Source organism: Rhamphochromis longiceps, linkage group LG12 (genome assembly GCF_057381845.1).
Source record: "Rhamphochromis longiceps isolate RC_006_pf linkage group LG12, R_longiceps_female_GT1.1, whole genome shotgun sequence".
Lineage (NCBI taxonomy): Eukaryota > Metazoa > Chordata > Actinopteri > Cichliformes > Cichlidae > Rhamphochromis > Rhamphochromis longiceps.
This window is the reverse complement of record NC_140568.1, coordinates 38,419,350-38,491,438: the sequence shown is the minus strand read 5'-3', so window position 1 is coordinate 38,491,438 and position 72,089 is coordinate 38,419,350. Positions and strand designations below refer to the sequence as shown.

The following is a 72,089-nucleotide window of genomic DNA, read 5'->3' as shown; positions in this document are numbered from 1 at the left end:
CTGTGAAGATGGCCTGCTGAGATGACGGTAATTAAACTCCACATTTCCATTGATCTCCTTCATCTCTTCCTATATCCTCCCTACCTCCTCCCTCATTCCAGCTCACATCCCAAGGAAGGATCCTGAATAAGTAATGGCTCTTTCCGAGTGTGGGTGTGTTAATTGGCCTGTCTTTATGAGCGCTGAGTGTTCGTGCTGACCTTTTTCAGAGATAGCCTTTAGCCCAGGGCCATAGGCTTACAGAGAGACAAAGTGAAAGCTGTTAGCCATGGGATTACATCGAGGTGGTAGCACTCTACTCACTGGGGAAGAAGTCCGACCTTTGAGCTTGTTGTGTTTAGCAAACATCAAACAACCAATAATAGCTTAGTTTAATTTGTTTTTGATCAGGACAACAAATGATCACATCCATTATTGCATGTATGTGCTTGCTCACTGAGTTGATTATTTATACTACGTGAAAATACTAATGCTATTGCTACAAAGTTATCAAAATGCTAAGAAATTACTTCCTATTGGTTGGCATGACTCTATAAATGAGGAAAAGCCGTGATTGTAAGATACATGAAGGGTTTAACATGATGACATGTGAGAGATAGTTTTTAAATGATTTTGACTCACACACAGAGGAATATATCACTCCTTGACAGAAGGCAATTTGGACCATTTGTCAGTTTATTTTTGGGCTAAATTTGTACAAAAATATTTGTGCTTATGTGCCAACCGATAGCTCAGAGTACCCAGCCTTCTTGGAGTCACTGACTGGGGTGCTTGAGGGTTCTCCACCTCATCATCCTATTGGGCATCAGATTGTATCATATCATCAGATCTGCAGCCTTAATGTTCTGAAAACTCTGGTAAAGAGAGGACCTGAGCTATCCATTGATCACCACCTGGTGGTGAGTTGGATCAAGTAGAGGGGGAGAATGCTGGATAGACCTAGCAGATGCAAACGTATTTTAAGGGTGTGGCGGGAACACCTGGCAGAGGCCTGGGTCCAGGAGATCTTCAGCAACTGCACTTGGTGCCTGTTGTGGTAATCCCTAAATATATGTATACCAGAGGTGAAGGAAGTCATCAAGCTGAAGAAAGAATCCTACTGGGCTTGGTTACCCTGTGAGACTTTTGTAAACAGCTGATGGGTACTTGCAGGTCAAGTGGAATGCAGCTTGGGTGGTAGCTATAGCAAAAATTCAGGTGTGGGGGGAATTCAGGGAGGCCATTGGGCAAGACTTCTGCCTTGATGCAATTCAGGAAAACCGTCAGGTGACTCAGGAGGGGAAAGTGATACATGTGATACATGGTGTATTGTGAGGGTGGAGTGCTGCTGACCTCAGCTGAGGATATAGTTAGGCGGTAGAAGGAATGCTCTGAGGACCTCTTTAATCTAGCTTGACAAGCCTTCTATAGATGAAGCGGAGTCTGGAGATGAGGGGAATGATTTGCCCATTACTGACTGTGAGGTCAACGCATACCAGCTACCTCCTGTGTTCACTGAGATATTCAACATCTCTTTATCTCAGTCGGTGATCCCCACATGCTTCAAAGAGTCCATCATTGTTCCTGTCCCGAAGAAACCCCACCCTGCTTCTCTCAATGACTACCGCCCTGTAGCCCTCACCTCAGTAGTGATGAAGTGTTTTGAACGCCTGGTCAGAGACTTCATCATTTCTTCACTACCAGACACACTGGACCCACTACAGTTCGCTTACCGTCCAAATCGTTCCACAGACGATGCCATCTCTCATCTCCTCCACACATCACTCACTCACTTGGACACTAGAAGGGGGAATTATGTTAAAATGCTCTTCATAGACTACAGCTCTGCATTTAATACTATAATTCCCTCCACACTCACCACCAAGCTGGAGCATCTGGGACTCAGCTCATCTATGTGTCAGTGGATCTCCAACTTCCTAACTGGCAGACCACAGGCAGTAAGGATGGGCGGACATGTCTCAGCCTCCACCACTCTCAGCACTGGAGCCCCCCAGGGGTGTGTTCTGAGCCCCCTGCTGTACTCTTTGTACACATACGACTGTGTGGCCACTACCAGCTCCACCACCATCATCAAGTTTGCTGACGACACTGTCGTGGTGGGTCTGATCTCTGATAACAACGAGACGGCCTACCTGAAGGAGATTAGGAATCTGGAGAACTGGTGCCAGAGGAACAACCTCCTTCTAAACGTCAGTAAGACAAAGGAGCTGATAGTGGACTTCAGCACTAAGCAGGAGAGGAACTACCAGACCCCTGTCATCAACGAGTGCCCAGTGGAGAGAGTGGACAGCTTCAAATACCTCGGAGTTCACATCACGCAGGACCTGTCATGGTCCTGTCACATCAACACCGTGGTGAAAAAGGCCCGTCAGCGTCTCTACCACCTCAGACGCTTGAGAGACTTCCAACTGCCCTCCAAGGTGCTCAGGAACTTTTACTCATGCATAGAGAGCATCCTGACGGGAAACATCTTAACCTGGTTCGGGAACAGCACCATGCAGGACAGACGAGCTCTACAGAGGGTTGTGCGATCAACTGAGCGCACCATCCGCTCCGAGCTCCCTGACCTGCACTCAATCTAGAGCAGGCGGTGCTGGACCAAGGCCAGGAAGATTGTGAAGGACCTCAGCCATCCCAACAACAGACTGTTCTCTCTGTTGAGGTCAGGAAAGCGATTCCGTTCCCTGAAGACCAACACAGAGAGACTGAGGAGGAGCTTCTTCCAGCAGGCGATACGGTCTCTCAATCACACCACCACACAGTACTGACCCACACATATAGTTCTTACACACACACTGGACATTCTGGACATTGTTTTCACTTCATCACTTAAATCACTTTAAGCATGTTTGCACTGTACAAGACATAATGTGGATTGCACAACACTGGTCACTATATTCTTCATTTCCAGTTAATACTTGTACAGCTGCTGTTATTGTGTATATATTTATTTATATTTCTTCATACATCCTTATATAGTTCTATACTGTGTATTGTGTATTTTGTTGTACAGTTATTTTATTTTCAACTTTAATTTATATATTTTATCTTATTCTTTCCCAGTTAAATTTGCCCTTCATTCTAATTTGTGTTGTACAGTTATTTCATTTTTAACCTTAATTTATATTTTATTCCTTCCTAATTAAATTTACCCTTTTTAATTTTTCATATTTATTTCCTATCTTATTCATAGCCTTTTCCTTTTTTTTTTTTCTCTTTAGGTCACGAGCAGTTGTCTAAGCATTTCACTGCATATCGTACTGTGTATGACTGTGTACGTGACAAATAAAATTTGAATTTGAATTTGAATTTATCAAACAATTTCTTTATGACCAGGTACCTGGGGTGGACAAGGTTTGCCTGGAGTTACTGAGAGGTCTGGATAGCGTAGGGCTGTGTTGGGTAAAATGACTTTGCAACATCATGTGGAGATGTTGGGTGATGCCTCTGGATTGGCCTTCCTGGGGAAAGACCATGCCAACGTACTGGAAAGGAGAGTTTATCTGTTAGTTGACCCTTGGATGCAATAGGAACAATAGGGTTTTTATCCTGGTAATAGAGCACTGAATCCAGTTTTTGGCCTCTCAAAGATATTTTAGGGTACGTGGGAGTTATCCCAATCAGTATACATGTGTTTTGTGGATATTCATCTGCATCTCTTGGCTTCTTGCTATGTGCCTTTCAGGCTCTGTACAACCATTGCAAGAGATTGGTCCGCATTTCCAGAAATAATTCAGACTCATTTCTGGTGGGTCTGTTCTAGAGCTGGGCGATATGAGATTTTTTTCATATCACGATATGTTTTTTTCATTTCAGGCGATAACGATATCTATCACGATATAAGCCAAATAACTATATTTGTAAGATTTAAATGTGCCGTTGCTCACAAGTAAAATGTGAAATAATCAGCAGCTTGTTTTTATTTAAATATTTATTTCCCATAATAAGTTCAACAGGGTAGATGTACTTAAGGAACATGAGACTTTTTCAGATAAATAAAGGCAAATATTGCAAACTACACAAAAGGCAGCCACTAAAGCGTTTAAGTTTCAAAATAGAACAAACAAAACAGACTAAATTGTCAATTCCACTTAGAAACAAAATATTAATTCTAAAAATAAATCTTAGTTTGTTTTACAGAAGAACAGACAAAACTGACTAACTTTTGTCAATATCAAATAAACTGAGAACTAAAAGGAAATTCTCAATCTCTCCTTGTTGTATAGCTTAGCTTTTCAAACACTTTTAACAGTTACTTTAGTCTGACAAAAGCCGAATGACAAATTAGCGCTTCCAGTCAGAGACTGAGGCTACGTCCACGGGTACACGGGTATTTTTGAAAACGGATATTTTCCGTTTTCGTTGTAAAAAATAATCCCGTCCACACATAAAGGCAGAAATGAAGGAAAACGCTGCTATGAACATGCCAAAGCAGCAGGTGGAGCTAGCTTCCTAACCGTGCCGAAATGTTGGCCAATCAGAAGTCTAGAAGCCTCGGTGGGAAAAAGTAAACAAAGCTGCGGCATAGAAGCAGAACCGAGTCGTATGTGTGGAGGGACAGTAACTGTGTGTATATGTAAGCATTTAAACACTGCAGAGAGTAGAATTAACAGTAACAGTATTGTAGAAATTCATTTCACCGAAACAATAATGTGGCGCAGTGTGACGCATGCACCAGTTTATTGTATTTCCAGACTTGCTTTCGGCACAATTTACAGTGCACGCTACTCTGTTTTTTGTCAGACTTGAAATAGCCGAAATACCTTCACACTACGGAACTTCTATGGCTCTTCCGTTCGACAATCTCTCCGGCATTGGAACCATCATCTGTTTTCTCTTCGGTCACGCTCGGTTGATTTTTCTAGTCGGCACACTCATTTCCTCCATTACCCGCTGGCTCCATTACCCGCTGGCTGCTTCCCAAACAAACACACGTGCGGCTTGGCACTTGTGCTGTACGTAACAAGTCACGCGGACGTGACGCTGCGGCTGTGATTGGTTCGGCTCTGCGCTACTTAATTTGGATTGGCTGACCTTTTTTTTTTTTTTTTTTTGAGGACAAGAGCGGCGAAGTCTATCGCGATAGCTTAATTTCTCTATCGAGTAAAAGTTATATCGCGATACATATCGTTATCGTTCTATCGCCCAGCTCTAGTCTGTTCATAATTTTTATGGACAGAATTTCTAGACATAGCCAGGTGGAAGTTGGAAAAGGTTTCCACTTTGGTGGTCTCAGAATTTCAGCTCTTGCTCGTAGGGTGTCATCTTATTGTTGGGGTTTCTCTGTATTGTTGTAGGGTCCTTACCTTACAACATTAAGTGCCTCCAGGCAACTGTTGTTGTTTTTTTGAACTTGTAAATAAAATGGAATTAAATGGATGGATGGAAATTTGTTCAGTTCATAAATTTGTCTATAGTCTTTTTTGTTGGCTGTTATCAGCAATGCAGATTAAAATTCAAGCACTAAGCTCATTGGTGCTCTTTGTTTAGAATATTAGAAGACCAGTTGCTCATTCAGAGATTATGTTAGTGTGAGTAAAAGTCCCTATTTCTCTTAGATAACTACATTGTATATTGTATTTGTTTTGTCTGTTGTAAAATGCCAGCTGGCGTCACTAACATTTTAAATCTCTTCTATAAAAAATATCCTAAACTCACCCTCTTCGTAGAGTGTACCACTTCTTGGATAACCAAATTGAGATGCCATGCTCAGGGCTACCCAGCTTCCTCTTTCATTTCCTGCTGAGGGCTACTTTGAAGCGGCTTGTAGATGTGCAAGTTCCTTCAAATGAATTTGACTGCCTTATCTGAAATTCATTTGGACAGAGTACCTGTAAAATGGATAAGGAAGATCTGCACTGTATTTCTGGGGGGGAACAAAAGACGTATATTTATATGTTCCAGTAAGAGGCTTTTCTCTTTTTTGATTGGAAGAGAAGATTTCTGAAGGAAATGAATAGTTTAGCCTAGACTGTAGATTACAAACAATCCGAGAAATACAGCATGTTTTGTTTTATTTTTTTATTTTTTAGGTTAATCGTTGTACAAGGGCCATTCTTTCATGGGCCAGCAATTTTAATGCTCGTGTATTATCTTTAAGCTTAAAGAAGAAAGATCTTGATTCTATCTAAGATTGATTATACTCTTTCACAAACTTTCAATATCCTACAGAAAACTGTTATTGTGAAAAAATTATAAACAGACCAGATTTAAACTGGAACATGCCACATTGGACACGCCATCAGGCAATCAATCTAGGTCTGGACCACACATTACTGATGCTGTACTATGATACCATCTATATATATCTAGAGTAAAAAGATCTCATTATATGATTTCACATTATAAACGTAGTAACTGAGTAACACACAAATTTTAATTTTCGACTGAGATGGATTGAGAGATTTTGACTGATAAAGCATACTGAAATAACTTTGTGGTATATTGTGTTACATTTACTGAAAAGAAATGACTTTAGATGGTAATTGTCTTGAGAAATACATGAAATCTGATTGTGCTGGAAAAAGCACTGCATCATTGTACTGCTTGTGGTGCTTTTCCTCAGACAAATGCAATGAGAGAGAAGAGAGAGAGAAAGAAAAGATTAAGGTCCTAATCCAATCTAATTCAGACAATGACATCTCAGCTTGTGAACAACAGAAGCTTCAAAACCGCTTGGAATTTAGTGGCAAATCTGAACACCCTTAATATTTTGATATGGAAATGAGTTAACCATTGTGTCTTACCCATTTCCTCTATGCTAGCTGTGGTAGAATCTTAGTGGGATTTACACATTTAAAAAAGAAAGGTGTCTTAGTTACCTAAAATGCCAAAACCTGAACATGTCATAAACAGTTTCTGGGGTTCAGGATAGGTTACATGCAATAGAAGCAGGAAGCAGTTGACATACAGTGGGGCAAAAAAGTATTTAGTCAGCCACCGATTGTGCAAGTTCCCCCACCTAAAATGATGACAGAGGTCAGTAATTTGCACCAGAGGTACACTTCAACTGTGAGAGACAGAATGTGAAAAAAAAATCCATGAATCCACATGGTAGGATTTGTAAAGAATTTATTCGTAAATCAGGGTGGAAAATAAGTATTTGGTCAATGACAAAAATACAACTCAATACTTTGTAACATAACCTTTGTTGGCAATAACAGAGGTCAAACGTTTACTATAGGTCTTTACCAGGTTTGCACACACAGTAGCTGGTATTTTGGCCCATTCCTCCATGCAGATCTTCTCGAGAGCAGTGATGTTTTGGGGCTGTCGCCAAGCAACACGGACTTTCAACTCCCGCCACAGATTTTCTATGGGGTTGAGGTCTGGAGACTGGCTAGGCCACTCCAGGACTTTCAAATGCTTCTTACGGAGCCACTCCTTTGTTGCCCGGGCGGTGTGTTTTGGATCATTGTCATGTTGGAAGACACAGCCTCGTTTCATCTTCAAAGTTCTCACTGATGGAAGGAGATTTTGGCTCAAAATCTCACGATACATGGCCCCATTCATTCTGTCCTTAACACGGATCAGTCGTCCTGTCCCCTTGGCAGAAAAACAGCCCCATAGCATGATGTTTCCACCCCCATGCTTCACAGTAGGTATGGTGTTCTTGGGATGCAACTCAGTATTCTTCTTCCTCCAAACACGACGAGTTGAGTTTATACCAAAAAGTTCTACTTTGGTTTCATCTGACCACATGACATTCTCCCAATCCTCTGCTGTATCATCCATGTGCTCTCTGGCAAACTTCAGACGGGCCTGGACATGCACTGGCTTCAGCAGCGGAACACGTCTGGCACTGCGGGATGTGATTCCCTGCCGTTGTAGTGTGTTACTGATGGTGACCTTTGTTACTTTGGTCCCAGCTCTCTGCAGGTCATTCACCAGGTCCCCCCGTGTGGTTCTGGGATCTTTGCTCACCGTTCTCATGATCATTTTGACCCCATGGGATGAGATCTTGCGTGGAGCCCCAGATCGAGGGAGATTATCAGTGGTCTTGTATGTCTTCCATTTTCTGATGATTGCTCCCACAGTTGATTTTTTCACACCAAGCTGCTTGCCTATTGTAGATTCACTCTTCCCAGTCTGCTGCAGGTCTACAATACTTTTCCTGGTGTCCTTCGAAAGCTCTTTGGTCTTGGCCATGGCGGAGTTTGGAGTCTGACTGTTTGAGGCTGTGGACAGGTGTGTTTTATACAGATGATGAGTTCAAACAGGTGCCATTCATACAGGTAACGAGTGGGGGACAGAAAAGCTTCTTACAGAAGAAGTTACAGGTCTGTGAGAGCCAGAGATTTTCCTTGTTTGAGGTGACCAAATACTTATTTTCCACCCTGATTTACGAATAAATTCTTTACAAATCCTACCATGTGGATTCATGGATTTTTTTTTTCACATTCTGTCTCTCACAGTTGAAGTGTACCTCTGGTGCAAATTACTGACCTCTGTCATCATTTTAAGTGGGGGAACTTGCACAATCGGTGGCTGAATAAATACTTTTTTGCCCCACTGTAATGCTGGTAACAGAGATTCCACTGAGGGAAATGAGGCAAATTGCTTAATTCAATTAAGAGATTTGTCTAATTGACTTTATCTATCCTGGAATCATATCAGATTTAGAAATAATAAGGAATGAGGGGGACTTTAAAAAAGAATTAAGAAAGCTTGTTTGTCAGCTGACCTTGTAGTTTTTTTTTAATCCAACCTATATTTACTCGCAATCCAAAGGAGAACAATGTGGCATATTTATGTAAGACTGACTTGCTGCTTTTCCAGGGCAAGTCAGGACAATTTGTCCTGCTGAGTGACTGTTATACAGTAAAACAAAAAGGCAACATAAAAAGACATGTGTTTGATCTCAAGGGTGGTTGAGTAGGTTGTATGCAGTGACCCTGTACTGTTATATATGACTAAGAATAAATCTCTGTCCTTTATGAAATATTATGCTGAATAAGTCAGCCTGAGACAACGTTCTAAGTAAGTACAGGACAGAGCTACTGTATGTGCTCATTTACATTTAGGAGTGACGGCAATTAAAAAAACAACATTTAATTGTACACCTTCCTTTTTGGATAACACATTACAAGGTGAATGAGTCATTCAACGACATTTACAGTGAGACGCACAGAGATTTTTTGAGTGAAGTCCTTTAAACCTTATTGGATGGATTTTCATACAATTTAATACATTTATGATAAGTGCAAGAATATTAGTTACACCTGAATTTTCTAATAGTAAAATCACCAGTTCACAATTATTTCTTCCAGTCCTTTGATTCATGACTCACTACCTACAACATTTATGACACTTCCACCTGCTTCAGTTGCACATTGGTAGTAATAAGCAAATACTAGCATGTTAACATTTCCTCATAGTCCCACCTCTGTGAGCTCTGAGGGAGTGTTACATATTCAATCTTTTCTTTGCTATCAAAGCTATATGCCCGATCTGTGTCTTTTTTGCTGGCTTTCTGCCTTTGATAAAAGGAGGTGTCTTCTGTGAGCTGCTGCTGTGAACACTTTCTCACTACTGACTGCCTTTGTGTTGCAAAGTTGTTACCTCTCAGGACCGTGAGCAGCATGTTTTCCAAGTACCCCAACATCTCATGGAGAGCTGGTAGTTCTGAAGGCAGAAAAGTGCCAATTTCACACCCATTTTGTCTTCCCAAAAGGTTACATTTGCTAAAGGTGAAGCGAGGATAGATCCTATCAAATTCCTGCCAGTAAGAGATTGAACCCACTCCCTGAGCTGGAAGGAGCCATAGTGGGCCCTTAGATTTTCAAACTTTTATAGCAGCCAGGCTACAGCAAGGTATCGTGACTTCTGATAGTTCTTACCTTGAGCTTTAAGTGGTCCTATGAGGTTGGATCTCATTTCTTCAGAGCCCATCCTGAATTCTACTAACACCTCTTACCAGTTTGCAGTTAAGTTTGATACTTTACCCAGAGTCATATCATGATATTGGGAACAGAGATTGACATAAGCAGCTTTGATTAGATGGGCCTGACCATTGTTTTATTGTTTTATTGTGTGAAGGAAACAGGAACCTTGAAGGAACCTTATTAGGATGTCTAAAAGATTTTAGTATAAACTTGGTACTTTACTATAGGCCTACCTCAAAGAATGGTAAGCCAGACAGGCAAAGAATGATGAGCATATACATATATTTTTTTAAATGTTGGCTATGCAACCTTTGATATAGAAAGTCTTAGAGTCACCTTTAGCAGTCAAACTCGGGCAACAACCCCCCCGACACATTATTTTTGGAACTTTCCAAAAGGTCCTGTGCTGGAGGGGTAGAACACAACAAAGGTTACCTGTCACCCTGGGATACATTGCGTACCTTTCCTGGTGGCTGACAATGGAGCGGGACACCAGAGCGTTTGTCACAGCCTAGTGACCCATTCAAACTAACGCTGCCTTACCTTTCCCCTTGTGAAAAAAGTAGCACATCACTGTTTGTGACCAGCTTTCCAGTAACTGATAGACAAGTTTTCTAATTATGCTCAGTGTATTCTTCATTCTATACTGCACTAAGGTAATGACATAGCTGAAGTTCGGATCAGAAGAGGTGCTCTGGCTTCATGTCCTGGCAGCTGCAATGCTGTGGGCTTCAGCTTATCTCTCCTTTTTTTTCTGTGAAGGGTCTTCTGTCCACCCATCGGTTCATGCACGCTGTATGGGAATTTCTTTTATTTATGTATTATTCACATTATTTTATTGTATAATGCCTTGGTGCCACTGGATTTTAACATGTCTCACACTCATACAGTTAGACAGATGGTGGGGGTCTGGTAAGGAAGTTGGGGGGAAGCAGACAGGTCCACAGGAAGAGTCTTTTGTCTCTTCGAGGACTCTGGGAGGTAGCAAGGGAGTGCGAACCTTAAGGTGTGAAACAGCTGTGTACTGCCTTTTGTTCCTGGAGAAGGTATTTAACTGAGAGCCATGTTAGGCTCAGTGAGACTCTGCTGACCGTCTGCCCCACGATCATGCAGGCTCTCCACCAAGCTTGGTTTTCTGTTCTTTGTTTTGATTAAACAATGTTAGCTACTGCTCACTGCTTGTCTGCAGGCTTTATTTAAATGGAAAACTTCCACAACAACTTACAGACTTATGTACAGCCTGAGAGGGAATACAAACTGGATTCTACTCCATGGTGTTTTGTCTCCCAGACTCTTGTATATATTCCACATGCTTGGAGTAGGCCCACATTGCTCAGCTCTGCTCCTATTGCAGTTATTCTATTGTTATCATTGTCAGGCACCTGTGCCCCTTTCCCAGGAGCATGGTCTGAAAGGCACTAAATTCCTAATCATATATGTGGAGGTGGAATTGTACATGATAATGTGCTAAAATGGCCCTAGCATGAGAGACTTGTCATTTCAGCGTCCTTGAGCCCAGGGTTCAAGTGAGTCTTAGATTCGATTTATAATGTTCTCTATTTGGTTCCTGCTTTGTTTATATTTTTCCAGTTTGACTTTTCATTAATATCTTGAACAAGTAATTTTTAGTTCCAGCATTTTTTTTTTTTTTTTTTTGTAATTAGAGTTCCTGAGACTGTGATTAGACTTTATTATTTCCATCTACTTTGTTTTCTTTTTCAGCTACTCCCAGTGTTCTACTGTGTCAAGTTCTTTTTAATTGCTTCCTGATTTACTTTCTTACTTCCTGTTTCTTGGGCCCTAGTTTTATATTTACTTCCTGTCTACCACTGACTCAATTATTTTCACCTATGTTTCATTCCTCTGAATAAACTTCAGTATGACTGTGACCATTTAAAACACTGTCTTCTCTTTGTTCTTTGTTGGAGTATCTGTTTGTCCTCCTTGTTTATTTCGTTTTGCCTTTGTACTGGTTTATTTTATGGATTTATTTAAAACCTAAACAGAGGTTCATTTCCTGTTAATTGACGTTTGGTCTCAGAGTTTGCATTTGGGTCTTCCTTTTAAAATTTATTGCATGCTTACAAAAATATACTGATAGCAATATCTAGGGTGCTACCACAGATTCTTGGAGCATGTGTCAAATTCATACTGATACCACAAAAATACACAATGATTTTCACAGTGTTTTCATGTAGTACACATGTGTTATGATAGAGTTTATCTTGGCTAGTGTGAGAAAGTCATGTCCATTAGCTCATTCAAAAATTGGCCCTCGCTAATTCACGTGCTGCATGCTTACAGTATAATTGACTTTATATTAATGTAATTTCACATATTTGTCAATATGAAAACCATTTCATAACCATTCATACATACCTGCTTAAAATTACTATATAGTATAAATGGTATGCAAGCCAGTCTTGTCGTACTACACATTTATCCTGTAAAGGAATTCATGCTTTTCATCCCATATTTAGTGGTGAGTTAAACAAATTACATCCTGGATACATATTTTGGGGACTGTAAAGTTAATTAGGGGTGACATACATTAATGCAAGACACAAAGACAAACAGAGAATGTAATATCACATTCACAGGGGATGATTAAGACGAAAAGCAAAAGAATTTGGATTTATAATAAATCTTTTTTTTAAAAACATTCAGATGCCAACAATCGCTGTATGTGTGACAATGTTTGTGTGACAAGTTTCGCTGAGATTGGCTAACTCCTTAAGGAGGAGAAATTTGTGTATTTACTTACAGGTTCCTACAGAAGTGAATAAGGTAATTTCACAAGTGCAAATATAATTAATTAAGCAAAAGCTTCTTTTTTTTCCCATGCCAATGCAGTTACATTACTGTGCATAGAGAAATACAGGAGGAAAAAGCCATGGCTCACATCTGCTATCTTTGCTTATATCACAGTAGACAAGCTCAAATTCACACGAGAGATGCACCAAGCCTGTGTTCATTCAACCATCACTTTTACTTTCTGTATCTATCCCCCCAACCCCCCTCCTGGCTATCAATTGAAAAAGAGACAAAATCAAGGTCATGCAACGAAGCACGTGGAGTTGTAGGAGAATAAATTTCCACATTCTTATGCTTATGCTGACAGTCTCAAGGAATGTAGCCTTGTCATGCCAGGTAATATATGACTAGTGAAGACACATGGCATGTTTGCACGGAGACCTCCTTCATTTTCACACTCTTTTCTTGTGCATCTCACACATGACACTCAAATAATATTGGAAATGATGAGTCGGTGGGTGCTTAATTCAGGAGTCAAAAGCAAGTCCAAATTGTCAATGTTTGAGCAGAGGAGAATCTAATTAAAACTGAAAATGGAACGAGAAGAAAGAGAGTGACTGAGAGAGGGAGGAAGTGAGTGAATCTGTATAATTACAGCTTAATGCAAACAACTCCACATTGTCTTTATTCCAATGAGTTAATGAGGTTACACACTAAAAAAAAAGAAAAAAAAAACCCAATTCCAACACCGCTATTGTCTTCTACAGGCCACCAAGGAAAATGAGCTGTCACTCGATCTTAATGGCAACAGGGTTTTCACTCGGGCCAGAATTAATATCTGACTCTAAGGCCTAATGAGCAAGAGCAGGGGGAGCAGCACAAACTCTTCGTCCTGCAAGTTTGGAGAAGAAAAGAAGAGAAAGCAAAAAAAACATAAAAATAAGAAATGAATGGTGCAGAATCTAATGGCAGTAGCGAGGGAATACATCGCTGTGATTGAATTCTTCTCCTCAAGGGCAATTTCAATTCAAATGTGCCTCATCAGCATGAGGATCAGAGAATTAACAGCATTCTCCAGGTGATTCACTTCACACTGTAAAACTGACATAATTATGTGATAGTTGTAATAAAATTGATTACAGTTCATTTCAGTGCTGGTGTCCAGCATCTGTGACTGCTGTCCATCAGTCATGTGTGATGTACAGTACATCATTGTTGACTGTCTTTTGACATTTTAGTAATATATGCTTAAACATATTTCATAGTGATAAACAACTATTTCTTAAGCAAGCATGTATATACTGTGCACACACTAAATAACAACCTTTATTTATGGTTTATGGTTTTGGCATGGTGTCTGCAGACAGCTGTTTCATCTCTGAGCAGCTGGGAATGTAATCTACAAATGTACAACCCCAATTCCAAAAAAGCTGGTAAGCTGTTTAAAATGTAAATAAAAACAGAATGCAATGATTTGGAAATCTCATGTTTTATTCACTGTAGAACACGGAAAACATATCAAATGTTTAAACTTTTACCATTTCATTGGAAAAATGTCAACTGAGCTTCACCAATCAGCAAAACACTGCCCCTACCCATTGTAGAATAATTTAGTAATAGTGTTAGTTAATGTAAAATTGTGAGAACTTTGACTATTTCCCCGTCTACAGTGCATATAGTTGTCAAAGTCTCTTTGTGCAAGGGCAAGCCTGAAAATCAGTATCTGATGCCCTTCAGGCCCTCGGGCAGCACTGCATTAAGAACAGGCATAATTCTGCCGTGGAAATCACTATGAGTGACTGCCATTCACAAATTCAGGTTATAGCTCAATCGTCCAAAGAAAAAACCTTACGTGAATATAATCCAGAAACTGAGGCAAAGTTGAAAACTGTTCTGCTGTTAGACAAAGACAAATTTGAAGTTCTTTGTATGTACGCTGCCTCCTTGACTAATGAGAAGAGACCATCCAGTTTGTCATCCACACTCAGTTTAAAAGTCTGTATCTCTGATTGTACGGGGGTGCATAAGTGCCTGTGGCCTGCAACCATCTGGAAGGGCACCATCATTCCTGAAAAGTATATAGCGCAACATATGCTCCCATCCAGATGATGTCTTTTCAGGGAAGACATCATCTGGATGCTAAATGGCATACTGCATCTATTACAACAGCATGACTACATAATAGAAATTTTCAGGTACTGAACTGACCAGACTTTTCACCAAATGAAAACATTTGGTACATGATGAAACCAAAATACAACAAAGAAGACAAAAGTGACCAGCTAGAATCCTTTAGCTGAGAAGAATGGGAACATTCCTCTCCCAAAAACCCAACAACTGTTCTCCACAGTTTGTAAGCACTTACAGACTGTGAAGTTAAAAGAAGAGGAGGAGTTATACATTGGTAAACATGGCCTTGTCCCAACTTTTGTGAGATGTGTCTCATTGGCATCAAAGTCAAAATGAGCTAATATATTTAATGAAACAGTAAAATGTCTCAATGTATACATTCAATTGGTTTTCTGCATTCTATAGTGAATAAAATATGAGAATTGGGTCTGTATTTCTTTTATATTATCATCACACAAGCTACCTTGCTTTTATTTCTACTTTTTAGGTTAGTTTTTAATTTGCTAAATAGAGTTCTCTAAATATGTCCGTGAAGGTTCTCAGTCATCCAGGTCATCGTAGTCTAAGGAGCTTGGAAAGAAAAACGTCTGGACTTCTTTGAGTTGCTTGAAGACGTTTCACCTCTCATCCGAGAAGCTTCTTCAGTTCTAAGGTCAAAAGGTGGAGAGTCTCAGATTTAAACCCAGTGGGAGTTTCCCCCCAAAGAGGGACAAAGGACCCCCTGATGATCCTCTACCTAATCACATGAGCCAAGGTGTGAAAGCGGGTGTGGGTCACCAGTTCTCTAAATACATAAAACAAAGTCTGCTGCTATTTCCTATAGTATTTGAAAGAAAGATGTACAAGTAAATCATCTCTTCACAACGTAATTTTTTTTTTTTAAAAAGTCAGTATATAAGGTAATTCAAGGGTTCAATTTTATATAACACCAATTCAATCATTTTTCAGAGGAACAAAACCAGAACTTTCTTATTCATATAATATTTTTCACATACCACTTTCCAAAGTTAAAATGTGTATTTTTAATGTGAAATACACCAATGACCAATTTCAGGATTATGAGACACTTAAAATAACTCTCATTCAACAACTGGTATTTAAAAAAGGCAGAATTGCCTTGGATTTTCTTTACCTATCATATTTCACAGACTCATACTGTGAAACTCAGCCAGCAGGGATTCTCACCCTGAGGAGGATTTACATTTTCATTCCTTTTCTTTACACATTTTATTTCTTTTTTAGTATATCCAAGCATTTTTACCCTTCCTAACCTCTGCTGTTGGTTTGGGAAACTTTTAAAAAGCCTATTGCCTAAAGTGACAAATGTACTAATCCAGCTCACATTTAGACTAGCAATGCACAGATAAGGCAAAGAATATCTCATGAAGGTAACCACCTACATCTTTATAACTATTGTAGAATATTTACATAGTGTTGAAAGTGTGGAAAACATAAGGAAGCGTTATCAGGCAGGGGAATGTATAAGCCATGGGGTGCCCTAAGGAACCTCCGTGACCTTTTTCAAACTCAAACATAACTTAACAAAAGTATCTTCAAACTGTTCATTCTGTAATCCAAAGTGTGTAAAGGGAATATGCTTTAGCTGTCATTCATATACTGTGATTAACACTGGCCCTGCTGTAGTTCCTGTGGCAGTGGAACACAACTAACTTTCCTATTACCAAAGGAAGTCATTTATGCCCCTGTTCTCCTTTTGATCTGTCAGACTTGGGATGAAAAGAATAGTAGAGTCTCAGCCTAGGGATCCACTGCCTTTGAGACTCAACAGCTTGACTCATTTCATTACTGTCATGAATTAAAGATCCCCAATCTCCTTTTTTTTCTATTCGCATGGCAATGATCCACCCTTAGTTAATTTACAGTCACTCGTTGTGCAAGGCCTCCAGCCTCAAAGCTCCCACGACAATTTACCTGCATCCTTTTCACTTGCTGGTGCATATCATTGTGATATACTGTAATAGGGTTGGCAGAGGACTCAGTAGTAAGCGTGCATGTTGTATAATGAGCAGAGGAAGTGAGAATAATCACTTGCATAGCATCCGTAAGTTCGTAGCACGAGAAGACGTCATGACAACTGAACCAAAATAATATTTTTACTGGAAATAAAATTGACTGGGGTTATATTATGGAAATATCTTGTGACCATGTCAACACTAAATGCTGTGACTTAATTAAGATCTCATTTCATATGCAACTCATGTCTGTTTCATGATATTTTGGTTCGAAGACCTAACACACACTCAACATTCTTGCAGTTCCTGTTGCTGTTAATACTGGGAAATGCAACTTTTTGTCTGCTCATCGTGATTAGTATTATTTTTCTGTGAAAAGCTTCCAAAACAGCACATGAAAAAGCAGCACACGAAAAGCATTTTGTTACCATTCACTCAAGGACACAAAAATGCATAACGTAGAAGTGCATGGCAGGATTATCCACAAACATGTGTTTGTCCACATGGATGCATTAGGATAAAGCATGAGAGGCAGAGACGACTGTGAAAGGTGACAGCACTTCCTTTCTGGCAGGGTGACCTGGTTCTCAGCGGGTTGCTGAGGCGGCTTTGGACTGTCTCTACTGGCCATCTGGCCCTGACGGTCTCCACTGTGAGCAAATACCAGGCTAGTGGCTCACCGACATATTCTGATAGTGTGATTCATTATTGGTGGTAGTTGTAAGCTTGGGATTAGCCTGCTGCATTCTCCATTACACTCAGCTAAACCACCCACCTGGCTGCGGTTTCCATTCACCTGCTCCCCATGGTAATCTTGTATCTTTTATGTCCCCATGTACGTACAGTATTGTAATATGCAATGTGTTAATCTTGTGCCTGTATGTGCTGCGAATCAACAGTTAAACTGCTTTTCCAAATACAAATCTGAGAATGGTATGTGTAATTTTATCAACGTTAATTCCAGAATTTCTTATTGAAAACTAAATATAAGAAATGTACCTTCCACTTTAATTTCAACAGCTTCTCTGCCTGTGCTTACAAATACATTGCCAGTGTGATTGCTTGCTGTATCTAAGGCGAGGTGGGAGACATCATCTCGAGATGAGGCTTCTCTTTCTCTTTCTCTTTCTGTGATGCTGAAAATCAATTTTTGTGTCTGTCGGTAGGGGGCGTGTGATACCTATAGATAATAGCCCGCTGCTGCTTCTTCAATCCTCCAGGGTTTCAGCAAAACCCATCAAAGGTGCAGGCCAAAGACAAGGTGAATTGGTCTTCGAGCCAATCAGCGTTAACAGTGCAGTAGTTAAGTAGTTTAATCCTTTCGTAAAAATAAAGGTTATCACATCCGATACACTGAAAAGGAATTCATAATGATGGATTCCGTTGAAAGTATAAAGACATGAAAAAATATTTTAATTGTGTTTTCAATAGACATTTTCACCTAGCACAGTTTTGTTTTCATTGTTCTTTTTCTATATACAAAAGAAAACATTTCCAGAAGTAGTTAAGGGTCTCAGGTGAGCCTCAGGATTACAAATGTTATTGTAACGGTTCAGTTAACCAAGTAGAACTGAGATCTTTGTTTCTCACGGCTTTAACAACTACACCTACGTCAGGACAGCCAAACTGAAGTCCCCAGGAGGAAGCTTGGGTCCCTGCAGGAAGCCTGGCTCTCAGCCTGTCTTTTGGGGGTGTTTTCGTATGCATGTGCGTGCCTGGCCATGTCCGATCCAAATAGATTCGCCTCACGTCACCTTCCTACCCACCACCAGCCCACCACCCCTGCACATAAAACATTCATTAGAGCACAGCCTAGCACTGTAAGAAATGTCTCTCCAAATAAGTCATTAAGTATCAGATTCACTCTTTGATTCTAGGAATGACACCAGTTACCTAAAATTATGATTATTATTGTTATTTTCAGTTCAGTTTTGTTTGTGTTCAGTATTTTCTATAAATAGCCTCGGACATAAAATCTAGTCTTTCTTTTATTTGCCATGATTAATAGCCCATGCACTCAGAATTAGGAGGGATATTTTTTGCAGCGTGATACAGACCCATAAAACATTCATCTTCGAATTCGCTCTCTCCCTCTTTCTGTCTCTTTCCGCCAAACGCCCCTTGCCGCCCCGCCCTCCCTTTCCACCTCTCCGTGGTAAACGCACACTGGCGCGCACCAGTGCGACCGACAACCGTGCTCATACCACACACTTTTTTTCAGTGTACTTGGGAAATACAGAGGGGCAAGTAATCAGACTGGATATCTGCTGCGATTTCAAAAGATGGATTCAATACTCGGTTTTCGCCTGTGCCGTTGATTCTCCACTTCTGCGTTAACACTTTGAGCTCTTCTCCCGAGCTGTTTGCGCGTCCTATATTTGGGGAGGTGTCGACTGGTGCGTCGAGTCTACTGATCCCAAATTGGATGTTTATTGCTGACTGTTTTTGAATCTCTCGTCCACATGACTGAGCCAGGGTGCAGCTGGAGACGTGGCTCCCCACTCGGGAAGACCTACGGCTAAAGTTTGAAGGGTGCAGGGGTGCTTTAGTCTGCCTGTTTCCCGTCTTGCACTGGATTTGCAATAACCCATAAATTGCAATAATTAGCGGATTTCCTATCTATCTCCGTATACGTGGGATTCATTCTCGGAATTATAAAGCCTCTGGATTTCACTTTCATCTGAATCATGAAGACCGTTATTATTGATGGTGAGTACACATCAGACAGCTGGACACCTTTGTAAAGTTTTCACATATATCAGACAGTAGGATCCCGCTGGGTTACTGCGCACTGATAAAATCCACAACGGTGCAGTGTCACCGCTCTGTGGAGGACAGACAGAAAGATAAATCAGGTGTCCTAATTGGAGTTGACTCCGTTCAACACCCCCGAGGTTTGATTAAAATAAGGTATGGCTATCAGCATGACAATAAAAAAAGAATCGAAAGAAATCGAAAAATAAAGCCTTTATATACAATCAAATATAATTTTATTGTTGGAACGGAAGAAAAAAAAAACTAGAAACAGAAGTGTCGGCTGTAAACGACCTTGAATCAGTGGCTCTTAATTGAGTCATAATTCGGATCTTATCTTGTGCGTGTCTTGCTTTCCCTTTTTGTATGCGTATGTCAGTGAGAGTGCGCACGAGAGAGCGAGAGGCCGTGTACTGTTTGCAGTGGTCAATATGCTCTGCATGATATCGCAACTTAAACCGGGCATCCGCTTCTGCCCGTCTGGACGCTGTGGGCTGAGCGTTTGATGAAGTCTGCAGATGGTCCGCTTGGCGGCCCAGTAATACCGCTTCATTCCCCAGCTCCTTGGCTTATAATTGGTGTTTTGGTGGCATCGTCCCACTCAGGGTGCCGCCAAAGTGACGGGAAATTGGGCCTTGTAGCTTTCATGACTGGACTTGGAGCTATTCTAATGAGGGCAAGAATGCTTTCTCAATTCCGCCAGAAATGGTTAAGAATTTAATTTCTTGTCAGTTGTTTGAGTGTGTGTTTGTGTGCGTGAGGACACTCACGGAGAGCTAGAGGGAGGGTGGGAAAGGAAGGAGGATGCAGCACCTGGCGTGTCATTGTGTCTCTTCCTGCACCTGACTGTAACCCTGTGTTTTTTGGGGGGTTTTTTGGCTTTTTTTGTTTGTTTGGTTTTTTTTAGTGATCTAGTCATGTTTACTGCAGTGCAGAGTGTATAACACAGATATGACATGTGCTGTTTGGTCAGCAGCACCGAGGCTGTAACATCCACTTGGTTCAAATAAGATATTGTGGAAAATCTTAATTTCCACTTTGCCCCACCCGTGCATAGACTGCCCCAGCACTGTCACATGCATACACCACTGCCACAGTGCTTATGCAACATGCTGTACACACTCCATCTTCCTCATGTTCATGACTTGGCTAAAACTGCAGGAATAGGGTAAGAAAGCTGCAGATTATTGTGGGGATACAGAATAACTTTGCTTTTCACAAGTAGCAAAATCAAAGAGGCACATCTGCTTGTGCATTCTCTTTGATATGTCACAGGGTGATGCAAATTCAAGTGCACACCCCTTCATTGGCACAGAATGGCTCTGGGTCCCTCAGACCCTACAGGCAACCTTTCATTACCCAACTGCTGGCATGATTTAGCACCACGCGTCTGACACACACCTATGTCTGATTTTTATTCATTTTTTTTTTTTTTGTTTCTGCTGCAATTATAATTGGTATCCATCTCTCAGGCTCCTGATTTGGCTGAGAAAATATGGCCTGCCTTTTCTTGTGTTTAAAGTGTCACAATGAGGAGGGACTTTAATTTACACTCTTTTTCACCCAGTCAGCATATGATCAAATGCCTCTGTGGGAAAGCTGTTGCTTGGGGGTGCCGTCGCTCCCTGTCTACTGCCAGGCAAAGCCAATGAAGCCCAAATGAATGGATAAAACCATTATAGTGGAACTGAACGCTTTCTCTTTGAAACCACTACACATTTAGGGCATTTTTTTCCCAATTAGTTAACTCTGTTATTTTTTGGCAATGCCTTGCCAAAAGCTCTGCCCCATTTTCAAAAATAGGCCACAAGATGCATCATCTGAGGTGGCAAGATGATTGTTCTGAATGCATTAAGCTATGAGAAAATGGTGCTAATAAAAGAAAACAAATAAACAATAAAAAAACAAAGCTGATTTGCATTTCAGCATTAGGGGAATCCAACATCATGATATAAACTGACAATAAGGCAAGGCATCTTCCGCACCCTGAAAGGGAATGTGAAATTGATCCATCTTTGTGTTTGTATGGATGTTTATACAAGCGCAGGGGGAGGGCTGGAAGAGATAATGTGTGTGTGGGTGTAGTGTTCAGTTAGTTTATGGGGAGGTCTGGAGAAAGGAGAGGAAGTTAAGAAAATGAAATAAATGTTTTTGGGGGTTTTTTTTGATTTCTTTCATAATGTACTGTATGGATGGCGTGGCAAGTGAGAGAAAAATGATTAGGGATGTTATTTTGAATGCTGTTTACATCCGTGTGAGTTATAGAGTTACAGGTTTGTTTGGTTTTTGTCATATTAGTCATTCATGGTCAGCAATGAAACCAAACTACACTGTTGTTCTCTTGAGGTATTAAATGAGAAATATGCAAAATCACAATACACCCTCTGGTTACATTACTGGTCCACTTTGCTAGTATTGGGTTCTACCCCCTTTTTTTCTTAACAACTTAAGCAGGATGTAGATTCAGCAAGGTGGTGGAAACAGCCACCAGAGATTTTTGGTTGATATTGAATTGATAGCGTCATCCATTTGGTGCAGATTTGTCAGCTGCTCCATGATACAGATGTCCTATTTCACCACTTTCCAAAGATGCTCATTGAATTGAGATGTTGTTTTTAAAGGCCATTTAAGTTAATTTAACTCACTATCGTGTTTAAGAAACTAGTTTGAGATGATTTAAACTTTGTGACACGATGTGTTATCCTGCTGGTCTCCAGAAGGGTACTCTGTAGTCATAAAAGGACAGACGTGGTAAGCAACAATACTCAGGTAGGCTGTGGCATTTAAATGATGTTCATGCCCAAAATGGGAAAACATGACACCACCACTATGACAGGATGGACCCGTGCTTAATGCCAAATCCTGATTCAATGATCTAGATGTCACAGGAGAAATCAAGGCAGTGTTTTTCCCGTCTTTTATTGACCAAATTTAGAGATACAGTCAAAAGTCTCAGATTCCTCTTCTTGGCTAACAGGAGTGGTACCTGGTGTGATCTTCTGCTGCTATAGCCCAGTGTGTTCCAAAGTTCAGAGTCTTGTGCATTCAGCGATGCTCTTCTGTATACCTTGGTTGTAATGAGTGGTTATTTGAGTTATTGTTACTTTCCTATCAATTAGAACCAGTCTGGCCATTCTGACCTCTCACATCAACATGGTGTTTTTGTCAAGATAGCTGCTGCTCACTAGATATTTGTTCTATTTTACAGACTATTCACTCTTTACTCCTAGAGATGTTAATATGGGAAAATCTCATTAGATCAGTAATTTCTAAAATATTCAGATTTATATTTATTAAATATTCTTATTTTGATGTTTTGATGATACACCGGTTCAGAATCTCTCATTTTCGTTCTTTCAGTTGAGATGTGGTGACTGGGATGACCCATAGACAGGGATGATAAGTTAATTCAAACCACTGTAATAGAATGTCCCCCAACAGCATAAAAGAGCCAACTACCCCCTCACTGTAGGCATGAAACATTGAAGGTTTTTTTCCTTGAATTCCTCACCTGTCAGAACAGGAGTCAGAACAGTGATGATTGATCAAGTTTTCATGAATATCTCCACGTCTACAAATTGTTTATGCTCGAAAAGGAGTAGGATGAAGTTTACACTTTTCCTGTTCCTACACCCTTATTTCAAATTCCATTATTTACAAATCAATATTCAGAATTCAACATTATATGATCCATACATTTTAACTATATACAATTCTACACTCATATATAATACACACATAAAACAATTTAAGCTTGTAAACCAAAACAACAGCAAACTACATTTTTACATAAACTAAGCATAACTGGCAAAATCTGAGCTCCTTCAAAATAATCTCACAAAGCTCAGAGATTTTGCCATAATGATGATAATGATGCATGCAAGAAGTCACTGATTTACCTCAACTGAAGGAGGTAAACAGGAGGTGTTCTTGCCACTTATTTCACATAGTGACCTCGGGATTGCCACTGCACACAGGGTTTGTGGTTAAATACACTGGTGTCACCCGTTTAGTGGTTCATGGTTCTATGTATTTTGGTTGCAACCTTTAGTTTCATCACAAACGGATGTTTCATTCAAAGTAAATGAAATTTCAACATTCACCTTTTCAGCCAGATGCATATTTAAATGTCTTAGCAAAATATACTGTTAACTTTTTAATAATAGGTATTTAAATCATGTTGAAAAGACTTTTAATCTCTCTAATTATGACTAAAATTGAGTTGTTCTCTTCATGTAACGCACTGCTGGGTGATGTAATGACATCTTTGGCAGAGTTTTTGAATTAAAATAATAACAAGATTTCCCATGCAATTATAAATTTCTATAAGATCTGAGTTTGTGAAACGTTACAATAGATCAATTTTATCATACAGTTTCTCAACGTCAAAGGATAAAGATGTCAAAGTTTTATGCTACGGAGCTCGGTTGTATTAATGCCTTAGTTACAGTGACAGATTCCAGCAGGCTATCTGAAAGTGGATCTGCGATGTTCACTGCATCCTGATGAGCGTGCTCCTTGAGGGGCTTCTTTTAATTGGTCGCGCCCTTCAAGTAGATCTGCATTTGTTTATACAGTACATGCACACACACATTCAGACTCCCACTGATGCGCACACGGGCATGCTGGCCTAAGATATCCTTGGAACCATCCGCTCTAGGTTATCCCAGTCTCACAGCCTTTCACTTCTAATCAGAAAGACAGAGAAACTAAGTGGATAAATGAGCAAAATTCTATTTGTTTATACAGAGGAAGCTAATGGGCAAAAATATAAAAAAAGCAGTTGAAATGAAATACACTATTCCCCCAGATTACCAGTTCTTAATCCTCTCTGTGGGTTATTATTGTACTGTCAGAATATTTGGAGAGAGAACCAGCAGGAGAAATGCTGCAGTTTTTAACCCCCACTCCCTACAAGTCTTTTTTTTCACATAACAAAAAATAAATTAAAGTGTTGGCCCTTGTCTTGAAGATGGTGTGGGGGAAGAAGGAGGGCCAAATGAATTAATGTTATGCGTGTATATGGTGTTGACGCAGGTGGAGTCTTTATGAAGGGATTTAGTTACATCTTTTTACAAAAAATAGAAATCCACTTTGACACCGTATTATAATCCTTTCAAGGTGCCTACGCATAACAGAGCAGATCACACCTTCCACTTTTACTTTACACAACACTTTATAAAATGACAAGTGAAATTTGCACACAATATTCAGTTGTGTTGACCCAGCAGTGATACATACTGATGGGAACTCTTTTTTCCTGAAGATTATATGGATGAAGGTCCTAGTATGCACAAACTGAGCTGCCTAATTTGTTGAACACAATGCCCATCTCACTCTGCTGCAGTGTCATCTTTCATTCTGTGGTGTCACAGTTGTTCTCGCTGCATCTTTGGAACACACAGTGCCCACTTTTCTGTTTGTGTACTGATGAAAGTTGCATGGATGCGCTAATCCTATTGCAGATGCGAAAGGGTGCGATGAGGCTGCTTGAACGTCAGTGACGCTGATTATACCACAATGGGGAGGCTGACTGATGGCCTAGTAAATTGTTAATTAGACAGAGCAGAAGCCGCTCTTAAATTAGACGCATGAATGGAGCCGTTGTCAGCCTTATAAGTCAACCCTGCTCTGCTCCTTTTCTTGCAGGCTACAGTGACATTCAGATAAAGCAGCTGGTTGATCCAAGATGTGAGCAGTGTAAGGCGAAGGGTTAGCATAACAGATCAACACCATAGTGCATATATAGCTAGAATCAGGGTTTTCAGGTTCAATTTTTGAATATCATGGTTTTGAGCTGTAAAAATAACTACAAGGATTGGAGATATAAGTAAAAACATGATAAATCCTATGGCGAGTGATTCCTGCATGCCCAGGTATTGCTAAAGGACAAATTCCAGCTCCTATAGATCAACAGCTGAGAGCTTAATTGCTGCAGAAAAGGAGTTCTATCAGTAGGTATCTTTAGTAAAAACAAACCGACATATAATTAGTAATATTGTGCTTGCATATATGATATGCAATCTGCACACATTCATTACTGGCTGATGTGCATATTCTACAGCAGGACTATAAAATGTAAATGTAAACTCAGTTTTACGATGTAAAAGTTTTAGAGAGAGAAGAGGAACTTCCGATTTCTTTTATCCTGAAAGAATAGCTACATTCTTATTTATCACCATATTCATTTCATAAGCGAGGTCCTTAAATTACCCCTCATTATCCTGATCGAGTCAGCCTGTGTTTGTCATTAGATTGCAAACTTAACAGATGGGAGCTGTTGTTTTGATGCAGTCTTACTGAATGTCTGGTACCACATTGTTGAGATGCTTAAGCCAGCGGGGTCACCTTTCTCTCCCTTTATGCATTGTTGGATTTTGTTCTTCCTTTATTTATTCAAAGCAAAGTTCTTAACAATCACTCCAGGGTGTTGTATGTGAAGGACACATACTTTATGTTGAAGACCGCATATATTACCTTTCTAAGGTGTTTTTTAGCAGTAAATACGCACCCTGAGTTGACAGATAGATAGATAGATAGATAGATAGATAGATAGATAGATAGATAGATAGATAGATAGATAGATAGATAGATAGATAGATAGATACTTCTGTTTGAGATAGTGGTAGAACAAAGGCTTTCAGAAATTCTGTGACATATTATTCTTTACCTTATATTGCAAAACCTTCACAACAGCAATGCGTCTGCCTGTGAGCTTGGTAGTTCACCACTGAAATATGTATTGGGAGCCCTTCAAAAGAAATAGGTCATTACTCCCCGACTCAGGGGAAATTGATCTGTTATAGATGTGAAAGCTCATTCTGTAGGTGCTAAACATATATAATGTGTACCTGTTCTGGCAGCTTTATACAAGAATTCCACAGTTTGTTTGTTTTTTTTTTCGCGTCTGATAACTTTCTTTCATACACAAATCGGTGTCCTCAATGTCTGGTGGGAGTGAAAGGATTTGTAGAGCAGGAAATGCATAATCCTGCAACTGCGGCAGAAGGAAAGAGTTTCTAAACATACTCACAAGCATAACAGTGGAATCAATGAAGATCCCACTCATCTGCTCCAAGAAGAGTACCCTATAACCTTCACTTAGAAAGAACAACACCACTCTTTATCTGCATGTAATTGAACAGGGCTGACCTCACAAAGCAAACCAAAGTATGATGGAGAGGCACCCCTCTCCAAGCTAAGATGTAAGGTCTGTGTTGAAGAATGTTGACAAAGATTTAGGTTTTGCTCTCAAGTCATTTTAAGTCCAAAGTAGATTATTCTTATTAAAATGCAAATCTTACAAGTGTGCTTCACTTAATCTTTTGTTGTTTAGCATGTGTGCTGAATACATATACCTTCCTATTCCCTTACCTTACGTCTTTCTTTTACTTTTACTTTCTCCCACTTTTCTCGCAGTGTCTTGGTCATTCTTCTGTCTCTACCTCGATGTCTTTACCGCATACACATTGTGGCGTATATTTCTGTCTTCACTCTCAGGTGTAAATGCTGATTATCTCGTGTAGATATCAGGCCATGGCAAATTAAATGTGACCGCAGCTGGCCTGCCAGGACATCCATTATAATGATATCTGTAATCTGCTGGGTTCAGGGGAAGCGGTGTCAAGGGGTTGGAAGATAGTGGGATGATGATGGAGGGGGATTCAGTATGGTTCCAATGGCTGGCAGGAAAATAGAGCACATGGATTTCCACCACTGATGAGGTTCAAATTGACCATATGTCATCCATGGGTTTTAAATCCTACGATCAGAATAGCATCCAAGCCTGTAAACACACCGTAAGCTGAGGTTGTGTACAGTATGTTGAATTCATTATACTCCTTTATTTTGTCTACTTGTACCATCTAATATATAAATAAATTGTGGTTTCAACCTTTAACTTTTGAATTTTCTGTCATATCGGTCAAGAGTGTATGGAGCTCTTTGTTTAACCAAGTGGTCCAAATCCTGATAACTTATTGGTTCCTTAGATTATATAAAATACAGCATAAAATCTGCATTCTCTGACAGTCAATAGGGAGCAATACCTAGGGCTGAAAAATAACCAAAAATGTATAAATATCTAAACGTAAACTTCCCTAATGACCTATGATCTCAGTTTCTAATTTCAAGCCTAAGTTAATTCAACATGATGGTTATTTAGTAAATAGATGATAAAACAGGTTATGCCTTAGGGCAGCGGTCCCCAACCCCCGGGCCTCGGACCGGTACCGGTCCGTGAGTCGTTTGGTACCGGGCCGCGAGAGTTGAGGCTCAGGTGTGAAATGTATGGTTTTCAGGGTTTTTATCGGTTTTCAGCGTTATTTTGTTATCGTTTTTATCGCTAACTTTTTTTCCTGGGTCTTTTCACATGTGTTATGAATAAATCTTCTTTTTTTCAGTACCGGTACTAGTTTTATTTTGTTGTATTTATCCACGACACCTTAAAGACCGGTCCGTGAAAATATTGTCGGGCATAAACCGGTCCGTGGCGCAAAAAAGGTTGGGGACAGCTGCCTTAGGGCATTTCCACTTTGTGACTGAAAAATTGGTAACATCACGAAATTGCCTAACTGGAGTCCAAAAATCAATTGCTTTAAGTAAGTAAATTCATTTTTATGTACATACCATTATTTATTCCAGTTAGAGCTGCTGATAAAATGAAAAAACAAATAAACAAAAAATCCCAAACAAGCACATTTTTTAAAGATTTTAGGACCTGCAAATATTTTCTCTCTACTATATTATCAGTCGGTGAGTTTCCGAATGGAAATTTATCCATTTGAAGGTATTCCTGTTGATCATACTTGGGCACTGTGCAAAATTGAAATAACAGTATTTAAATCCCGCAGTGTTGCATTTTGACACAACTCTAAGTGTAGAATAGAGATTAGATAAGTGTTAAAAAAAAAAGCATGGAGTCCTTTGACATTGAGCATCAGACAGCCCAAAGCAAGAATTGATTTGATGAGCGAAACAGAGATATGTCACTTTTGCGGTCACATCAGCTTGGCTGGCTTTCCAAACCCTCTAATCTAAAATGGTGCATGTTTTCACATGCCTGTACATGTTCCCAGCAAAGCCTATCATCACAGCAATTATTCCGGGGGGAGAGATGAGAACTGCCAACACTCAATCTCCGAGCTGTAAACAAATTATGCCGAGGGGTCTTGATGATGGCTGTGTGAGAAACAAAATAGTCTAAAACCGATCTTGATGGTCCCACTGTGCCATCTTGGGTCTTCAACCAGCAAGAGTGTGCCATCGCTAGAAGGAAACTGGCTGGTTATAGCACTGCCTTCGGAGGTATGGAGTATCTGTGTAGCATTTTTTTTTCACAATGTATTTTGCATCACTATCAGAAGTACAGCGCCCACTCCACTTGCTTGGATAATGAGTTTTGACAGATCAGTCCTTTCCTTTGTTAACATAAATCAAAGTTTGAAATTTGCACCTAGCACTTTCAAGAAGTAATTAATAGATATACAAATTGCTATATGCGTCCTTAAACATAATTTATTTTGACACAATGGCAATGAGTCTGCGAAGGCTCACATCATTTTATAATTAGTTAAACAGGTGGTGCCTTGTATTTTGACCTGTCACGTTTAAGCTCTTTTGTCATGTGGAATTTTCTGGTTTTCAATAAATCTTCCTGTGGTTTTGCTATAGGTAATTGACAAGTTATGTTTTCTCCCCCTCCAAAGCTCCCTAGGAAGGCATTAGCATATTGAGTTTCGTGCCTGACTATGAAGTGATTCCCACCATGCCTTTAAAAGGCATCGCATGAACAGGCAGCACATTATACCAAAGAGAAATATGAGACAAGAGAGAGAGCATGCTCTTCCTCCACTTTTTCTCTCAGCTCATACACACTTTAGCAATACAAGTTCAACACCTGCACACATACAGCACATACTTGCACGGACACATGTTTGCTGCTTGAATCCCCCCTCCCGCCCCCATTACTTGCTGATTCATACAAGGTTTAGCAAACGGACCATATTTTCGGGAAGGGTGAGTGGTACATGTTACATTTACATTTCCCACAGTTAACTCTGGAGAAAAAGCCATGAAATAGTTTCACCTTCCTCTCCAAGTTAAAGACACCTGAGCCGTTCCGTGGTTTTTCCTTTGTTTATTGTTGTTTACTCTACCGTAACACAGAAATTAGAGCTGGAAACTCTATAGACTCCATCAGCAGTTCACAATCACTCAGGATTTATAATACTTGGCTACTGGAAATGCACAGAAATTAAAGTGCTGTAGTACTTTCCGAAAGTCAATATCACAGTTAAAATCTAATGTCAACAGCCCACAGTGTCACAAAATACATTATTGAGCAAGCTAAATACATTATTTCTAAGTGCATGCAGTGTTGTTGTTTTTTTTTAAAGCTTAAGAGTGGGACTTTTCCATTTCACACATTCATATTAATGAATGTTCTTTACATTTAAAGCATTGCACAATTAGTACACACAATGCTGATTGAGTCTGTCAGCACCAATAAATCACTAAAATTTCTCATGCTCAGTCTAAAAAAGAAAGTAACAGATAACAAAGACAAATGTGGGCTTTCCTCATTATAAAAACACTTTATTAGCATTTGTTTAGAACTCACACTGCCAGAAGGAGCAGAAGGGGGGGATAAAAAATTCCAAACTTTTAGGATGTCAAGATGCTTTTCAGGGTTTTCACTCACATTAACATGAAGAAAAAAAGAGACGTACTCTTAAGCAGGAATTATACTTTCCATGTCCGCGGGGGTCTGCCCAGGTCCTAGTTACATAAGTTTAGCCAACAGACAGTGCAAGGGTTTGTGTAGATGTCCACGTGCCTGCCTTTTTTTTTTGTGATCTCACTTACTTGAATTGCATTACAGTTCCCAGTTACACATGCTCCCTAGGCAGCTGACTTCCACCAGACACCAAAGAAGTATAACAGGAATGAATGCCTGGCTGTCGAGTTTTCACCTGTCCATGTCCAAAATGGAATATTATCTAGGCTTTGCGTCAAATGCAGTTATCCTTTCTGTAAATATATTCTTCTGGAAAACTGAGATGTTTTTTACATTAAACGTAATGCACTACATTAGATAAAAATAACAGTGTGAATTAAAACAATGAATGCAACAACAGAATAAAGCTGTGAATAGTTTTTTCTATTGAAGTGTTTTAGTGGGGGGGGGGGGGGGGGGGATCATAGCTATGTGCCCTCATAATAACATGTGTCCTGCTACATTTGTGATTAGTTCCTTTGTGAGATTTTTTAGTCTCTCTTGCATTTCAATAAATAAATAAATAATTTGTCAGTTCATGTAAATTACTCTTCATACTTCATACTAGCAGCTTTTTATTATCGCACAGGAAACTAGGTATTTAGCTTTGGTCTTCCAGGTTTTATGTTGAGCCTATCCCAGCTACCATAGGGCGAGAGTTAGGGTATTCCCTGGACTTTTTGCCAGTATGCATGCATAGCTAACACAGACAGTCACAAATACAGCCCACATGTACAGCCAATTTAGAATCACCAATGGATATAATCCCACTAACTGCCTGTCTTTTTGACTTTGGGAGGAAACCAGAGTTCCTGGAAAGAACCCACATACACACAGGGGGAATTAAATTTCAATTCAGTTCAGTTTTACTTATATAGCGCCAAATCACAACAACAGTTGCCTCAAGGTGCTTTATATTGTAAGGTAAAGGCCCTACAATAATACCAAACAAGCATACTCCACACAGAAAGGCCCCAGCCAAATGATGCATTCTAACTCAGAATCATCTTGTTGTGCTGCGCTAATCACCGTACTGCCCAATAGAAGTAATCTGAACACTTTTTATTCATATAGCACAAATTCAAGTTAACTCAGGGCATTTTGAAGCATTATAATACTTTACATAATTATAAAGGAACCCAACTATTCCCTTTGAGCAAGTTCTTGACAACAGATTAATAAGTAGAGACCTCCATCAGACCAAGACTGAGGTAGGGTGGCCATCTATCTTGATTGGCGGGGTAAGCGGAAAGCAAAGAGAGAAATGATGAGCACAAGCAAATTATTAAAAAATCAAATAGTAACCATCCCCAGATTGGGGAGGCCTATAACTGCAGATTAGGAACATGCAGCTTCAGAGCCAGACACACTTACAGAAAGTTACAAGGAGACAGAGGAAAGCACTACAGAAGAGTTAATAACATGCAATAGTGGCGATTAAGGGTTTTTATATAGGTTCAATAAGAAAGATCTATTCTGTCATATCTATCTCCATTCCTTTTTGTAATATTGACCATTTTTGCTGCTGTTTTTTAACTCCCATTTTTCCATTTAAATGAGGTTGAATTAACCTCATTGAAAATGTCAACATTATACCAGGTATTGAGCAATCTATCTGCCCTTGTTCTCTCAGCCCATCAGCTAGGCCCTAGTCTCTGTTAAATTCATTGTTATCTGTCGCGCTCCCTTTTGAGCCATCTGTCATGCAACCTCGCTGTAATGTTGAGAAGATACATTTCATAGTATGTTCTTTTCTTCCCAGTCATGTTACGCAGCTATATTTTTGGTAAACCAGAGATATTTGATCTACTATCTACTAAACTCTTGAATACTGGAATATTATTTCACATCGATGGTAGATTTTCCAGTCTTCAGCAGCTAGTAGTTAGTATTATTAATCTAGCTCGTAGTCTGCATTGTCAGTTCTCAGTTCATTCTCAGATTCTATCAGTCTCCAGTCCTGCAAGAGCCCAGCAGTTGTGTTGAACTTGCTCAGAGTTCCCAAACTAGGTTTCTTATCATCAAAAAAGACTGAAAAATTCACCCCAGCCAAAGCACAAATGCAAAAGTATGAACCACCCAACCCTACCCTACCCTTGCCCTTCCACCAATAAAGCTGGCATGGCACCATCTCTCTACGCTGTAATGGCATCTGCCCCACTCATCTGGTGATTCTTATGTATGATGTATGATTTCTAAAACATTTCAATAATAAAGGGCGTTCTGTCTTATCTTTCAATGTTATCATTTTTAAACTCTATCTCAGACCTTTTATCGCCATTTAATCACAGTTTGTCCAAATCTTAGTTTATCAGTATTCAGGCTGCTCCATCAGAATCGGTGCTGCTACTTTAGCAGCTACACAGGAAATGTTATCCTAATCTCTTAAACATCTGGGTCACTGCTGGTCATCTGTTGCTAACATTTCATGACTCCTGATTCTGATATCAGCCTCTAATCACAAGATCTTTCAGGTCTTAAGATTCTTGGGGTAAGATCAGCATATGTTTAGTTTATTGTTCACATTTGTCTATTTTCATCATATTTATTTTTGTTTGGTTCACCTGTTTCTCGCTGTCTTACAATCCTTTAATGACAAACCAGTTACAGTCTCTCGTTCTTCTATCTGCTGACAACCTCTGGGCAAAGGCTGTCATTTCTTTTTCTCTGGCCTCTGACAGTCAATCAGAAAGCTTCATTTTTCACCCTCTGCCTCCTGACATCCTCTAACCAATCAATGGCCTCTTTTCTAGCCTCCAATGGCCACCAGCCAATTAAAGGCTCTAATTTCTCGCTTTCTTTGACCTTAAACAGCCTCTGGATGATCAAAGGCTCTATTTTTTTTCTTTCTGGTTTCCAACATCTTCAAGCCAATCAAATGCCCTCATTCTCTCTCTGGCTTCTTTTCAATCAAAGGCTCTTATTTCGTTCTTTCTCTGTCCTCCAATGACTGCCAACCAATCAGAAGCCTACGTTCTTCCACTCTCTCTCTCTTTCTTTAGCAGCCTCTAGCCAATCAACGACTCCCAGTCCTCTCCCTGTGACCTAGTCAGCTAGCCTTCTTTGCAAGATTTCATCTTCGCTGTCTTTAATCTATTTCTGACTTCTTCTCTCATCATAATTGTAACTGTTCTTTATCTGTCATTTTTCTTGACTTTGCCTGTTTCATATCTTTTCTACTCTGGTGATGAGATTTCCATGCTATGTTAAGACTGCCCCTGCTGTTCTCTTTTAGGTCCCGTTATAATCCCCTACCTTCTTCTGGGATTGTACACTATGATCTATCAAATTGTCAGTAATACTTAAAATTTTGAATCTTCACATTTTTGCTGTTAATATTGCTCTTTTATTCCAAATGAGCCCCCTTTGCTGAAATTACGTTTTTATGTATCTTAATTGAGGAAGACCTGTACTCTCACATATGTCTTGGTCATATCTAAAATGCTTCATGGCTTTTTCTCCAATACCTCTCTTTTCCCACAAATTTGAATTGAGCTTTAAATTTTAATGTCACTACTTGTATCCAAAAAGCAAATCTATCTGTGAGCTCTGAGCCAATCAGCCCCTTCTCCCACTCAATGCTCCTCCTTATTTCCACCTTATCAATTGTCAAATGTGCGCTGTCCAAGTCTCCATCAGCCATCTGCTTACTCTGCTCCACCACCCCCGTTTGTTTTACTCTCGGGGTTCCAGTCTCCATTGCCTATCTTCATTTTCATTCATTTTCATTCATTTATTTATTCATTTTCAGGCACAACAAATACCTATATTGAACATAAAATACACAAAACAAAAAACAAAACTTGCCTGAAAAAGGAGTGGGACGAAGAAAACTTATTGAATCCCACCCCTATACTCACTCATCAACAAAAAAAAACAATAAACTTCCCGCAGCTACGCCCATCATTGCATACAGACCCATCAACAGCCCCGGGCAGATACAAGCATCTAAGCGGCAGCTCGCAACCAACAATTAGAGCCTTCATAACTGAATACAGAATATATAAATTATAAATTGCATTACCACAGGTAACAGGCAGTAATAACTACAAGTAACAGACACACATACATATACATACATATATATCTACACACACAAGTACATATATGTACATACATACGCACACTTTATTTTTTATTTTTTATTTTGGAATCCATACCAGCAATGGTAAGAGGACAGACATTACAGAGCACACTAAAACCCATCATTGAGTATACTGTTACCAGACCAACTGTTTGTAGAGAAATTTAAATCTATGAATATTTTTGCATTGTTTCAATTGTAAACTCAGACTGTTCCAGATTTTCACACCACATACAGACACACAAAAGCCTTTACGGGTTGTTCGAGTTCTGGGTAATTTGAATTCTCCAAAGCCTCTCACATTATAAACCTTTTCTCGAATTTCAAATCTAGTTTGTAAATTTGCCGGTAAAAGTTTAGTAAAAGCTTTATACAAAATTATGGATGTATTGTAATTAACCAGATCCTGGAATTTAAGTAACTTTGCCTGAAGAAAGAATTTGTGAGTATGATCTAGATAACCAGCCTTGTGAATAATACGCAGTGCTCGTTTCTGTACTGTGACTAATGGATTAGTTGTATTTTTATATGTATTTCCCCACACTTCCACACAATATGTAAGATATGGAAGAACCAGGGTACAGTACAGAGTACGAAGTGCATCTTTATCAAGGAATTGTTTCACTTTGTTCAAAACTGCGAGGCTTCTGGAAATTTTGGTTTTTATGTGTCTGACGTGGGGTTTCCATGAAATTTTGTTATCAATTATAACTCCCAAAAATTTGTTTTCACTCACATTATCAATTGGTACACCTTCAATGATAATTGGTAATTCTATATTATATTTTAAATTACCAAAAAACATTGCTTTAGTTTTATTTATATTTAATGATAATTTATCTATGTCCATCCATTTTTTTATTAATTTTAGCTCCCTGTTTACAGTCATTACAAGATCAGTATAATCATCGCTACTGAAAAATATGTTGGTGTCATCTGCGAACAGTATGAGTTTAAGTACTTGAGAAACATCAAAAATATCATTTATGTATACATTGAAAAGTTTTGGTCCCAACACTGACCCTTGGGGAACACCACATGTAATACCAAGTTTCTCTGAATGGTAATGCCCTATGCTAACATATTGTTCCCGACCTGTTAGGTAACTTTTTAACCAGTTACCAGCTTTCCCTCGAATACCATATCTTTCCAATTTATCCAGTAAAATTGAGTGATTGATTGTGTCGAAGGCCTTTTTGAGGTCAACGAAAATACCAACTGCATATTTATTTTTATCCAGTGTATCAGTAATTTCTTCTACTGCCTCAATTATCGCCATTGAAGTGGTTCTTTGCGTTCTGAAACCATACTGACCAACATTTATTATTTGATGTTTTTCAAGGAATTTTTCTAATCTTGAATTAAAAAGTTTTTCTAGAATTTTTGAGAATTGAGGCAGTAGAGAAATAGGCCTATAATTGGTAAAACTGTGTTTGTCATTACTTTTATATAGTGGTATTACTTTCGCAATTTTCATTTTTTTTGGAAAACAACCGGACTGAAATGATAAATTACAGATATATGTTAAGGGACTAGCAATATTCAGAATAACCTGTTTAACTACAGACATTTATGTCATGATAATCCATTGAAGACTTACTTTTACATTTTAATGTGATATTTATTACTTCTTGCTCATTTGTAGCTGAGAGGAACAGTGAAAAGGGATTTGATTTTATATTACTGATATTTTCATTTTTATGACACGGGATGTCCGCTGCTAGTTCAGGGCCAACATTTATGAAGAATTTATTGAACCCATCGACAATATTACTCATGTTGTGATTTTCACCATTTGCATCAGTAAAATATTCAGGATATGATGTTCCAGAAGATCCTTGTTTAATTAAGTTGTTTAACACATCCCAAGTTCCTTTTATATTGTTTTTATTTTCATATAATCTTCTTCTATAATAAAGTTGTTTGCTCGTTCTTATAATATCAGTCAATTTATTTCTATATGCTTTATATCTTTGTTCCACTTCTTTTGTTTTTACTTTGATAAACTGTTTATACAGATTGTTTTTCTTTTTGCAAGCATTTATAATTCCTTTTGTGAGCCAAGGACTTTTTATCTTTTTTTTCTTTGTCATGTGTTCGTTTACAGGACAATGTTTATTGTACCACATAGTAAAAATATCTAGAAAATTATCATAAGCCTTGTCCACATCTGACTCTTCATACACCGAACTCCAATCTTGTTGTGCTAAATCGAAATTGAAGGCATGAATTGCTTCTTCATTTATTGTTCGCTTTGCTATCATGATCTTGGTATCTATTTTTTTTAAATCACAGTCACACAAAGTAAAAACTGGTAAGTGGTCAGTTATATCACAGACAAGCAGACCACTATTAATTTGGAAATCCATGACATTAGTAAAAATGTTGTCAATAATAGTGGCGCTATGTGAAGTTATTCTGCTTGGCTTTGTTATTGTTGGATATAGTGATAAGCTGTACATTGTGTCAGTAAAGTCATCAATGGCTTTTAACCTTGTTGGATTTAGCAAATCAATGTTAAAATCACCACAGATAAATAGTAATTTTTGGTTCACCGAAGCAAACGTTTTTTCTATCCATTCATTAAAAGTGTCAATACTTGAACTGGGTGTCCGATATATACAACTTATTATAACATTTCTCTTTTTTTCATTCATAATCTCAATAGTCAAACATTCCAAAATTCCATCAATAGCCATAGACATAGTTGTTACAACATTATATTTTATAGAGTTATGAACATATATAGCAACCCCGCTGCCCGCCTTATTTAATCTATTCATGTATTTTAAATCATATCCATTCAAACAAAAATCTATTCCTTTATCGACATTGAACCAAGTTTCAGTGATGGCTAAAACACTAAAGGGGCGAGAAAATTGTTGCAAATAGTCCTTAATGAAATCAAAATTAGAGTACATACTTCTGCTGTTAAAGTGAATTAATGAGAGCTTCCCGTCTAGGTTAATTTCTTTTTCATATTGTTCCTGAGTGAAATAATTACAATTTTTAACAAAAGAAGAGAGAAAGTTACTTTCAGAATCTATTTCTGGATCTATTATATTATGCTCCTTATATTCACAATCTAGATCAATTACTTTCTGTTGAAGAACTAATTTCAACGTGTCCATGTCATTTCCTGGTGTAATTGATACATTGGTGTCAGTTACACTTATACCAGATCCTCCATGTTCCTCACTATCAGTACTTTTGCCTCTTCTGGTGTCCCGTTTAGCTTAATGAAAATCTTACAGTTTGTTACCCATGTATGTTGTATTTTACCGTTCTTCTTCAGTTGCCTTGCCTTCCTCGCGATGTCTGCGTTTTTTCGTGTCAGATGCTCATTAATGAAAACGTCCGTGCCTTTCAGTTTGCGTCCTTGTTTCAGCAGTGCGACCTTGTTCTTCCGATTGACAAATCTCATAATGATGGCCGGCAGTCTGTCACTCCTCCTGGGCAGTGAGTGACATGCTTCTATGTGCTCCAGGTCCATCTCTATCCCCTTGCTTTGGAGGAAGGACGCCACCTGTTGCTCTACCGAGCGGGTCTCCTCGTCGCTGGGCTCCCCGACGTTCCCGGCCACCGCGCGTGCATACGAGCGCGGCTTGATTTTAATACCGCTGATGACCACGTCGTTCGTACGGGTGTACTGCTCCAGCTCATCCACCCGCCGCTCGAGATCCATGATCCGTCTGTCCTTCTCGGCATTTTGGAGGCGTAGCTGTTTTACCTCCTCCAGAAGCCCCAGAAGCAGCTCCTGCTGTGCCCTGACTGCGGCCACGTCTCCGCACAGTGCTCCGAGGGAGGTTTTAATGTCCTCAACCTCCTCTGGTGTTGGGCCTTTCTTGGGTGGCATACTGAAGCGAGAGCACGAGGCGGCCACCACGAGGGACCCGGAAGCGGAATTTCTGATGATGGCGCCTGGCTAGGCCTGCTGGCTGATGGTGGAGCCTGGCTGTGGCCTGCTGGCTGATGGTGGAGCCTGGCTGGGTCTGCTGGATGTGGCCTGCTGGCTGATGGTGGAGCCTGGCTGTGGCCTACTGGCTGATGGTGGAGCCTGGCTGTGGCCTGCTGGCTGATGGTGGAGCCTGGCTGTGGCCTGCTGAGCCTGGCTGTGGCCTGCTGGCTGATGGTGGAGCCTGGCTGTGGCCTGCTGGCTGATGGTGGAGCCTGGCTGGGTCTGCTGGGTCTTCATCTGGGATTTGACTGCAGGATGTCACTTCTCATTGAAGTATAAAATTTTGCATGCTCATATTTTTAAGCGAGGAAGGGAGGTGGGAAACAAGTTATGAGTAAATGTAAATGAACAGCCAAATTTAATGTAGGGACACTATTCCCTTAAAGACTCATAAACAGGTAAGAGAGCAAGTATACGTTCATAAATTTTTTGGAGGTCAATTGTAGCATCACAGCATTTCCTGATGACAAATTCTATCCACACACAACATTATCATAGAGCACATTTTATTTCAAAAGCCATAGCATCATGCATTAGAAACCATAAACAGCCATTAGCTTTTTCCAGTGTGAAAGCACTGCACCTCACCACTGGCTAGGCAAGGCATTACTCAGCAAATGGAAACTGGAGACTGGAAACTTTATTGCAGATGAGTGGATGAAAGGAGAAATAGTTTACTGACATGAACTTTATGGGGCTCTTTTCTTCAAGGCTGCCTCGTTTACTGAATCTGTAGGGTTTTTACAGGGAAGAGCTTTCATTGGGCAAATATTGTCAAGCAAAGCTGAAATTATGTTGACATGTTTGAGTTGGCAGTGTTACTTTAGATATCTTTCTCTCTTGAAATACTGAAAATATAGGCTCTTATTAGGTTTTGTTCAATTCTTACACTTCTGCTAAACGACCTGTTTTTTGTCTTTCACATCATTCCAAGGATATGTTTACTTAATAATTACATGAAGATAGCTCCTTTTTTTCTCTTGATAACAGACCCTTTCAATGTTTCATCTGCTCCAGTAAAAACTTCCACATTATGTAAGTGACATTGAAACAGCTCTTCTGCAATGATTTCTCTGCCAGTACAGGAACACACTAATTGTCGTTTTCATATCAGTTCAGTGATTGAGCGCTGTCAGTATGTGATTTTTTTTTTAACCTTACAATGGGTTTATCCAGCCCACTGACATTACTATGCAAACTATCCTCCTGTGCACCACCTTCTCAGTGAGATAAAGTTGGAGCCGTGCATACTGGGACTATATTACATTATCGACTCCTTATCCACTTAACAGGAGAATCAACTCCGTTTACAACTAATTAAAGTCATTAAAGGGGGCACACAATAATGCATTTTTGCTCAGATAACAGAAGTACGGGTGGCAGTGGCAGCTGGGCTCATTCTACCAGCAGGTCAAGATGAGAACAATTAACTGCATATTAAAGTCGCAGTGTGACATGTTTGAGACAAGTGAAGATGGTGAATTCGGTACAAAGTGCTGATATGGGTGTCATCAAAACTGTAACTGATTGCTTCTCTACTTAGCACCTTTTAGCTCAAAAGCCCTATGTTAGGATCCATTAAAGAGATTCTATATCTGTAAAGAAACAGCATTAAATGTTTTGCCAATCACAGTATAAGATTTGTGGCTCACTGTGTAACGTCAGTGTTAGTTAATTTCCAAGCATTCGCAGACATACTTTTTGAACACTCAGATACTACTGCTGCTTTTGTAGCAGTACTTTAGAGCACAAATAGCTCTTGGGACAAATTATAGGTTACATCATTAACATTTACATAAAAATGCTTGGCAAGTTTTACCATGCATTATATGTTTCTACTTTATAACATTTTCATTATCTACAATTCTAATGGAGGCTTATGCAGGTTAAATGCATGAAAGGCTTGCATAATAGCTTTGACTGTCCACAGACAGATGCTACTTTTCAGACATTACAACAGCCTGCAGCCTATGGGCAAAAAGTGTTCCATATAACCTACTTTAAATATACAGTACATATTCCCATCATAAAAAACTGTGGTGAAGGTCAACATTTTTTAAGATCCAGGGGGAAAGGTAGAGTATGTATTACATACATTACATAGGTAAATATTCAGCGTCCAGATGTCGATTAAAAAGACAAAACAAAGCCTGGTTTCTAACATAAGGAGCAAGATGAAAGGAGAGGCTTTAAGAGTTCCTCCACCTAAGGTAAGCTGTTACAAAGCTGAGTCTGCAGTTATCTCATATCCACTGTGCTCAATACAGGAAGAGAGGAAAGGGAAGAGAAAATAAGGGCTCGGCATTCTGTTGCCAGATTGACTCCATCTTCAAAGAGATATTAACATAGCACCAGTTTCCTTTTATCATCCTTTAATTTCAATGATGCCAACCCAAATTAACATGACTGAAGCTCAAAATATCACAAACACAAACGATGGAGAGTAAGATTAGGAATAACAAAGAGAAAGGTATGCATTTTGAAGACAGTGATCTGCCTGCCAAACAGTGTCTTACTCCATCACTGAGCAATCATAGGTCATATTGTCTGAAATTCTTCATTTCGTTGACCTAGTCATGTCAAATGATGTTTCTATGATGACATATGAACTATTATTGGGCAAATACATTTGTATTAGTAAATTCCAAAGGTTCTAGTTTTTCTTTAATAGGATACCCTGGTGACAGTACTGTTTTATTGGTGAGGAAAATGTGCTACAAAAACACTCCAAGTAACTGCTGTAATGACTGTTTTCCATGTCGGGGACATAGACTACAGTCTTGCAGCTGTTCTCTACGCAGTTTGTTGAAAAATTATCTTCTGATGAGGCAATGTTTCATTCCAAATGTGGTGTGGAAATTAAAAAAGAATTAAGCAACTTGTTTGGAATACCAAATAGAGATTTAAAGAAAATTGAAATAAATTAGTGCAGGCTTCCTATAGGCTGCTTAGATCAGTGGAGAAAAGGAAATACCTTATTCTGCATCAACTTTCATTTCACATGAAAACATGTCTGCGAGACAAACAATCTCACTATCACTCCCACTCCTTATATATTTAATTGGCCTTATGTGTCTTGGAAAATGTCCTTGAACATTCTGCTCTGTTTGCATCTCAAAACTTGCAGTAAATTTTAAACATGTCATCTCAGCAGGACCAGTTGTCCTCCTTCCTTCACTGCGGAGCTACCCAGCAGCATAATGTTAGAGATCGAGTGCTACAGCAGCTTCCTAAGCCTCTCAAAAGAAGATTTCGGCTGCTCTTTCCCCATGCTACATTGCTGTCGCAGACATTGCATGTTTAAGATAAAAACAGGGAATAGAGGATCTTGGAAGATGATGTAGTAGGGCTGGCAATGGCACAGAAGATCAGACTGCAGTGGAGAACTCTGGGAACTGAGTAAGACAGAGTGAGGAAAAGCATGCATACTAATATAGCCCTCAGCATTCTTGTCTCTCTTTCACTACTTTGCATAGAGGTCTTTACTTCAACTTTATATTTCATGGCTTTCATTTAATGATGCCTCCTACACTATATTCCTCCTTTTGTATAACTTTCCCACTGAAGCAGTCATGAATCACAGAGCTGAGGCTTTTTTCCATTCTATGTCATCAATATGTCATCCTAATTCATATACAACTACCTATACCATAGTGTCAACCTGACAGAGATGTTGGTACTGCATAGAAGTAATTTACCTGAGGTATAATGTGGGTAATAACTGACACAGCATATTGGCTAGGGTAATTAACTAAGAAATGATGGTAGTCACAAGATAAATGACAGTGTGTCTGTGGTATTTCTATCATTAGTTGCATACTGTACTAGAGTGACAGTCTGAGAATGTGCTTAGCGTGGCTTATCTATCTGAGAAATGATGATGAAAGCAGATGAAAGTGATGGACGCTGGGTTTTCTGTCAGCTTGAAGGATAATGATGTAAAGTTCAAATGCTCCTGGTCATATATAGGCTTAGAATTTTTAGATAGTCTAGTTTTTTTAGTAATGCCAATATTATCCACCCAGCCATTTTTAGCCACACTGGAACTAAAATGAGATTCCCAGACCTCCCTGTCCCCGGGTACCTCCTCCTCCAGTTCTTCCAGGGGAATACTAAGGCCTTCCAACACTAGAAAAAGGAAGTTGAGCATGCATTGTATTATGTGTCCAACTTCTAGTTGGACACATAATACATCACTTAAGATGTATCCAATAGGCTTTATGGTCAAATACTCGAACGACCATAGCTAACAGCTTTAAGTGTGGAGAAATATTGAAAGCGCTGTCTCTAGATGACTGCACTCCTTATCTTATCTCTAAGTTTGAGCCCAGACACTTTCAGAGGAAGCTCATTTTTGACGCTTGTATCTATGATCTCATACTTTCTGTCACTAACAGCAGCCTGTGACCAAAGGTGAGGTTAGCAAAGCAAAGAAAACAGTAAACTGATTACTGTCAAATGATGTTTCTATCATCCCATATGAACTATTATTGGGCAAATACTTTGGTTTTAGTAAATTCCAGAGGTTCTAGTTTTTTTTAATAGGATACCCTGGTGACCATACTATTTTTTTTGTGAGGAAAATGTGCTACAAAAACACTCCAAGTAACTGCTGTAATGACTGTTTTCCATGTCGGGGACATAGACTACAGTCTTGCAGCTGTTCTCTACACAGTGTGTTGAATAATTATCTTCTGATGAGGCAATGTTTCATTCCAAATGTGGTGTGGAAATTAAAAAAGACTTAAGCAACTTGTTTGGAAGAGATTTTAAAGAAAATTGAAATACAGCTTTATGTGTGGAAAAACATTGAAAGAGCTGTCTCTAGATGACTGCACTCCTTATCTTATCTCTAAGTTTGAGCCCAGACACTTTCAGAGGAAGCTCATTTTTAACGCTTGTATCTATGATCTTATACTTTCTGTCACTAACAGCAGCCTGTGACCAAATGTGAGGTTAGCAAAGCAAAGAAAACAGTAAACTGTTAGCTGTCAAATGATGTTTCTATGATGAACTGACAGCTCTTCTTTATGTTTAGTGTGTCAGTCTTCCATACTACTCTTCTCCCACTTGAGACAAGAACTCTTCCCCAATCCAAAATGGATAATAGATAATAGAGCAATATTATAATATTTCGGTCAAAAACAAAAACACCCATCACAATATTTAGAGTAAAAACCTTGAAAAAACCCCCACTAGAATTGGCAAACATAAAATATACAGTAAGGAACTTCTAACCTAGCACTATAGCTGTAGCCTATCGCTTTTTATAGCTGTTTAAGTTTTAAATAAAAAAGTTGTTTTCAGCTGTCGATGCCATTCTATATGATATTATTATATAAACTGCAGTTTTGGCCATCGATCTTTAATAGTAACATGTTAATACATATAATAATAATTTTGTAATTCATATTTTTTTATTTCATAATTTTGTTTTTTAAACAGACAAAATGAATAAAAAAATATATACACTTTTGTAGAGCCCACGGTGTCCTTTTTGGCGATTAACAGGTAAAAGCTGAACTATATAAATATAGTTCTGTTATTAAGGAAAGATGTAGACTCTTCAAAAATTAGTTTATAATTAGTGTGCCATTGCTCATAATGGTTCATATGTTTCTAATTACTCAAATTCAGCCTGTAACAAATGTATTTTGAAAGCCAACTAGAAATAATCCCAATGACAACATTTGTCAGTTTTCCTTAGAGTTTGGAGCAAATCCAGTTCAACTGTTTGGACACGCTGAGTCGTTTCTCAATTTGGTATCAAATGCCCATCTGGAGGATAATCAACATCAAATTGTTAAGCATACACACAAAGTCCATAGACAAGATAACAGTAACATTTAATAATTTGCCTCGTTAACAATCAGTTACTTTCACTTTCTTTAGCGATTCTTCAGTGTATATGATTTGTTATATTGCGTTCTAATGACTAATACGCTCTAGTAAAAGCAAAATTAGTGGAATGCACCTTTATGTTCAGAAGATTCACTTCTTTTTGACACACCTTTCAGGACTCACTGATGAGGAGTCCCATTAAGTATTAAGTATTCTCTTGGCTCTCAGAGGAGGCGGACGCACTTTTTCTCCTCTCCCTTATCTTCCCTGCTTATGTCCTTGTCTAGTCTCGTGTTATTTGTATTACTTCTCCCTGGAACACTCTCTCACAGTCTGTTTCTAAAACCTAAAGAGAATTATGGATTTGATCAACTGGTCTCTGAATGCTATTGACACCCTTTTCTCAACGAGAAGTCTGAGAGTGCCCTGGAGGTACTTTCCCTGCCGGATACACGATGGACGGGTGGCAGAGGATCGTGTGCCTGGCGGGACTGTCGATCGAGGACGCTGAAGATATCTACCTATTCGGAACCATGATAACAGGGTTCTTGCTGATCGGAGCTGGCTTGGCCCTGGCTTATCGGAGAATTAAGACAGCGGAACCGGCTGTTCAACCCCCCCCCCCCCCCCCCAAGGCTGCCCGCTGGGATTGAAACGATGGGACGAGGCACGACTTCTCAGAACGGGCTCATTGAAAGCAGCATGGTTAAGACCTTGGAGATGCTTACAGCTGCTGTGAATACTCAGAATAACACCTCTGAATGTATATTGGGTTACATCAAGGAGAAGCCTGCTCAAAATAACACCTTTGAGCGAAAGTTGGATTACATCGTAGAACAGCTCACTGTGAGGTCTCAGAATCGGCTCTCTGAGCAAAAGAATGACAATACCACGGAACGCAAGTTTGATAACATCATGGGGAAGCTCGGGGTTCTCCAACGGGAGATTGAGAGACCAGTGTCAGAGTGTTAAAGAACAGCTTTGAAATTCTCATGAGTTGTTGCAAAAGAAAAATTACCATCATAATCCGGCTACCCCTTCGGCTCCAGCTGTGGGCTCAAGGCTGGAGCCGAACAAAAACTCCCTGATAACGACTGTGTTGAGTCTGTTCCTTCCCATTCCATGCAAGGCCACCTGGGTTGGCTGGAAGACTGTTTACTCAGCCTGGCAGGGCGAAGGACACCGTCTCAGCTGAACTATGGACACGCACACACATACATATACTGATACTGATAAGCACTCACTGACGCATCACCCTCCCTACCCCGGATCCAACGCCACCTCCAACGCTTACCTCCCCTCTGATGTGGACATCGGGTCAGCTGGAGGCGCAGTCGAAGATTGCAGCGCTCCCAGATCAGATGTACACACTGGAACACTTTCCCATGTTGCCTGTCCGTGTTTATTGTGCTATGGTGTGTTGATATCTGTGCATTCCTGTATTATCCTTCTGTGTTACACATTTCGATGTTTTTTTTTCCTTGCTACCTAGCTTGACCTGTCTCCCCAATGTGATGTTTGTGTATTGTATGTACGGGCGGCAAGTTCTGTCATCTCGGTTGGGGGCAAAAGACCTGCAACTGACAAATAAAGGCTATCTCATCTCATCATCTCATCCCATTAAAGCACTGAGTAAAACAGCAGTACTGTACTATGTTTACTTGTAACTTTCATATTAAAATGCTTTGTAGAAAGAAATCCAGCCTGTGAAAGAAGGATGGTATTTTTGAAATGATTACAGTGTGACAAAATTTAACTTGACTTATTTGGATTTGGAGAAAACAAGCAGAATCCAAATGGCAGTACTTAACTATTTGGTTTGATGTTGGATAGAAAATGTCAAAATATGGCCCTGAAAAAGAAAGTAAGTCAGAAGATGGCATGATATCTCAGGCTAAATATGTTCACACCACCAACACAGTTCCAGAGTTTCCCAACATCATAAGACAGGCTTTTACATCACTCACAGGCACATATTCAGATTTGGTTGACATGCGTAGTCAACAGGTGCAAGAACGCAACAGCTGCTGCTTGCCTGCAATGATGCTGCCCTGGGGAGCTCACTGCCAGAGCTGGTTTGGGTTCATCACACATGCTTTTTCCCCCCCTTTCTTTTCTTTTTTTTTTAACCAACTGTAGAAGCCATGATTTAAAAAAGGGAAAGCAATAGTTCTGTTCCCAGAGATGGGGTAAGTGAACTGATCTTTTGTTACTTTCATTTATTATTCAGGCATCTACGTGACATTTGTTTCCCAAAGGTATGAGCAGATATTGGTTTTTATAAGTGAAAAAAAACCCAACTGAAATAAAAGAGTTAATGGCAGAATTCAGCTGATTTTTGGTTTTCAGTAGCAATGGAAAACCCAAACATTAACACCTCTTGACCTCCTCAAATAAGACAGATGGATATGTTCTCCACTTAGCTCCATTGGTGCCTATTTAAGAAGCCACCAGTCTCTGCTCTGTTTCATCTGAGCCACGGAGGGACAATGGCTATTCGAGTTCAAATGATTGATGTGGTCTCATCTCTCAGACTGTCACACGCTGCTGATGAGTAGATACTTTATCGACTTCAGTGTGTCAGAGTGTGTCTAGTCTTACTCTTTTAAAGACCAGAATCCAAATGGTGACCTCAACCCTGATCTTAAAAGCGTTGATTTAAGTGTAATGTCCCATCAGATAAGTTCTCTTTGTAAGAGAACATAGTCTTGAGGATAAGGTAGAAACCATAAGAAATAGTCCTGTGCTCTGTACAAGACCACTGACAGAAAAAGAGATACTAGCGTTTGAATAATAGCATTAGCTAAGGTGACAAGATTGCACTGATATTTGCTTTTGATGTGGCATCTTCTTTTCTTTTTGGCTCTTTTCTGCTGCAAAATATATCTTGGTCAGCTTACACTGAACAGCAAGCTTCTTATAGAAATTGCTTTCTTCTTCTATGCACATATGAAAAAGCCAAAGTAGAAGCTATTTCAAACACAAACAGGCCTGATATTACATTTAAATATACAAGAGGATTTCCTGCTGTTGTTTGCTTATCCTTGCTTTGTGCTTCAGTTTAGGAAAAAAAAAAATTAAAACTGTAATCCACAAAGTCTCTCTTTCCTTGCAATAAGGTGATGGCTTTGCATTTTCACTCTTAAGCTCTGTCGGCTGTATCAGAGAGTGGCCTCTACAGAGGAAATTGTACAAACCCATGTAATAGCCCACTTCGCTTATAAAGGGCAGGTGCTTATCTTGTCCGTATAAGATCCTGGTCAGCCTCGTCTGTTGTACAGAAAATAAGTCATAACCTGCATGTTCAGCTCTGTGTCAACCAACCATCTCTAGGCTGGCGCAAGCTCTCAAGTGGAAAGAAAAGAAAAGAAAAAAAAACAGAGGGAATAATGTGGAAAAATCATTAAATGCAGTGCTTTTTAATATGAGTATCATTTTTTTCTTTTGGTGGCTTTCTCTCCCTTTTGTATCACGTACAGTGTGAAACAGTTATAGTTGAGACAACCAGTTTATTCCAGTAAGTGATGCAGAAAATACTTCGATAACAAAAAGACTAAAACTTGAAGGAGCAAGGCAGCAATCAGCAACTTTTGATCAGGCTTGATTAAGAATTTTGCTACAATGTGCTACCAAAGCATTCGGTTTGTATTTCCGTTACTATAAAGAGATCTCACATTCCTTCCTGTATTCGTGGCACTGCTTTTCTTGTCATTTTAAATAATCTCTTTTATTTTGGCATTTAACCTAACACAACTCTGAATCGTAGAATTTGAATTGTGAAATTATACAACCGGAATAAGCAGCTTGTTTTAACACAGGCTGTTATTGCATGTAGGTGTTTCCTGCCATAAACCAAGAATTGGCCCTCGTGAAACAAGAGTTTTGATTGGAAGCCAGTATAAACAGTCAGAGTTTCCAGTGTATTTATTCACAGACTGCAGAGCCTTGGGAGAAAAAGGAAGAAGAACTATTAAAAACACCACAGAGTAACATAACAATAAGATTGCACCATTTAGGCCCAAAGGCATATGTATTAATAATCAGAAGAATTATGACATTCTGAAACAAGTGACAGGAGCAACAAGGTAAGGAAGTGAGGCAAAGAGCAATGCAGAATTGTATCCGTGCTAGAGATTATCACAGCGCTGTGCTGATATGTTATATGATGCCTATTTTGTTCAATTATATTTCAGTGATTTCTAATGTAGTGTTTTATGGTAGTTGAGTCACATTAATCTTACAGTGTCTCAATCTAATTTTGTTTTTATTAAACAACAGTATGTCATTTCTGTAGTCGGAGCATGTTCAGTGTGAATGGTTTTGTGTGTTTTCTTTCTTGGTGCTGGCATTTCAGTGTTGAATCATCGCACCTTATTAAATCAAATCTGCTGCTGGCAATACAAAATGGAGAATTTCGAAAGACGAGCGGAAGAAGGTCTCATTAATGGATTGCATTCTTTTTTTATCTTTCAAATAATGAATCTTTCTATTAATGTAGTGCTGACTTTGATGTCGATCCACAAGCGTATACACCATTAGTCATGAAACTGTCTACTTCTCACCATATTTAGCCTTTTTTTCCCCACTTTCGCACATAGTTTCTTCATGGCTTTGATTACAGACAGCTTTATTATTTATTAACATGCATAAATCCAGTTACAGAAAATATCCAGAACCTTGGAGTCGAATTGTAACGGCATGTGTGCCTGCATGCATATATGCAGACAATTCCAGTGGCTGCCACTACAGTACATCTTGAACCAAGAAAGAAAAAGGCACAAAACAGTAATCGAAACAAAAGAATGTTTCTTTGTTAAATAAGCATCTTGAAACAATATCTGTTAAAACAAATTAATAATAATAAAGGAATATTTTTAGATTGTATTTTAATTGGGTTTAAGAAACCGAATATCTTGCTGTAATTTTCTAATACTTTCCAGTGTGTTGTTCGGATGTCATAAGGGAGTGGAATGAACACTAGGGGGCAAGCTTAAGCCTTTCTCACATGTCCAGAGCATATTTAGGCATTTGAGTCTCTTCTTTTCTCTTCCATCCTTTAACACCTCATGTTGTGTGTGTGTGCACCACGTACGTGTTTGCTTCACAGAAGAATAAGCTTGTGACAGCCCGTGAACGTTTGTTTGTGTGTTTGTTTGTGGGTTTGTGTGTGGTGAGCCAGCCACATTAATCTTAATCCAAAACTAACGTTCGTCACTTAGTATTCTGATTGAGGGACATTGTTCGAACGTCTGGCATGTTGGATTAAAAATGAATTGCATTCCCAAATCTTTCCTTCTCTCTTTCTTTCTGTGTGACCACACGCAATGTCAAATCTCTGTTGTTGCTGGCTGCGTCTTCAGACATTCTAGCGTTTCCCCCCTTATTCTCCTCTGCTTGGATAGTCTGTCTTTGGTCTTTTCCGTTGCATAGTGGCTACAATCTTTCGTTCTCTCCCTCATCTCCTGCCACATCCCACTGGCTTCCTTTCTCCTGCTCCTTTGCTATGAAGAGTCTCTCTTATTGCACGGCAGCTCCTTTGCAGTGTCTGCCTCAATTTCCATCATTCCTTGATGTGCAGTGTCAGCTCAGGCCTCCTGATCAAATTCTAACAGCTGATGACTGCTTTCATCCCCTGTTTAGCTGCCCTGCATTTGTGCAGTAGCCTCCCTGTTTCCCACAATTCTTTGCTAATGCAGGAGTGGTGGCCGCCTGTGTCTGCTGGTCTGTCTGCTGTGTTGGTCTGTCTCTTGTTTGTTGCCAGGGATTGGGGAACAGATGGTGTGCTACGTTTTCCCCTGCAGAGGGTGAGTTCTACAAAGTGCATCATTGTGCAAAATGGGTTTTGCTGCACAAATTTCTTCTACACAGTGTCATATTTGAAAAAAAACAACAAAAAAACAAAAACATTACCACTTTATTATATGCTATATACAACTTTCTCTTTTGGTTCCTTTACAGTGCAGGCTTTTTAACTTGTTTATCCTATTTATTGTATTAAGAAATATTTATATGTCTATAAACATCAAACAGCAACATTTTTTAAGTCTTTGAGAGAAATCTTAAAGAGCTGAACATCCGATGAAAACTCAAGAGAGGCTTGGGAATTTCTTTGTGCTAAAGTAATGTTGGATCTATAGTTATTTGACAATTCCAAAGTTCTTTAGAGATTATATACTTCAGATGATCTCCCTTGACAATACTGCTGTACCAAGAAATACATTTACAGGAAACCAGCACCAGTTCAATCACGTATGCAGGACTCCCCTCTGGGAGGATGAGTGGGTTTAGTATGGATGGTAACTCTCAGGAAGCAGCACTTCCTTAATACTACCAAGGCAGATTAATTCATTTCCTGCTAATGATTGTTGCCACTGATATTACCAAAGCACACAAATGGCAGTGATTGGCAGGATTGGGTGATGTAACCTGTAGGCCCTATCGTACAAATGGTCAGGCCAGCTGAAACCGTGTCACTCACCGCAGAGTGCGTTTTTACAAAAAAAAAAAATCAGTTGTGTCTGGGCTAGTGCCAGGCACTGTGAAGCAAAGATTAAAACTCTGCTTTCGCTAATCATAACTAAAACCATGGGATTAGTCATTGGAGATAGAGTCAAGGTCCTTGCCCACACAGCTAATTGAGCTCTTATCTTGGCATAGACAGTAATAGCATTAATCACACGTAGCATGTCATGTTCACATTGTAATGCTCTTCTTTCTGGGCTACCAAAGAAAAGTTTTAGAGGTCTACAGATGGTGCAAAATACAGCTGCTCGCATTTTAACAAGAACTGGGAAATTTGAGCACATTAGCCCTGTTCTGAGATCTCTGCATTGGCTACCTTGTCAGGTTCGAGCAGATTTTAAGGTCCTGCTGCTCACCTACAAGGCTTTAAACGGATTGGCACCTTCATACCTCTCCGACCTTTTACATCTTTACGTTCCATCCCGTGCTCTCCGATCTCAGGACTCTGGCCTTCTATAGGTTCCTAGAGCCAGAAAAAAGACAATTGGAGAGCGTGCTTTTTCTTTTCGTGCCCCGTTTCTGTGGAACAACCTCCCTCAAGATGTTAGGCAGGCATGCTCTGTGGAAGTTTTTAAAACTAAGCTGAAGACACATTTGTTCACCTTATCTTACAAGTCTTAATTCTATGGCTTTTAGTTTTTAAATTTTTACTGTTTTTAACTTGTATTGTGTCTTTTACCTGTATTGCTATGTATCGCTTTTATTATTATTTTTATCTTTTTAGTTTTAAATAGTTGTACAGCACTTTGTTTGAAAGCGCTTTATAAATAAAGTTGTTATTATTATTATTATTATTCACATGGATATGTGGAAACTGCATAAGCTCCCAGTGAGCTCTGAAAGTCCATGGTGCTTTGTTTTTAAAAGCCCCAACCGCTTTGTGAAAGTTGTAAATGTGTATGAAGATTAGCATTTTGGTTAAGTTGAGTTTGTGTAAAATCGTAGAACCAACATTGACACATTAAGATTTGTTGATTTGTGTTTATATGTTCAATTCATTGCAGCGCTCTTGCATTTTGCCAGACTAATGGCAATCTCATAATTTCTTTCTTAGAAAAAACACAGAGCATCTATTTTCCTGTTTACTCTGCTTCACTGGAGGTCATTTACCTTAGTTGCAGCAGAAGTGAAAGCGCAAACATAATCTATTGTTAACCACTGCAGTTGCTGCACAGCTGCTATTTATAGATGCCCTGGAGAAATGCGCTGCCTACCTGTGAAGATGAATGTAGTTACAGTACTTTTCTTTGTTCTCTGTCATACTTGTTTCAAAGCTATTATGTTCTTTAGAAAATGTGCATAACCATCTTCCATTGTCATGTCAAATTTTCCTCAGGAGAGTGCAAAGTTGTTCTTGTTTCTATTCATATTTCCTTTTTTAAATTACACAAAACTTTAATTGCCAGCCAATGATGGTGTCTATGAGAAAGCCCTAAAACATGAGTGCTCACATCAGTGTGCACTAGTAAATTAGCATGACAGTGGCAGGTGGCTGCATTGGGAATGTGGGGGAGGTGGTGAAGGAGGAAATACAGATATGAGCCAAGCACAATGATTGAAATCCCTGCTGTCAGGCGATGGCTGCTCAGGTAATGTGGCACCGCGCTCCTCTAAGCAGAATGCAGTCAGTAGGAGAGTCGACTTTAGAGGTTTTCAGATGAGGGGGGATCAAGCGGTATTTTGTCCAACGCCGTCTGTCTTTCTCTTTTTCCTTCTTGTTTTTCTAACAGGGCCACATGTTCAGCAGCATGCATATGTGAACAGCATGCTAAACTACCAGCTAATACAATTGCATAACATGAACAGAAGCCGTGTATGTAAACACAAACAATCAAAGAATGTTAAATAGAAACGAGGATTAACTTAAGAGACTTGATGGCTTCTTAGGAGTAGATTCTGGGATGTGGAAATGCCAAAAGAACAACTTAGAGCCACAGTTCTCAAAGTGTGGCCCAAGAACCACTGGCAGCACTTTGTAACATTTTCGTGACCCTTGACTATGACAAGCAAGAATGCAGTATGTAAATTATAGTCATCTGCAGTTCATATTCCTGCCTTTCAACACACATAAAAAGATATAACAAACACTGTGCTAAAGTATCTGTGCATTTTTGTACATCATTATCACATCTTGATCTCAACAAGTCGCATGATAGGGTGAGGCACGGTCTCACAATGGTTTCACCCCAAACCCCTGCTAATAATGACCCACACTCTTTTTCACACCTTGGCTCATGTGGTAAGCCACATGATCAATAGTGGGTCAACGACCCTCTTAAGCAACAACTCCCACTAGGGCTTAAATACCTGGGCCTCTCCACCATTTAGACTTAGAACTGAAGAAGCTTCTCAGATAGGGAGGTGAAACATCTTGAAGAAACTAGTCCAGTTGCTTTTATTTCCAAGCTCCTTAAAACGCACGGATCATAAGAAATTCATTTTCACACACATCAAATTCCCGTAAAGATAACATGTTGTATTTAGTGAGTTTTGCAGCAACTTACTAATAATTGTTTGTCATCTTTGGTGAAGTGACTCAAAAAACTAAAGTAAATTTGCAGGTGTCAGCTGTTAAGCTACATGGTGTGAGATTATATAAGACAAACACAGACCTGGGATTGAGGTGGCTTTTGAGTTTTGCATATATACAAATTGAACCTACTAAACTTACAATGTGATGCAATTAGTCAGATAAATCTCAACACAACAAAACAGGCACATAATATAACACAATATGAACATTTTTCTCACTAAAATCAACTTCTAAAGTAATTTACCAGCTACGTTCAAAGACACTCAACATTCGTAGTATTCTTGCAGTGGTAGATCAGTTAATTCTAATCAAAATATTTGTGCACTGTTTAATTTTGGGACGTATTGGCCAACTCACTTTTATTTTATCCAACAGCTCCCTCAAACTCATATTCTTATATTTCGGTGCTGTGTGATTCTAAAACTGAGACTAGCATACTTTCTAAAATTTATGTAACACATAGTGTTTGCCTCGCTTTTAACATTCTAAACGCTGGAGTGTTATAACCTGAAAAAACGCTAATAGCACTGGACTACTGATTAAATGGTAATCTCACATTTTGCTGCATTGTGTAGAGCATTAAATCAGAATTGTTGGGGCATGGATGAACCAAGAGTACCATTAAAAGGTCTGCAATGCATTTCTATTATTCAGACATATCAGGCCCATTAGCACAAGAACTACAAATGGCATTCGTATTACAAGCCACTGAGAGCTTACAAGATGGAGCTCGAGGGAGAAAGGAACAGCTGAAGGATGCAGTTTAAAAATACCAGATTGTTTTTCTCCAGGGCTGGAATGACTCATTACCCAGGCAGCAAAGCAGGAAGTCTTGTCAGTTGGGTCATCCCACACTACAGTGACACGCAAATTGCGCCAGCGCATCATTTACAGTGTTACAGTTATTTTGGAACTGTGACAGCAACAACAATACACACAAATACTTGGATGCAATTTCATATAAACAGATACACACACATACACACCTGTGTTGGAATCCGGTTAAGTGATGTGTGCAAATTGCTTTAGGTTTTTGGATTCTGGGAGGCAAGCTAAGGTTTCAGGTGGCCGCCATATGCTGGTGTGTTTATCCCCTCTTCTCAACTCGTGACTGTTTTGTTCAGAAGGGAGGGGTGTAGGCTGACCAACCCATTGCTCGGACACTGCAGCATCACTGAGCCACTAGTGGTCTGCCAGTCTGGTCTTATTGGATAGTGTGATGTGATGCAAACTTGTGCGCATATAACCAAGTTTACACTTCCTCTCTCTATCTCTGGGAGCAGCCCAGGAATTGAAGAGGTTAGAGGGCGTATTGGGGGCATTCTGACATGGCACTCAGCCTTGGATCATCCCTCACCTGGGAGATAAAGAGCAGGGATGATGACTTCCCAGCATGAACTGAGCTTTGGGCCAATGCTCGACCTTTTCAGTAAAAAAGGTTACTGATCCGTGGAGGCCTCTGATGTAAAGAACTGCCCTTATCAGGCCAACAGGGAGGATGAGGTGGAGATAGTAGACAGGTTGATGTGAAGAAATTTAACTGATTCTGGGTTTGGCTAATGTCTCTCTGTTTTCACCCCTTTTTTTGTTTTCTGTTCTTCCTTCCCCGTATATTTCTTATCTGAGCTCCCCTGCAGGAAAATCCATTTTCCTGCACTAGGCCACTTTGTCTACGCAGGGTGCGGCGGTACTGAGGCGGGTGGTAAATAATGCACATCTCTTTCCCCTTTCATTATTCCAAAGGAGCGAGTGCTTGCTTTAAGACGCTCTGTGAAGTGCGCTTATTAAACGAACCAGGCTTCAGCCATTTCTTTTTGTTTTTAGGGGTCGAGGTTAGGAAAACATGTCCCTAAAAAATATCTGTAGGAAAGGCCCAGTATCCCATTCTTTCCTACTCATTGAAACTAAAGAAGATTCTAGATGAAGGCCTTTGCAGAAGTTGAGATCCTAGAATCAACAAATATCTGCTCTGTTTCAGAACAATAAGATGGCTAACTCGGTGTTTTGTGTTATGACATTTACATCAGAAAGTTTGAAAGGCTTACTTATCCTTTCTGTCTATTTTGCATTCTCACAAGCAAAATATTCACTTTGAAATGAAACACTAAGAATTTATTAGAGAATGCCCCTTTTAAGTCATTCTGTTCATATGCAAACAAATGTGGTTTTATTATTCACCTCTTATTTTCATAAAGGCCTGCAACTCCACTCCATTTGTATTCCATTTTCAAGTAAATTGCCAGCGGTTGTCATTTTTCTTTTAAGCACAGTGAGTTTTCTACCATCTGCTTTGCCTCAGCACATACTGTCAGTGGTGAATCGACGGATGCTGGCCAAATTCTGCTTCAAACCTCCAGTTTTCACATGCTTTGGGTTTAAGTGGAAGGTCTAGGATGAAGAATGAATCAGATGTATGCGGAGGCAGGGGAAGATATGAGATCCTATACCTCACAAATGTCAAAATCCACCTACATCTGCTCACAGACAGTATTGCTGCCTCCACAATTATTTACCGGGTTTTCAATAGTTTTCATTACGCAACTAGATTCCAGCGCATTCCTCTGACAACACTATTTTTGAAAGAATGGCCGGTAAAAATCCAATGTGATAGGTGCAAAACATTGCTAAGAACACTGCTGTTGTTTCAGGGCAGAACAGCAGAAGTAGGCCTCATGATATTGGCCGTAATACATTTGCTTGCAGGAACTGACTCAGAAGATGAAAGGAAGGGAGAGGTTTGTCTTTTTCAGGTCAACATGCCTCCAGGGCTGCCTACACATCCAAAATAGATGGATCTACAAGGAAGCTGGACAGAATTAGTTAATGCTTGCAGTCTTCCACAAAATTTTTGTATTTCATCATTTTCATTTTCCTGTGATTTCTTATGACTCATCAGACATCTCTGTAGTTCCTTTACTGTGTGTCTGATGAGTCATACAGAGGGAATAAAACAAGCTAAAGAATAAGTGCATGAGATAATGGATACATAATTCCTACCCTAAAAGAACACATGCAGTGATTGGATCTGCTGTAAATGATTGGAATCAGTTAACCTGCTGACATTACGGTATGAGTCAATAGTATAAATATTACATGCCTACATACAATTACACAAACCCAGTGTTTTATATCATGCAGCAAACTGGACATTAGCTTCCCCCCTCATCTTATTTTCTGGAACTCCCATATTCATCTTCTTCCTCTTGGGATCTCATTGATTTCCTTTTCCTAGAGGGCAATTAAATGTCATTAAAATGTTATTAAAATGTCATACCTTTTTTAAGAAGGCATGGATCTTACATTCCGCATGATTGCCTTTTCATCTCTTTCAAAGGTATACTTTCTTGTGTGTCATATAGCTAAACAATTTGTTGCCAGATGACAGCTTGATAACTGCTGCGCTGTATGACAGATATCACAGCGAGCTCTATCATTTTGTCTGTTGAGCAGTCTGTGATTTTACTGAGAAAAACAACACCACCCGACTTACACTGTTTTGAATCGTACTGTTGTGCTGTGGTTCAAACATGCTGGTCAGCTGGGGCCCTGTGTAGGTTTTTCATGTTCTGTACCTGCGTGTGGCTTTCCTCTCACAGTTCTAGGGACCTGCTGTCAGCTTATTTGGTGACTCTAAATTGGCTGTAGGCGTGGATCTGAGAGCAGGTATTTGTCCTTCTGTGTTTGCCCTGTGTTTGAATAATGACTGATAAAAAAATAAATATTAAAACACAAAAGCATTCATTCATTTTTATAACATAGTGGAAACAATTTATGAAAAAGACTAATGTATTGAAAACCTAATGATGATATTGTAAACATGCTGTTAAAAATACATTTGTACATATTCAACAACAACATTAGCAGTCATTTGTGTGACTTCAACTTATTCGCAAATTATTTGCCTGGCTATCTATTGACTGCTCCAGTTATTATTCTCCTTTTATCTGCCTTTTGCTCTTCACCAGCGCCTAAGGGAAAAATCTGTCTCTTAAGCTGCTAAATGCTCTACCATGTTCCTAGAGCCGCCTACTGTGACTAAAAACATTGCTGATGAGAGAAGTGAAACTTAACAAAAAACAGATAACTTGCAGACAAACTATTTGAATTTGCCGAGGAAAAAAAAGGCTCGAAGGGGGAAAACAAAATCAAAACTCAGTAATCATATTCTCTGGGAGCATAACAACAAGAAATTCTTCACATTGTTATACAAAAATGATTTATATTACTTCAAAATCTAGAACTCTGCCTCCAGTACCATTTCTGAGGCTTCAGTAAAGCATCTCTAACAGATGAGACTAGAAGATACCCCTGCCTCAAAATGAATGAAGTGAAGTAAATCAGCTGTTTATAGACAAATGTTTTCATTAGATATCGATAGTTTTCAGTTTAATTATGTCACCACTAGTGGAGTGTAGGGCACATGTAACAAAAAGCAAAGCATTTTTTAGTAGCTGACAAAAGTACCAAAAAGACTTAACAAAACATGAAATTAACAGTAACCAAAAAAGACAAAGAATAGCACAAGCACTTCTAAGCTTAAGTGCTAAGTATCTAACATTCATACACATTCACACTCCGATGGATGCATCGGAGAGCAACATGGGCTTAGTATCTTGCCCAAGGATATTTGGCATGCAGACTGGAGCAGCCACTGGAGCAGATCGAACCACCGACCTTCTGGTTAGTGGTTGATCCGCTCTGCCACCTGAGCTACAGCCACCCCATTTGCCACCCACAATGAAACCAAATAGAAAATGAAGTAATAAAGATAGAGCTCAAAGAGCACACATTAAACATGATACAAAAGAACACAGAGGCAGTAAACAGATTTTTAAAGTAACAAGAAAAAACTCAAAGTACTGTAATATCCATGGAATTGGCATCATGGGAAATCAAAACTTAAACTAACATTATTCGGACATCAGCAATAATGAAAACAATCTGAAATTACCAAATAAGAAACCAGAACCCAGAACTCAAAATACTAGTACACATGTAAAGGGGGCAGGACAGTGTACCATTTCAGCTTGAGTGCCTGACATATCACTGTTGTGATTAACTTTTTTAATCTGCTAAAAACACATTTTACATGTGGTTACTAGCAATTGTTTGCTCAAATCTTCTGCGCATTTGTGTATGTCTTAATAGGGAGATCTAGTCCTGGAGACAACTAGTGTGATGGGGAACTATCACAAAGTTCTTTGATTGGTATTTAGATGTCTGAGGAATTCGTACTGATTAGTCATGTAATGATGTTGCAATGTAGTGATGACTAATGGATTGTGAAATATCAACATCTTGACAGGTGTTGCGACCAGTGTGAGATGGTCTGTAGTTCAAGCAGGCTGTAGAGGATAAGCCTACGCTTGAAGCCACTGAGGTGTTCGTTGGCGGGGGTGACGCGATATCACTGGTACAGCCCAATAACTCCAGCTGTACTTATCTTGACCTTTAGAATCTTTATTCCAACACCATTTTAACATAATAGCGCAGCAGTTACAAACAGTTTGCTTCCTCCCAAACAAAAACACCTGGTGTTAATTACATGTGTCTACCTTAAATACCTACACATAAACACACCATACCAAAAAACCCAAAAGGTGACCTCTAGCAGCATACATAAGGTATCAACCCAAAAATGGCTCCTACACGGGCCTTTCTTCTTTCCTAGTTTCAGTGCGAGGTGATTGAAGAGGACACATTTGCAACCAGCCTGCATAGTCAGCAGGCCAGTATAGCAGAGTGCAATATTGCAAAAGTGGAGAAGACTGAAGAAGGTTAGATAACACATTATGGCAGTAAAAAGGGGTGTCAATAATGGTTTGTCTTCAGAAGTATTTTCAGCCTCATTTTCTCTACCTATCACCCCTAGGCATTGAAATACCTGTGTCATTCATTGCATTTTCACATGAATGAGAAATCTGCCAACTGAAAATACCAGTCTCTGCTGTACACCCACCAATGAATTACCTCAGAGTGACTAATGTATATGCTTGCAATTTTTCGATCATTGATGCAAGGGTTTTGCAAGGTTAAGTTGAGCGCCTGTCTCAAGAACAAAAACAACAAGGTGGTAGGAATTCTGAATTCCTTGCTAGTTTTCCCTACAGCTACTCATTTCTTCAAAGCAATTCTCCCAAACAACTACATGGATTACTCACAGAATGACGTTTGTTTTGTCTAGACTGGGCAAAGATTAAGCGCTTGTTTGGTGCATTTCCCCCCAATTGTAACTCACACAAATGCAACAATTTATCTAGAGCTTGTTTCTCTTCAACAAGCACAATCATTGCTTGTATAAGAGGGCATCTGCCAAACATAGGAATTTTGTAGTAATGAAGCCATCAGAAAAATGTTGAGTGGTTAATGTTTGCACCCACTTTACTTCCAGCCCTGCTAAACACAGTATACTATTCTTTGAAAGCTCAAATTTGCCCACAGCAAAGACAGGCTACAATGACATCAAGCTGTGCAACCACTTATTACCGCATGTTCTCAGCTCGACCAAACTGTGTTTCATCATCTTTAGATGCAGCAATATACAGGGTCGCCTGTGGGGGCTGTCACTGCTTTGACACTTTCAGAGCAGAGCAGAAACTTTTTGTTTTTAACACTTAATGTGTGATGGTGTCATTATCTGAAGCTTTCGTTTGCATGGGCTGTTATCCTTTTCAAATAATTGAGAACAATATTACTAGTGATACGTTATTTTCATGCCACGGCAATACATTAAATGTGATTGTAGCAGTCTCCATCAACTTACACATGCAGGACCATGACTTGTTTTTTTGGAGTGGTAAATATTTTATTGCATTCAACATGATGTGCGTCCACAATAGACACTCTGGAAACAACATAACTTATTTAATGTGAAACATCTATGACTCAATAAATAGAACTGGTTACATTGCAAACAATTAAATACAAAAATCAAAACAAACACAGTTTGGACCATGCAAAGTACTTTCTAAATCATAGTGGCAAACCTTAGGAAACATCCATCCATCCATTCATGATTAGATGCATTTAAGAGTAGCCTAACCTAACACCCATTAATGATAAAAAAAATATTAAAAATTACTGACAAATGCAATTAAACAAACACTGCACTCATTGTTTTATTAGTTTGGCTCTAAACTGTTGTTTAACCATTGTTTTGAATTTCATTGCAGAAAGGATTTTCACATTAATCCTCTCAGGTCCTTCATGTCTGCTCTGTTTAAACCCCCCAAAAAGAATGCATTGTAAATGTTGTTAACACCTGCGCTAAAGTCTAGCTCAGAGCAAAACAACATCTAGGCACATGGGGCATGTACTGTAGCTGCTACCCTCATTTATTTTCTTTCCAGCTATGTGCAGATAAGGTAAAGCCTCATACACTCTGTTAAGCAAAAAACTGCACTACTGGCAGTCTGCATGGCACAAACCCTAAGGTAGGCCATTCTGAATTTTTGGTCTTCTGTGGCTCAAGGAGTGCATCTGAACTCCTTGAGTCCCCCAAAGCCAACCCCACCACACACACACAAACACGCACACTGCTAGCATTATTTTCAGTTAACATTACTTGAATTACGCATTTTGCATGGTTTCACACAAGAAAATTGTCCATGTCTGTGACATGTGGGGGTGGGTATAAAGCTGAATTTGAGCCATTCTGCAAAACCTCACGGGTAGACTTGACTCCTAACGCCTTCGATGGAACATTTCATAGTGAGTTGTAGAAGCACTGAAGGCCACTTGGTTTGCTGCCAACATACAATAGAGTTGTGAGGAATATGCCATTTCTGCCCCTTAATCCAATGGCACTTTGCCACCACTTCACAAATATTTCATTTTAGTGGCATTCAAGCATATCTAACTCTATCTTAGCTATCATTAATGCAACTTGGAAGAAAAGGCAGTACCATTTAGTAGATAAACTGACTGATAGTTGCAGAAGCACTGTAGAGTTGCACAATCGCTGATGCAAGAATTATCCATCATATACTAGGGGACATGCCACCAATTGAACATGTCATTGACTATTCAGTATTTATCTGCAATTGAACACAGCACTGCTTAAAAAGAACTGAATAATGTTTTTATGGCTCTCAAGGAAACATTAAGTCATGCCCTCTTATAGTATTACATTTTGTTGCATAAGCTGATGTTATAGTTTTGTTATATGTAAAATGTTCTTGGCATTTGAAGTACAAAAAAGCATTAAATAAAAATAGAGGTAAAAAAGAAATGCTTGAAAATATTTATTGTTATAGTACGTGTGCACATTTTTAGTTGAGTATTTTTATTTATCAATTTACTTCCACAGCGGTATACAGCGCTAACAGTTTGCAAATGTTGAGCCTAACACAGTCTCGAATGATATCCTGTTGAGTGACAATTTGAGCAGCTATGAGGTCAGTGCATCATTGAAGGGTCGATGGTAATTTGATGGCAGTTGTTGAAAGGGAGAACTCTTCACCTCCACTTTCCCTTCCACTTGCTTGCCAGTCAAGCAGGGATTCGATCCGACGGCCCTCTGATTGCAAGCTCAGTCTCTAACTGTCAGGATCTTGCCAGCCCACTGCCTTTTGTTACTGCTGCCATTTCTCAGTGGTTTGACATGACCACCTATTTGTCTACCACAGTTAGGTTTAGTCAGAAGTATTCAGTGCATGATGCATTGCCATTTATTTTAAATTTCTCCAGGCAATAAAAGAATGTATGTAAATGCATATGCATGCAAATCTATGCAGGCCCACCTTTTTACATACACACACCATTGGCTGGCTCAGTTTTTTCCTCTGCCTGCCGACCTCCGGTTCCTTCAGTTATTCATGAGCCATCTGTTTGGGCAAGTGCTGTGTCAGATGTGTGTCAAACAGGACCTCATCTGTCCCCATGTTCGTCTTCTAATTGTGTGCTCATCTGGTTGCTAAAGCTGCCACTGGTGCCCCAGCAACACTATGGTTAGCTGAGAGACTCCAGCTGAAGTCTCTGGTCCATAGTGCCCTAAATAACCTGTTTGATCTGATGTGTGCATCTTTATTTAAGATTATAGCATCTGGTTCATCAATATTGTAAGGACAAGCACAAATCTGTCTTTGTGTATTTGTTTTGAGTTTTTGTGGACATTCTTCTGGGAGATTGGTTGAAATTGAAACAGGTCCACATCCGGATGCAGAAAGAAAGAAAACTTTTTCAATAATAAATACTAAATTGCCTTTTACAAAACTTTAAAAGTAAATGTTATACTATTTACTGCAGGTTATGTGAAAAAAAAAAACTTTTGGAATATATAAGTGAAGAACTTGACTTACAAGTAAGACTAACACCAATGAAAATCGAGTAACAGATGAAAAGTGTCTCTTTTGAAAACTATACTTTCAGTGACAGAGTGATTATAGTAGCATTAAAAAGGTCAATGTGGACTTCAGATCATAACTTTTTTCCATATGAATATGCCCTTCCAACCAATTCCTCTGCAATTCCGTGAAGCTCTTGAAAGTGAAGACCATTTCTTCTCCTTAATAAAACTTTTCACAGGCTTATGAAGGAAAAAAGGTTCAAAGCAAACTTAAATGGAATATCCTCCGGTTCTGTCATGACCGAGGGACTATAGGCTACCCTGTAATTCTTGCTTTTCCTAAAGCATTATTTTGTAAAAATCTCTACAGCAATGAAAGTTTTAGAATGTATCCAAAGTTTAAACAGACAAAAAGAGAAGCTTTACAGAGAGAAATGTAATTAGTTTCTTCATATAAACGTTTGTTCAGGTTCTTCACATTCATACCAGTGTGCTGTACATTGGTTTAAACTATCAAATCATGTCAAGTTACGTTATTTATGTAAAATAGTTAATAGTGATGATGATAATAATAATAATAATAATAGATTAAAACAGAAACCACTTATTCCATGATACACTGGGGTAAATGGCAATAAATTGAATGTGAATATGAAAGGGCCAATGACAACAGTATCAGCTATCAGGAAATCATAATGATTTGTGTTACAATAAAATCTTTCACAGCTTTAGCCATGTTAGAAGATTAAGATGGTTATAGCGTCTATCGAATCATAAATAAATGATTTGCTGCCTGGAAAAAAAGAATAACAAGAGGAAGGCAATAAAATAAAGGGCAAAGATATGTTGATTACAAACATTTATGATAAATCTCAAACAAATGTATTTAAGAAAGAAATTTAGTAGACAGAGCTGTCATATTGCTTTGTAATTAATACCAGAAGGAAGGGAACACAGAGCAAAAATAGTCAACCCCTGAGGATAAATTAACACAGAAAGACGTGGTGTCATAACACTTACACAAAAAGTTGATACAGTAGAGTTCCAAAAGTCAAGATACACTTTAAATGACAGAGGGAAAACAAATAAACGCATAAACAGCATCAAAGTAGTTTTGTCTTTAAAAAAGAAATAATGAATTTGGAATGTTTTCTTAGTGGTACAATATAGTTTCATATCTATGTTTTCACTTTTCATAACAGTTTTCTGTTTGTGATTTGTGAGTAGGCAGTGCCTCAAGTTATTGCCCTATATTACTCTATAGCTCAGATTGTCATTTCTAGTTGCATAGGCTTTGCTAAAATTGGACTTCATGCAACTGTCATATCAACCCGGTATCCTAAAAAATATGTTTCCATACAGCAAAACTGCATTTTCAGTTACCTTTTAAGGGTAACATATTTTCTCCCTGCAGCAGTATGACTTTCTGCCAGAAAGGTAGCGGTTCCCATTATAAAGACAGACAAATTCTGTATTCAGAAGAAAAGGGGATGGTGGCGGCATCAGTAAAAATGCTGAACTTTCTCCCAGATCAGGGTTTTACTAGGCACAGACATCAAAACTACTTGGTTAGATTTAGGAAAATATCATGGTTCAGGTTAATATATACACCCTTTCACAACATTAACCACATCTTTAAAGCTTCTTCATCATTTTTACCATGTGGCTTAAGACAGAGATACAGTACGAAAGCAAGAACGTGTTTGTCAAACATTGTCAATGTATTTGGAAGTGAGAATTTAATTGGGAAAATGTATCCGTGAAAAAAATCTGCATTCAATAATATAAACTCTTAAATCAGCAGCGTACATTTTGCAGAGTAAATGGTGAAACCTCTGACTCTAATCCCACTCTAATGACATCAGTTATTTGATTATGGAAGCAGTTTATTTTATGTGAACATAACCCTACTATAATTTTTAGGAAAGAGGTCTAGTAGTATCATCCACAGTTTCTCTTCACATTGATATAAGAAAAATATGCATACAAAGAGGGATTCATGGAGAATACATGACCTTTCAGTCAGGGACCATTGCTCTCATATGCAGTTCTTCTTCTCTTCTTCTCTTACCTTTCAAAACACAATAATGTATAATTTCAGAAGGAGGCCAGGAGGTCCCTCTGGAGAACTACTGTGATTCATCTTTGACAGAGACATCACTTTCACTCTGGGCCAAGGGGATAAGACTGTCATGTTAGCTGTCCCTGCCCAATCCCCAGCCCTTCAAAGCAAAGCCACCGTGATGAATCTGAAGCACTCTGAATTTGCTGTCCCAGTATGCCCTCTGTGTTCCTTGGAAGGTCCAGAGCATTTAAATGTATGTTGTATTTTAAGACAAAGGAGCACCAACTCCAAACATGCCAGAGGCACATGAAAATGAGTGAGAAGACTGGCTAAGTGACTTCTCACTCATACAATAAGTAAACAAAGCAGTCTGCACCCACTCATACCTCTCTTGCTGACAACTCTCTGTTTTTGCATTCCAGTATTGTATCCTCTAGCTACTACTAGGGTACTGATACCAGTATTTTTGGATGGGAGTTGGCTGCTGATATTGTTTATCTACAACACTGACTGTTTTCACGATTTACTTTCTCAGAATATTGATTTGTTTTTTCTTTTATCACAATCCTGAAATTCAAACAATAAAAAGCTTGACATATTTTTTGCATTTCTTAGTACGTTTCAGTCCAGGTTTTAAAGACTGCCATTCAAAAAGATGGGTGAATAAAGTGATACTTTCACCTACAGAATAGCAGCCAGTGAAACAGACACTGCAAGACTAGTTTTTGTAGAATACATGGATCACCCCAATAATGAAAATGTAAATAGAGGTGCTGGTCTTGGAGAGAGAGAAGGTGAAATGATGTACTTGACTCGGGTGTCTCTCAAGAGAAAACAAAGAAGTTTGTCCGCGCCTAAACAGACTAGAAGGTTGCTATTGTGCAATAATATAGCTCTTAGAAAAGAGGCTACTGGCAGGGTATGAAAGCGGGAAAGCTGTGCTCTGAGCCATGTTTTGACAAAAGAGATAGTAGAAGATTAAGAGTTGAAACCAAAGCTGGCAGAAGCTGATAAGGAATGGATTTTTCACCATAACCTTGTTGTATTTTGTGTCAACAACTCCACAACTTGAACTCAACAACAACATCAGGACAGCTCCAAAGCATACTTTTTTATGTAACGTTTCAGATTATTGTGTATGACTCTCTGTAGAGTGAAAGGTGAAAGGTCTGACACTATGACATCAAATACTTGATTATGAAAGTGTAACATAATACAAAACTGCCAGGATGCTATGACTGTCAGATTTCTGGTTATAGTGTAATTGGTCTGATCCAGTGAAGATGCATTTTGGAGTTCATGACATTGTGTGGCATATGCTATCTTTCAACAGATGCTAACAAAGACAAGACATTATGCAGAGAGCTGAGGAGCCCAGGCTTTGACATGCAATGCGTGGGTGGAAATAGCCTGTTAATGAATAGACAGCAGAGAGAGGGAAAAAAATGAAGACGGCATAGGAGATACACGAAGTGTGCCGTGCGATAAAATATTGCTATTGTTAGGCAGTGCTGAGGGAAAAGTGCTGCGATGCAGAAAGAGTGGAAAGCCTTGACAGCTTTCCGGTGGCAGTCTGACGGCTGAGCAGGGAGATTGCAAGGAAAGTGCAGCAGAGGGCTGCTGTCAGGCCACACCAGAGCTCCGTTTAACAAGGTCCAGAGATGAGCTGCACCACAACACATTGCAAGGGAATGAGAAGAGGGAGAGTGAGGCTGGAGGGAGGGCTGACTAAGGCTCATGCATTTTCCAGAGGCTCACTACCTGTCATGCCTGCAAACCTGGGATTCCTCACATGTGCATGAGAGCAGAGATTGGAAATCCTCAGTAAGAACAGGAGCTGAAGAGGATTCAGAGATTTAAAGGAGTACCTGCCATTACATGATGATACTAGACATGCTTGTGACACTTTGACACCTTTATCGCTACGTGAAGATATATCAGCCCCAATAGATACTTTATTTTTACCTCAGCTGTTCCTACAACAAAATAATGTCAAAAGTCATTGTTTACATGATTGAGCCCACTTCAGTCATTGTCGTGTTTAACAAGTTGATGCTAACAGTGGCGTCATGAATATGCATTACTTTAAACATGGATTTTTACAAACCTCGCGGTGTGTCATATAATATGTCCTGTAGCCCATTTCCACAATGGCCCTTGGCATCAATCCCTGGCATGAAAGCTTCTTTGCAATCTTCACATTAAATGTCAGTTTCTAGACGATCAAAACATCTTTAGTTGTGTCCCCCCCTATTAGAGCAAGCTAATTCCATACAAAACACACCCACTCAGTTTTAAATGAGACTTCTTCAGCTGCTTAGGTCTTTAAGTCATCAGGGAAGCAATGTGTCCCCAGATCCAAATAACATGACTGTTGAATTTCATGCTGAATCTCTGTTACGAAGAGGATTAGGTATTCTGTAGTAATGTGCTGAATATTATACTTCATGCAATTAAATATTTTGGAATTTGTCTGTTTTGTAATTTGCTGGTGTGCACTGTCACATTAACTGGTGGAGTCTTATTTTGCTTATACAGTAACATCCTGTCACAAAACACAACATTATCAAGTAGAAACTTCACAACTGTTTCAGCCACAATTTTCATTGCTCTGCATCAGGCTTGTTTCTACATTTGCTGTGTGATTGAAATCTACTTATTGATTCAAGGGTTTTTGTATGTTACAACCTGACCTGGAGACATTTGTTTTTACCTATTTTAGTAAATCTTTCTGCCTACGTTAATTACTAATCTACTGATGATTTTGTGTCTCCTTAGGGGGGCGACTCCTTTTTCTGGTGATGTGGCTGAACCTTGTGCCTCAGACTGACAGCTGCCCTGCCAAGTGTGTGTGCTACAGAGAACCCAGGCCCACTGTGGCTTGCCAACAACAAGGACTGTTTTCCATCCCTACTGAGATCCCAGCACGGAGCCAACGAATATTTCTCCAGAGCAACAAGCTGACGGTGGTACGGTCCACCAGTTTCAGTTCTTGCCATAATCTTACTGTTCTCTGGCTGTACTCCAACAACATCAGCTACATTGAGGCTGGAGCCTTTTATGGCTTAGAAAAACTGGAGGAACTGGACATTGGAGACAACAGCAACCTCCGCACCATCAGCCCAACAGCCTTCCGGGGCTTAACTAAGCTGCATACCCTTCACCTGCACAGGTGTGGCCTGTCAGAGCTCCCTGTTGGGGTTTTCCGAGGAATGTTCTCTCTACAGTACCTTTATCTGCAGGACAATAACATTCTAACCCTGCATGATGACACTTTTCTGGATCTTGGTAACCTCACCTATCTCCACCTGCACAATAACAAGATCAAGATAGTAACAGACAACATGTTTCGAGGGTTAATCAATCTGGACCGGCTGCTGCTACACCAAAACCGGGTTATTTATGTCCAACCCAGGGCTTTTAGTGACCTCGGTAAGCTGAAATCCTTGTTCTTGTTCTTCAACAATCTTACCATCTTGACAGGGGAGACCATGGACCCACTGGTTTCTCTCCAGTATTTGCGTTTGAATGGGAATCAGTGGATTTGTGATTGTCGGGCCAGAAGCTTGTGGGACTGGTTCAAACGTTTCAAAGGTTCCAGCTCTGAGTTGGAGTGCAATGTCCCCGAGTTCCTGGCGGGAAAGGACCTTAAACGACTGAAAAGCCAAGATTTGGAGGGATGTGTGGAAACACCTCAAATCCAGACCAATCTCTTTAGCTCCAAGCCACAGTCTGGAAAATTCCTTTCCACTGAAAGCCCTGTGGGGGACACCATCCCCAGGTGTTGCCTTGGAGATAATGACAAGTCCTCTATCCTGTCTGGAAAGAGTCGCCAAATCACTAACAACCCCCTTAAGGAAAAGGAGAACATGTCCAAAACTAAATATAAGGATCCAGAAAGAACAAAAAATGAGACCCAAAACAAGCAGAATGATGGACCACTAGGAACCTTGTCGAACACCCTGGAAAGGTCTTTGGAAAACTTAAACCCTGACCTTATAGACAACCTGGAATCATCCACAGCATCAAACAAAAAGAAAAAGAAGTGTTCCAAAAAGCCAAAATCAGACACCCACTGCATCAAAGGTCGGGGTTCTAATTTGCAAGTGCTGCACTTTCTCTTCATTCCCATGACCTGGATATCTCTAGCCATGTCTTAGGACTCCCGCTTTCCCTCAGAACACTGGACTCAAGAATGTTGATGCTCATGACAATGATACAGAAGATGCAGTGGCATCTAAGGCTGGCAGTGACTAAAAGGAGAGGAGTCACTTTGACCCAACATTGCTGAGGAAAAACAATAATGAAGACGTTAGAGTACATTTAACAAAATGGATGCCTTTACAGAACACTACAGATCTAATGTAAATAATGAATTGGTGCCCAAAATTGTTTGTTCTCTATGTACTCAACTGTACTGTGTCTAAGCTACACTTTGGAGACTCCTCCCTTTCCCTCTCAAAAGCTTTTACTGCTTAGACAGACCACTGGAAGACGAAAAAAAAAAAGACGAAAAAACATAAGAATAAGAACACTCGTACAGGAAATCAGAGACAGAAAGCACACAAAGAATGTTTGGTCTGTTTCATGAAGATAAACAATCTCTCCCCATTATTTATTCAAAGTCATGCATTTGTTGGGTAATGTTTTGGTTTTTTATGTTTATAAAAAAAAAATGTTTTGCCTCCCCTGATTTGAGTTATATTTTCATGACAGAAAGGATAATGGATAGCATTTACCAAAAAAACAACAACAATGCTATCAGTTTGTTCATGGAGATTGCAATGGAACCATAGATATGCATTTTATTTTACTTGTGTACAAGTATGAATATATTATGAATAAAAGTTCTTATTTCTTAGATGTTGTTATTGTGTGGTGCTTTTAAATATAGAGGACAATTACTTTCTATCCAATTTTTCTAGATCTGAAGTCTAAGTTTTACGCTATCATTTGAGAAAAAAAAAAGAAAGATTTTCTCTATTTATTATAGATGTTGGAAGGGTACAATTCTTATCAAAAAAAAAAAAGGAAAAAAAAAAGAGTCAACTGAAAATTTTATTCAACCAGGTTGTGGTTGTTTTTTGCTCAGCTTCTTCAAAGTTTCAGCATTGTGATGCTCCACACAGTCCGAAGAGAACCTGCTAGAGCAACAGCAAAATTATCCTGTGAGTGACATAGTTTTCAGACTTTTTTCACTTTATTTCTTTCAGGTAATGGGCCCGTTTATTTTGACTTTGCTCTCATAATGATGAAGAAATATTTTTTTCAAAAATTAGTTACAATGGAAATTAATTTTTACGCTGTTGTTCCACAGTGTGTCCATGTAACTACGATTTTCTGAAAAATCACACAAATCAGTGGATAATCTAACATACATGCATGCAGTATATCTACAAGTCTTTAATGATTGCGGCACATGTAGTATGATGATGTTGAATGATTCGCTTCAGGCAGCTTACAAAATTCAGAATATGATTAGACCTAGTTTTGTATATTACACTGCCACATCCTTTATCATTTTGATTGAATTATTAAGCAATGTATGAAAATGCTGCAAGAATATTTAAAAAGTGACTCCTCGCATCACAACCTTGACTTTGAGAACAGAAGAGACCCTCAAGGCATCTTATTAAGAACTGCTTTGCTTTCTTCACATAGAAAATACAGTATGAAATATCTGCATACAGAATAATTTAAGCTTTAAAATGTCTCTATGTCATACAGCTCTGCTGGGGCTAGTTGCCTGTGGTAGGCCCATGGCAGCTTGTGCACAAGGCCAAGATAATGTGGAGTTATATTTATCACTAAATTAAGTCAAGATCTTATCATCAGCCGTACATCTCTTTTTTGCAAAGTAGAAAAAGTAGAAGGCTGGGACTCCTGCAGCTTTCGGCTGTCATTGGTTAACCCTAAAATCTAAAAGAACTGAAGTCAAAGTCAAAGTCAACTTTATTTGTCGATTCTGCCACATGTACAGGACATACAGAGAATAGAAATTGCGTTACTCTCAATCCCTAGATAAATAGCAAATGAACATTTAAATATATTTAAATATAAAAGTGATTAAAAATGCAAGTAAAATAATTAAAGAGTAAAAATTTAAATAAATACAATTTTACATATAACAAGAAAGCTATACAATATACAATATAATGGGTAAGTGACATTGAGTGTAAAAAGAAGAGGGGGAGGTGAGAGGATATTGATCTTAAATAGGAATCAACAGGGAAATCATCAAAGTCTTTCCAAAACAAGCTGGCTTCCCTATGCTGATACACAAGCAGGCTGAAAGGGTCCCAGTAATTGTACGTGACTTGATCAAATCATATGTGTATATCTAGCCAGACAATAATCACAAACAAACAAAAAAAGAAACAAGAAAATTTGGCATTGAGCTATACTGTAAAATCTAATTAGTTCAAAGAACTCAAAAAAACTATGCAAACTCGTTGCCTCAAAAAAAACTAAGTAAAGGTTACGTAAGATGACTGTTAGGACAACTTATACATTGCAAGTCTGCAGTATTAAGAATAACTTGATATTTCTGACTGTACAATACTAATTGTTTACCTACTGACAAACATTTCAAGTTCAACTAAATGAAAAATCAATTTGTGGTAACCTGAATATGATTAAAAATAACATACTAACACTTTCTGTAATGATGTTAAAATCAGCCCAACTTTTATTTTCAAACACAACAAAGTATAACAGCCAACATACTGGACACTATTCTCATGAACAACAAACAATTATATTGCCATCACTGTTATAATCTTACAATGAAACAAAGTCTCAGATGTAATTATTCTGAAAATAAGTTTAGGCCTACCACAAGTTTGTTTTGTACTTACATTACTTATATAATCAAAATAACATATTTGTAGTTCTGTCACATGTGCAGTCTCTAATTTAAACAACACATTTGTTTTTCATCCCAACGCAGGAGCTGGAATGTTGTAATATTTTAAGGATGGCTTGTTTCCAGTCCAGGCATTACTGCCTGAATGACTATCATGGATCGAGGTGACCCAAATGTAGGTGCTGAAGAAAGTCTTTAATTTCCCTTAAGTACAGTGGCAGTGGATGTGGGTTGGAGATGCAATGAGCTTGAACCTGCAGGCGACCATCTTCACTGACCACACCATCTGTGACGGAGGACTCATCTCTCCTGTTGTCCTGCAAGCAAACAATCATATTTTTTGGAACATGAACTGCTGAATTGCTTTCTTAAAACATTTTTTCTGCATTTATAGAACAGACCTCAATTTAGACAATCTCAGGCTCCCTCCCCACCGGAGAGGTGACATTCAATGTCCCACTTGTTAGTCTGGATAGCCCTGACCACCACCCGACACACAATAATGTCATGAAAGCATCATTTTAAAAAGGGCTATGCAAACATGGCCAATAATTTCCATTCTAATGATGTGCAAAATGATTTGGGCACAAAACAAATTTTTCTGTTAGAAAACTTGCAGACTTCACTATATACAGTGTAGACCCTCTAAACTAAGTTTGGGGG

General features: G+C 39.2%; 1 protein-coding gene across 1 annotated transcript; it reads left to right on the top strand.

The window, feature by feature from the left end:
* Nucleotides 1-18,896: 18,896 nt before the first annotated feature.
* On the top strand, nt 18,897-69,404 carry rtn4r (reticulon 4 receptor). The gene is made up of 2 exons (XM_085426245.1): nt 18,897-19,450; nt 67,340-69,404. Exons 1-2 carry the CDS (start codon nt 19,429-19,431, stop codon nt 68,719-68,721), a joined length of 1,404 nt encoding a protein of 467 aa, XP_085282371.1. The 5' UTR covers nt 18,897-19,428; the 3' UTR covers nt 68,722-69,404.
* The last annotated feature ends 2,685 nt before the right edge of the window (nt 69,405-72,089 follow it).

Excerpts from the sequence above, each read along its gene's own strand:
- rtn4r (XM_085426245.1), top strand. The coding sequence starts at position 19,429 with ATGAAGACCGTTATTATTGATG. Across the intron at positions 19,451-67,339 it reads GAAGACCGTTATTATTGATG|GGGGGCGACTCCTTTTTCTG; the intron begins GTGAGTACACAT and ends GTGTCTCCTTAG.